A 72,089-nucleotide genomic window follows, 5' to 3' on the forward strand; every position below is an offset into this window, starting at 1 on the left:
TTACTCTATATTGTGATAATAACAAGGATGTGGAAATTCGAAGGAACCTCGGAGTCATCGTAGAGGCAAGCAATATGAAATGTAAATATCACTTGATTAGGAAGATTGTGCATCGCGGTGATGTGATAGTCACGAAGATCGCGTCAGAGCACAACGTTGCTGATCCGTTTACAAAGGCTCTCATGGCTAAAGTGTTCGAGGGTCATCTGGAGTCTGGGTCTATGGGACATGCGACATCTTGTCTAGGGCAAGTGAGAATGATACTGGGGTAATAGAGTATGCCCTAGTTTATTGTATATATATACTTGTATTTTCTTGTATTTTTCTTGTATTGTACATTAGTCTCCCGAAGCATTAGGACATGTGGGAGATTGTTGGGGTTGGTGTCCTAATTCTCCGGAGTCTCGTTGTTTGTAAACATTGTACACATTGTTACGAATAAAATAAGAGTTATTTTATTTTTCATTTACTTATATCCAATAAACAAAACTCCATGGTTATTGTATGTAAGCTTAAGCATGTATATGAGATATACAAAGTGGATAATGCCTTAAGTAATAACCTAAAAGATCTGTAGTATATAGATTAAGGGGGATATCTTATCCTGGTGACACTACGGATACGACCTGCTTTGTAGAGGTTAAGTATTGTTGAAGTACTACAGATGGTTGTTCCTGACCATTCAATGTGGAGACATTCGGTTGTCGTATACAGTGTTTGTCTCTCGATGGGTGTAGTTGTGTTGTTTTGATATAACAACATTAGTTATTATAGTGTATTGTATAAGATTCTGGCTACTACATGATAGTAGTGTATATCCATTCTTTGTATTTGTTAGGTGGCGCTACGCCTGACTATATTCTATTTGTACCTTTTTAACATTGCATTCATCTACACGTGATTTTTGACTCCCGACCATAGGTGATACTATTAATTTATAGTGCATTTATCTAAGTTGTTAATATTATATAATGAGAGAGATTTGTACGTTATTTCACTAGTTCTTCGATAGGTGCATGTATGCTCTCTAGTACTACTTGACCATAATATATAAGTCCGTGAGGGTGAGTCGGGTGGTCGCCAAGTGGATAATATTGGCCCATGTTTTTTGGTGCATATAATGCTTAAGGACCTTACCGCACTTTTTAGTATTTGTCTAATTTGTGAGAGTACGAGTGTGATTAGATCTTACGTTATGAGACAAGATGGATTCACTCCTTTACCTGAGGCTTCTGTGGATAAGTAGTTAGATTGTCCCTTATCAGGCCTGGATTCGTTTCTGTTACTCCTCAAATTGACAGTAATGTAAGTTGTATGGCTCTATAAATCTCAGTTCTTCGTTTTAGTCGTGGTAAGAGAAGAAGACTTGCAAGCAATTATTAGTGTATAATGTGAGCTATTATTATGGGTTATCGATCACTCTCAATAGAGAAGATCGAATGTAGAGTAACTAATTAAGAGGTGAAAGTTTATGATGATGAGTCACCTTTACGGTAGGCGTTTCTCATATCATGGAATCTTGCAGTTTAAAGTGATCGAAAAAGTTTCATGCACGTGCGGCTTCACGAGATTCTTAAGATTTGGATTGCCATAACTCTGTAGAGTAGATCATAGTCTTGGTTTGGGTTATCACACTGTTTGATTGTTTTGAGGGAATTAAGGTTAGTGGACCAACAAGATTGTATTTATAATCAGTGTTGCCCTAGGAGGAAAGTAGGTAAGCTAAATATGTCGAGAACCACTAAGAATCGTTGATCTATGTAGATCGTAGTTGGTTGTACCTTGATGAGTTTATGGAGGTTGTGCTGATTTTAAAGAGTTATAGTTTAGATTATTCACGTTAGCCCAATTGATAAGCTTTAAGCTAAGGTCACATAAGGTCCCCTTGGTAGCTCCAATGCGATTAAAGTGTTTGCACGAATACAGTTCTTGGGGTTGATTTGAAGTGTTAAAATTAACAGAGAAATTTGCTTAGACTATGACTTTAATCTGGTGTAGATGTATGAGATACATCTGAGTCGTGAGGGAGTAATGTAAATTATGCATTTATAACATTAAGATACCATAAATAAAAAAATGACCACTAAGTGGCTCTTGTATGTTATGATTAATAAACTTATTAATACCATATAGATTATTAAATTATGAATATATGGTAGTTGATATTATAGTTGTATTTTATAAATGTTTTGTCTTTATATTATTTGATAATTATCTTTTTTCATCTAATAACCAAGATTTAAGAAATGGAGGAGGATTATATGGTGGAATTTATTAGTGGTAAACCGTGAGATTAAGAAGGGAATAAATATTTTCCTAAATATTTAGTGTTACTCTAAGATTCGTGAATTTCTCATTAACAGGGCTTATTGGCTAATCAGTGGAATTAAATGTGTACCGATAATTTCCTTCTAGAGCAGGAATACATTTCATACAGAGAGATAAGATCGGGTGGACATTACCTATACGCGATAGTTCACTCAGCTGCATTGTAGGTAAGCGCCGATCGTGTTGGGGCAGTTGGTGTATACGATGGGTTGCCATCTTCTACATGATTGAGCACAAGCGTCTATACAGAATATAGGATCAGTAGCTATTTTATCTCCCAGGTACTCTGCATCATATAGCTCTCATAACAACGGAAATTCTGTGGTTGGGTACCTGCTTAAGTCTCTGGTTCCTCTTAACTAAGATACGATATACATGTAAGACCCACATATTCTCTCTGCGGTTTTCTCACACCGGAGAAATTTATCAACGGTACCATTGTGGCGGTGTTCCTCCCTCTCACTCGCTGTATGTTGTGAGTTTCAGGTTTCTGAAGGATCGTTCGTTGGGTTCGTGATCATTTGTGTTCATTGTGTTCGTTGCTGCCGTTTGTGTATACACCATTCGTTTGATTCGAGGTGTGAGTAATTGTGAGATTATACTTTACCTAACTCTGTGGACGGTTAAATTGTGGATGCAATGTGTTTGTTTTTTTAATAACAAAAACTAAAAACAATTACCAAATAGGTTTTCTATTTTTTATTTTTTAAAAACGAAAAACCAAAAACAGTTACCAAATAAGTATGATTTTGTTTTTAAAAAACTAAAAACCAAAAATATATTTTCAAAAATTGAAAATAAAATTGTTATAAAGCGGGGTGTTATGGGTTGTTTGATAACCAATAAGTTATTAGTTTTTGAATTTTAGTTTTTAGTTTTTAGTTTTTTAAAATGAATATGTTTGGTAAGTAATTGAGTTTTTTTGTTTTTAAAATTTTAAAAATATTTTAAAAATTGTCAAAGAAAATTGAAAAACAAAAAAGGTCATTTTTAAATCGGTTTTTTTGTTTCCGTAAAACACGCATATTTCCATTAGTACAGTGGTAGCATATGTGCTTTGAGGATCCGAGCAATGACAATATTTTGCTACTTTTATTTAATTTTACAATAATAGTTTCTATCTTTTTATATAAAAATAAATGGTAAAAATTATCGAAAATACTTTTTTGTTTTACGCGTCATTTTCGTATCAATTCTAATTTTTTTATTTTAACAAATATTTCTTAAAGTTTTTTAAAAACAATTTCAAAATTAAAAGTTAAAATGTTAGAAAATATGAATACATTAATTTTTTTTATTGTTATTTTAATTTAGAAACTATAAGTACTAGGCGTGTTCAAAAAACTCGACGACTCAAAAATCTGATCAAAGTTGGATTGGATTATTAACACTTCATGAGAGAGATGTTTTCTAAAAATGACTCAACATGAATGAAAATATATATTTTCCCTCAAATTATGTTAATAATTATAAATATTTTCTTGTATTTTGTCAATATGTTTATTTTTGTTATTTTTCATTTTATTTGTAATTAATCCATGCATTTAAAATGATCGAACTAATATATTAGTTAGCCCATATGGCATGACTTAGAATGCCTAGTGCCCATGATATAAATGTTAGGGTAATATGCTTGTTTTTAGTTGATGATATTTCGAATGTAAAATGTACTTAGAGAATATTAAGGTATCCTTAAAATGAAATAACTCATCTATTTAAGGTAACATATATTTCAAATTTGATGGGGTCAATGCACAATCTCAAGGAATCATCATCGTCACTCCATAGTATGAAGCAGAGATACTTTATGTGAGGTAAAAAATCCGTATCAAACACGTATTGGATACCAATACTTACAGATACGTATCTGACACGTGATTTGACGTGTCTATTTCTACGCGTATTTTTTTAAAGAAAAAAGACAACTCATATAATTTTTCTCAATCTAAAACTAGGCAGCTTATTTAAAAAACTCACTACTTGAGTTCAAAACTAAAAGAAAAAAAAAAATAACAGACCAAACCCTAAGACTAGAATCATCTAATTTCCATCTTCACATTTGAATCCCCACAAAATTGACCAAAATATAAACCATTTAAAATGTATTTTCAACGTATACTTCTCCCTCTAATCTTCTTCTTCTTTGTAATATGAATCACTTTTCTATTGCATTTTTATTAACTATTGTACTTCAAGATCTTAAATGTTGTTTTTTTTTTTTTTGTATTGTATTTCAGTGTTTGTATTCTATTTTGTGTTATTGTTATTAACTTGTATGCTAAATTTATCTATATCCTAGATTTTTTTTTAAGAAAAATAAAATGTATTTTCAACGTATCAGTATCCTCGTTTTTTAGAAGTATATATATTAAAAAAAATATATAAAAAATGACGCATCCTTAGACGTATCCATATCTTAGTTTTTTAGAAATTGACGAATCGTCGTATTCGATCGTATTCGTATCGTATAGTCGTATTTGTATCTATGCTTCATAATTCATAGTGATACACTAGGCTTGATATATCATTTGCCAAGTAAATCATTTAGCACAACTCATATATCTTTCAAGTTTCAATTAACTAATATGAATATCAAGATGTGTCAAATATGTTGTGCAACCTTTCCTTAGTAGTTTGCTGGTTTTCAGTGCATAAATAATACACATTGGCAGGATTTTTCCACCACACTTGAAACCAATCTCAATTTTTCACTAGGTCATTTAAATACAACCTCTTTTAATCGGTAGTTGATTGATACATGATGTATAGGATTAAATGTCACTTTTTAAATAGTAGGTATAATACAATTTTCACTAGGTCATTTAAATTTTTTTCTCCTTTGATTTTTTTTAGAAAAAATTGACTTTAATATTGAAAAGTTTAATTAAATGTTAAATTTCTCACTCAATGTGAACAAAAGATATATTTAAAATGATTAATTTATATCATTTATTAAATATTACAAATAACATATTCTAATTTCAATTTAATACATATGTTGTATTTAAAAAAGCTATATATATAAACTTACAGTCATATTTAGTATAAATCACTTGTGAGTTTATATATTAAAAAACTCTCACAGTGAGTTAATTTTATAGTTTTTTTTTAGTAAGTTGAGTTTTATAATTTTAATGGATGAATTTTTATAATATATATATATAAGGTGGGTGAAGAATGTAATTTACTTCTTGCCAGTGGACATAAAATTCTCCCTACTTCTAATGAGAGCTCTTCGTTCTGTTTAGGGCAGTCCTCATGGGGTCTTTGGCCCAATTGGTTAAAAACATCTCTATCTCAACTCCTATTTTGGCAACTAGCTCAACAACTCTTCTTCTATAATAAAATCAGTTCGTATTATTTAATAATATTCTTTTATAGTAATTTACACATATAGAAATATTCTGAATATAACAAGTGTCAAATCAAGTCTGGACATGCAATTCGACAACTACTCCATTCGTAAGTGTCCTAATTTCATGCTTTTGGGAAAATCAAGCCTCGAGATAAATTTCCATACTCTCAATCAAGAAGAAAAACTTTTAGCACTTCAAGAGAGAAAGTTCCTCTAAAGTCAATGTTTTTAGTCACTTCGTGAGATATAGTTGTAAGTTATTCTCCTTGAAAGAGGTTGATCAATATCCTTAGAGAGTGTAAAGCTTGTCACAAGATTTGAATACATTAATTTCCAAATTTTGTTACTATCTTGCATTTTGTTGTGTTGTTATATTTCATTCTTCAATGTAGCTTAAATTTATATTCGTAATTATGAGTTTAATTCTACGAGACGTTCTGTTTGGTTGATACTCTAAAAGGATGAATATGCTTAAGATTTATCTTATAAACTTAAATCCTAATACAAAGTAGTGATTTAATACATCCATATTCCAAAAGCTCCTGAACATACCATGTCTCCACAAAGTATCCGGAGAGCTTCAAAGAATCAAACTATGGGTGGGTGCGGTTTAAATTTTAAATTTTCTTGACATTAGGAAGATGCTTGGGATGCGTGGGAGAGGTCATCAACAGCCAATGCCAGTGGTTCAGATACTAAATTGATTCAAGCTGCTATCGAGATTCTACTGGGATTTGATTTGGCTTCATAAAATTGATTCTATAGGGGAGTGATTGGACCTCACACTCAACTTAGCCTAGGTGGGCTATAAAATAATGTAATGATTATTTTAACCCTTGTTTTTTAAAAAATCTTGATATACTCGCAATATATCTATTATATATCCATCAAATCACATGTTCCATAGAGATATTGGAAGGCAACATCTTTTTTCTCCAAATTTTGCTATATAACTTTAACATATTTTTTTGGAATAATATTTTTTACAGTTCAACAAAATCACGGATATTGTGTTGATATATTATGAATATTTTTGTCAATATAGTAGAAATATCATAGATATCTCGTCTATTTTTGTCGTCTAATTATCTCTATGTATAGCTTTATTTTTTTTATTTTTTTTCCAATATCAAGCTTGTCCAATTGTTATATTTTCCTATTTCTAAATTTTTTCAATTTTCAATCCAAATTTTTCATTTTCAAAGAAATTGAATTTGGAAAAACCACAAAAAAATTTCAACCATGGTCATAAAGTTGATGGACTAGAAATTAGTCCATTCATTAGAGAATCTCAATTCATGCATGTCGCACAAGACTCCGACCGTGGTCAAAGAGTCGGTGGACCAGAAATTGGAGCACTTGGAAAATCTTTCATTTGTTGAAGATCTACCTATGATGATGCTCAAATCAATGTTGATTCAATTCTTTCAAATATGAAGGAGATGAGTTTGGACCGTTCAATATGGACATGGCCAATATATGTCTATAAAATAGTAATAATGATTGAATTCATAGTAACTATAGTCATTCAAGTGATTATGGTTCCTGTGGATATAATGATGTGTTTAATACATGAATCTATAGATGGGAACCACAACTTTCCCATAAAAGATATAAAGACTCAAACTTAGAGCCTCTATGTTATTTACATTCTTTAGACCGATCCAAGGTATCCTTCTTTTGGCAACATTTAGGTTGACGTTGAAACTCATTGATGATATACTTTCAAAATGTTAGAAAATTTTTAACATACAATGACTTGGGAGCAATATTGTCATATCAAATCAATTACACTAAATGTTGGATTGGTAACTCTTAGATCATCTTTTATTATTGAACCTTATATGTGACCTTTATTCTGCATGAATAGACTTTTGTTAATGAAATATTTGGTTCATAATAATTTTTCGGTCTTAATTATTATCTATTATTTCATTATTTCATTACCTACCATATATGTGATATTCGTGGTTTTTCTTAGCAGATTCGTGGTTTTTATGAATTTCTGTGATATATCTGTAAATTTGACTCATCAATATTTGCCCCAATAATATTTTAGTCTTTGGTTTTCAATAACTCCACCACCCACGACAAAATACAATGAGTCTGACAGTCAATTCTAGCAAAAACCACATTTAATGTTAGATTTCGGCAACAACCACTTCCGATGACCAATGCCGACGGTCACCTACACGACCAACTTTGGTGGCCAACTCGACAATCACTTTGGCATCCAACTCCAATGAAGATCACCTAACTCCCTATTTTGGCACTAGCTCCGACAACTCTCTTCAACGGCCAATTCCGATGATCATCTTCCACAACCAATTCATATTATTTAATAATATTCTTTTATAGTAATTTGACAATAATAAAAACACGTTGAATATAGCATGCATTTTGATAACTACACCCATTCCCTCAAGCCTAGATAAGTGTCCTAATTCATGCTTATGGAGAAATCAAGCCTTGAGATCAATTTCCGACAAAAAAAAACAAAAAACAAAAAACAAAAAACAAAAAAACAAAAAAAAAAACAACTTTTAGCCCTTCACAAATGAAAGATCCTCTAAAATCAATGCTTTTAGGTCGGATAGAATTGTAAATTATTCTTCTAGATAAACGTTCATCTACATCCTTCGAGAGTGTAGAAACTATCACAAGGTTTGAATACATTGATTTCCAAATTTTGTTATCATATTTCATTTTGTTTTGTTGTTATATTTCACTATACATTCTTTATGTACATATGGATTCATCTTCAATGTAGTTTATATTTATACTCGTAATTATAAGCTAAATTTTCCAAAAAGTTCGGTTTGGTGGATACCCTAAATGGATGAGTAGAGTATGCTTGACAAATTTGTGTTTGCATTGTCCTCCACATCATTTATGTTATTTCCTTTGTCGAGTTTAGGATTTATCTTATTAATTTAAACCAATCTCTTGAGTTAAATATACTAGTCTTAATGTTAACAAAATTATCACAAAATTCACACTGAGAATATGGGACTAAGAACTTAAACAAATATGTAACAACACTTTGACACTTAAAACGTGAAATATAACATTTTTTTTTTTTTTTTTTTTTTTTGCCATTCAAACCCTTATTTTCAAATGGTTTTCAGATCACTTAAATCAAGAGTTGGAAAGTTATGAAATCAAAAGCATCGATAGATGGGAGTTTAAGTCGGACCAACACAAATTTCTCTTTCTAGACAAACACATACATACAAAACAAGCAATTGGAGTGTGGTTTCAGCTAAAGTTCAAACCGAACCAGCTCCAAGTATTCAAAACCTAACATCCAAAAACCTTAGAATAAGTAGCAAAAGCAATGAACTTAAATCCTAGTATAAAGTAGTGATTTAACACATCCATATTCCAAAAGCTCCTGAACATACCATGTCTCCATAGAAGGGCTGTTGTTTAGCCAGCAGTTCAAGATTTCATTTGACCTTTCAATATCACGATCACAAATGCCTCCCTCTCTCACCCTCAACTCCCTCAATTTCTCAAACATGAAGCCTTCATCTTTAGTTGAAGAAGGAATGATAACAAACTTCGAAAGCTCCTGAAACAAAAAAGTTATAAATTAAACAACAATTTATACAGATATACAACGCTACCAAACAACATATATTTGAATATGTACCTCCACAGCAAGAGAATTAATCACTATTGAATTTGCCTTTCCAAGTAGATTAAACACACTTGTTAGATTTTCCACAACTTCTTTCTTCACCTCATCACCATCAAAAATTGATATTTCATAATCGAGATCAAACTCAACTTTTTGTAAAGAGAGAAAATCATCAGTAAAGCTCAAATACGGTACAACATTATCTAGTTTCACAAATGTCAGATTGGGAGTACACAAAAAGATCTCGGAGCCGAATCTATATTCACGACAAGACAGAGTTCCCAATTCCAAGTATTCAAGTTTTGGGGCACAGATGTCCAGATATTCAAAACAAGAACCTCGGAGAATCAAACGTTCGAGAAGTGGGTAATCGGGTAACATTCCTTCTTCAAGTTCTTCAAAATAAGAATGTGGATAAAAGTTTTTAATCTCGAGAGACCTCAAGAATTCAAAACCATGAGGAACCCATATGCCTTCGAAATACCCTGAGAGCTTTAGGGAACGACATGTCGTAAAATGGCCAAATCTCCGCCATGGATGGAGAAATCTTCGACATTGTTCAATGCTGCGAAGTAAAACAAGAGTTTGAAAAGTATTTGGTCTTCCTTCTCGAATCTTCGTGTATCCCAGAATTCTTCGGAGTTGGAACGACAACCAAAGGGCTCGGTGGCGAAAAACAGAGTTATTTTGTTGACCTTAGAGAGTGGAGTTAGATGAATACGGCGATAGGATAAAACCCGTTTAATGAAACGGCGGAAGCATCTTTCCCTTCGATGATTCGAATGAGGGCATGAGAAGGAGGGAAAGTCGAAGAGTAAAGTTGGGATTGAAGTCCAAAGATTTGTCCATCTTTTTGATAATAATAAAGTAGTTTTGATGAGTATATGAGTATCCATTGAGGAAAGAATGTGATGGAGAATGTCATCTGGTAAGAGGCTAATCCTGTCTTCTTCCATCTCCCTTCTATTTCTTGGCTCACAGTTTGGTGATTTGGAGTTATGGAAGAGACGTCGTATTGAAGGCTTGTGTGGGTGGTCGGTGAGTGCGGTTTAATCTTCCTAGTCATAATGAGATGGAGTTTTAGGGTTACTAATTAACGTCATGTTTACATTCTTTTAATAGAAAATATGTAATTTGTTGTGAAATTATTTTAAATGATAAAATTATTAAAAATATTGTTAAATATAGCAAAAGAAAATCTTTTTTAATGTACCAAGGAACTTTTACTAATTTGTTATATTTTTTTAATAAATGACTTGTAATATATAAAAATCAAATGACCAACTTATAAGAAATTGTTTTAAATGACAAAATTGGTCAGATGAAGAATAAAACAAACTAAGCTAGATGGAGATTCTCCACCCCTCCATGAGTAACTCTACTCCAACCAAGGAGGCTCCCTTAGCTTTGTCAACTGCTCTCTACAATAGAAGGGTAAGGAGAGCAAGGAGGATGAAGGGGGAAGATGTGGCGACAAAGAACCAAGTGGCATGAAGAGGTAGAGAAGAAGACCAAAGTGCGCTTGTAATTGTTATCTTTTATTGTTATTATTATTATTATTATTATTATTATTATTGGTAGCTAGGTGATCGCAAGAGCTAGTCGCTAGAGGTAATCGTCTGAGTGAAGGTGGTCCTGATGGAGTGGAGTCATTATAAACAGTTGATGAAGGGAAAGTTGTTTTATTAACCATTGTGAAACAGAGGGTTAAAATAACCCATATCTCCGTTTTCTTACTACTTACTTTAAACATTGGATGGGCTATTATAACCACCTCAATCCATTCCAAGTTAGAGCTTCAAATACTCCATAAATAAAACTTTCGATTTCATCATGTGACTCTAAACTCAAACAAAAGTAGTAAATTTTATCATCGGTTAGATTTTGTACCAACTAATTTTAGTTGAAGACAGCGTAGAAATCTTAATAAACTCATCAATATTTTCACCAAATTAAAGTTGTGCACATAGAAATTTTGGCAAATACACAAATTAACTATTAAATAATTTCAACAATATTCACATTTTTTTTTTAAAAAAAGAACTCAATTGTCATTTTTCTCTAAAAATTTATCAATTTCCTGTCGTGCATAAATTTTGAAATTATTTAGAAAAAAAACCCTATCACATTCTACTTTAAAATAAAACTATGCACATGTCCTTATTAGATTAAAAAATGTTTAGTAATTCTTTAATATTTTAATCAACATTCTCTAGTAATGACTAGTGCGATGGCAAACCCAATAAATAATGCAATCATCTTATATGTCTTATTTAAAACACATGTTTACATAGTTTGATTTCCTTCGGTTTGCTTAGACAATTATAGTTCCAATTCTATAAACAAACATTCAGTACCACACACAACGGTTTCAGCCCTAAAACATTGACGAGACTCATGATATTACTTTGAAATTAAAGATATAATTTAACAACCTTATATCAATTTGAGTACATTTTTATGTTTTGAAGTTTAGAGATCAAAATAAAATAATCGTGAAAACTAAATATGATGGTTTTAAGTAGGGGTGGAAACGGTTCGGTTCGATTTGATTTGGTGGTCAAAGCGAATTGAATTGAATTGAACCGAACCGAACCGGTTTATTGGTTCAAATCGAATCACATATATGCGGTATTCAAATTCGGTTTTGGCATTTTAAAATATCCATGTTATATTATTTTTTAATTAAAAAATGGTTCGATTCGGTTCGGTTCTAAATCAATTTTGTTCTTTAAATTAAAAATGATTCGGTTTTACTTTTTCTTTAAATATATATATTAGTTAAAAATGGTTCGGTTCGGTTTCAAATTTGGTTTTGACACTTTTAAAAAATCTGTTATATTTTTTTAATTAAAAACGGTTCGGTTCGGTTTGGTTTTAAATTCGGTTTTGTTCTTTAAATTAAAAGCGGTTTGGTTTTACTCTTTTTTTAAATATATAAATAAATATATATATATATTAGTTAAAAACGGTTTGGTTTCAAATTCGGTTTTCGTAAGTGGAATTGAACTGAACCCAATTAATTCGGTTTAAAATTTTTTTCAAACGAACTGCATTTTTTGATTTTATTGAATTTTCGATTCGATTCGATTAGATTAGATTTTAGAAATTTTTGCAGTTTGAATGACCACCCTAGTTTTATGGTAGACGTGGAACTAAAAATGTTGACTGAAGAATAAAACTTGGGGGCCCATGTGAAACCAATTACATAACGTATAAGAATATGGTGCACATATTCACATTGCCATTCCTCTCATTACTGGCTCTCCTTTTTCATTGACCCATTTGTTATCCATTTCATGTGGCCAATGGAAAATCCTCCATTTTCTCTCTCTAAATCCCTCTCTCTCTCTCCTCCCCTGCTTCTTCTCTCACCATCACTCTCCCTCTCCATTTCTCTTCTACTTCCTCCTTCCAATGGCCGTCAATTCCACTAATCTCACTTCCCATTTTGCCCCCACATTCCGCCGGACCCACCCCATCTCTGCACCATGCACCGCCGCCCTGCCCCTTCTGAAACCCGCCATTCACCGCTCCCTTTTCGCTTCTCCTCCGCCCGCTTCCCGCAAAATCTCCTGCAAAGCCTCCGAGATCTCGGTGGCCGAGGAATCCTCCGCGTCTGGTAACTGGGTGCCGGTGGTTCCGTTGTCGGCGCTGCCCAGAGGGGAGCGGCGCGTGATTATTCAGGGCGGTGAAACTATTTTGCTTCTTTGGTATAAGGATAAGATTTTTGCTATTGAGAATCGGTCCCCTGCTGAAGGTGCTTACACTGAAGGTCTCCTCAATGCCAAGCTCACTAAGGTTAATTTCATTTCCTCTGATTTCTGCTTTTCTTGTGACTGTCAACAAAAACTGTAGAATTTTCTGATTTCAACGAAGAGCTCCTTATTTGAAATCTGTGTTTTGTCTAGACTTGGATATGTTAGTTGCACGCACTTGAATCATTGATTATTGTTTTGCTACTACATATTTTCCTGATCTAGAGAAAGATTATGTTCGTTATTGGCATTAAGCTACTATTTCAATGCCCCTTCTAAGTTACTAAGTCTCAAAAAGCCATTACTGCTTTAGTCGAGTTTTGGACAATAGATCCCTCCCTTTACTTTACAATGATTCGATACTGTTCATTGGTCAAGCCCGATTTCATCTAAAACCCTCATATAATACATAACATATAGTGTGGATCAAGCTTGATTTCACCTAGTAGACCTCCTACAGTAGAGATGTGATCCTTATTTATGTACCATAGATCATATCCTATTTTTTAAAATATTGATAATATTCTCAACTTGTAAATCTTATCATTTATTGATTTGTAAATATTTATTGTTTTCATTCTCAATAAGTATTTTCACTTCTCAAAATATTGTATATTATACAGAAATCAATTTGGTACATGTCCATGAAATGTAGTTAATATACTACATCTTTCATTATAAGTATTCGAACCAACTTATGTGTATCTGTCACATGCTTATGACATCCCTTTCTATGGCTTGCAACAATGGTTTTCGAGTATTTTAAGTCAGCAAACGATACACTGTACGACTGGAAGTGTGTAGTTTACTCATTCAAATTGACTGTTAAGACTCCAATGTTCTGAATGTTCATCACCATTCAGTTTTTCAAACAGTAATGAGGTCTAATGTATTCTTGCAATTTAGAACACTTCATTGAATGATCATACTCTTTCCCTACTCAGGATGGCTGTATTGTCTGTCCAACGACAGATAGCACATTTGACCTCCAAACTGGAGACATCAAGGAATGGTATCCAAAGAACCCAGTCCTCAGAGTCCTCACACCAGCCTTAAGGAAGCTTTTCATATACCCTGTTAAAACTGATGAAGACAACATCTATATCAACATGAGAGGAAATGTAATATCAGATTCATCTGCTGAGATTGTCTTCAGTGGGAAAGCTCAACCTGGTGTAACTGCAACTGATGTCAATGTGGACGAGGTAACTAGAGAATGTTGGACCCTGAGACAAATCAAATCTGTTTTCTCTCTCTCTCTCTTTTTCTTTCCCATAGTTCTCTTCAGTTCTTGAACTTCTGCCTTGTGTTATGTTCAAGGTGAAAATGGTGGTTGATGAAGATCTTGAAGGGTTTGGCTTCACCGGAAAGAATGAAGTGATAAATGGAAAGGCAGCAGTGATTGGCTTCTTGTTGTTGTTGGATTTTGAGCTCCTAACTGGTAAGGGTCTTCTCAAGGGAACTGGTTTCTTGGACTTCATTTATTCTGTTTCAGATGCTTTCAAATAGATGTAAGTTCAATTCTTTTCTGGTTGGGAAATATCATATCTGTTCTTGTATACTATACACATACACAGCAAGAAATTAGATGGCTGTTGTTGAAGCAAAACAAATGTTCCATTCTTTTATTGAAGTTTACAGATGAACTCAAAAACGTACTGTTTATTAAACTCATAATCAGATCAAATCGAAAGAACAAAACATTCATATACAAGATTTTATAAGAAAATCAGTAGTAACCACTTATGATTCTCTATGCTAGAAAGGTTTTCATTCCAGCTTCTGGGCCTGTAGGCTGCTTTGTGGCGAATTAGCAGGAAGAAGCAGTCTTCTAGGCGACGCTCCCTCCAAAAGCGGCCTCCCACTCGCATTGCCTTCATATACAGGCATTCCCGTCCCGACAAGGGACGTCCTCCTTGAACCGTTAGCCGAAAGCAGCAACCTGAATGTCCAGTTCAGGACATTTGGTGCAAACATCCTATATAGCAGGAAGACGTCATACCAGCTTGGATACTTCACGTATATATTTCCCCGACATGCCCCTGACACGATCAACTTTGCAAACTCCTCAATTGGGCCTCCAGCTACATGCACCTGAAATGCAAAATGAACCATTTATCCATTATTTGAAGATTGGCCAAACTAAAGAGCTAATTCGTTCACCTCTCTTTCTTCCTTCCGTTGCATTTCTGCACCATCTTCTACCATGAACTTGCCTCTGGTCATTTCACTTCCAATCCAACCATGTGTAGCAATTGTTATCCCAACATCATCTTTCACTTCAAACCTCAATGTCTCATAGAAGTTCACCAGTGCTGCTTTTGCAGCCTATTATAATCGAAATCAAGACAGTTTGTTCTTAACATCAAATGACCATGAATCGAAAAATCTAATAGAGACTAATTTATCTGAAAATGGATATGTTCTGTTTGCTAGTTGCTAGAGAGATCATTTATAGTGAAGAATTGTAAACTCACAGAGTACAGACTCATTCGTGGCAGAGGCAACCAGGTCTCGACCGATGCGTTAACAACGACTCGACCGTTGCTTTGTCGTAGGTATGGAAGAGCCACCAGAGTTGGATACACATTTCCCCAAAAGTTTATATCCTGCATTACGAGATAGTATTAGCCAAATACTAATTAGAAGGCTTGGCAAAGGTTTTAGGAGCATCTCATCATCTTCACTCTCGAGTCTCGACTTTCATTATGGGGTCGTAGTATCATACCATCAAATGGGGAAATATCGATGTATCGGTAACTTCCTCAAAGTAGAATGTATGTCCCAAACTTGCAGTATTTACTAGATGATCCACTGCACAAGAACAAGGGATATAAATAATAATAATAATAAATTTGTTATGTACTTAAGTTTAGTTTGGACGAGTCTTGGAGATTGAATACAAACCTCGTCCAAAGATATGAACAGTTTCAGAAACAAATCTTCGACAATCATCTTCTTTAACAACATCAGCAGCCATAATCAAAACTCGTTTAGCTCCCATGAACCTAGCATTCTCACTTATCATTCGTAGTCTGGTCTCTCTCCTTGCCACCAGCATCAGATTCGCCTTCCTTTTTGCATACTCATAAGCTATTTGCTGCACTTTCACATTCCATTTAACATCATAAACATCAGGATGCATTCATTCTTCTTAACAAAATAGTCAAAATTTTGAATCTATCTCTCCCTCAACTGTTCAACCAAGTCCTCAAGAGTTCTTTTTTATGCGTATCACCCTATAATTGACTTGGATTTACAAAAAATCGATACCTTAAAAAAATTGAAGTTAAAATTTTAGTCAATGAGGTATTTTCATAGATTTAATCCCTGAACTTTGATAGCCTAGTTTCTACCTTGAAGAATATGAGTATGATTCAATGAAATTTCTTTTACAATTGATCAAGAATTAAACTTATTTGAAACGAAAATCGAAACTTAATTTTAAATAGGGAATATAAGTAACACAGGGACTAAATTACCCACTAAATTTCAGGACTAAAAGTTGTCATGAGAAATCAGGACCAAAACAATAGGATTTTAGAATAATAAAACAGATCTAGCAACCAAGAAATGCTGGAATAGCTCAGTTGGTTAGAGCGTGTGGCTGTTAACCACAAGGTCGGAGGTTCAAGCCCTCCTTCTAGCGAATTTAATTTTTTTTTTTTCGTTCGAATATCAAATTCGTCTCAAACTTCTAATGGACGACCGAAATAAAAAGAAATGGAAAAAGGGTATATAGGAAAAGAACAGAATGAAAGAATGAATTAAGAAAAACCTCTCCAATGCCAGAGGAAGCTCCAGTGATAATGACGACTTTATCTTCCATATTTTCAGTATTGAAGGAATTGTAAATCCATTCACAGGCACTGATGAAGGACAATGCCGGCCAGGAGAAAGCCAGCATCACCAGACTCGCCGGTGGCACCACCACATTCAAAAACGAGTTTATCAACTCCATCCTTTTCTTTACAATTCCAGTTCCAATTCCAATTCCAGTTCCGTAAACAGAACTAATTTGGAAGAAACAGTGAAGTGAAGTGTGCGTCAAAGATCAAAATGGCTATCTGTTGAGTGCCGGGATTCAATAACAGGTGGTGATATGCATGAGAGAGGTGGGGGACACGTGGAGTGACTACCACAATTGCCAATGCAAACAATCACCCATTTCTAATTTTGTTGCTTTTTCCTTTTTCTTTCTGGGAGTTTTATCTGAAAGGATTGTAAACAAACACATCTGTTTGGGTTTGGGGGTTTACTCTATGGTTTATGCTTTTTCTTCTTCGAAATCCGCACCATGTCTCATTTTTTTTAGAACATTTAATTTTATTGCTTTAAAACAATTATTTTTTTAAAAAATATTATTATTTTAACAAAAATAGGTTTGGTTGAAAGTACTGGTAAAAACAGATTTTAAAATTGTGTACCCGGTACATAATTACCCCTTAATCGTGTACCTAGTACACGACTTCCTTCAGAGTCCATGAAGTGAAAGTGACCTGGTGCATAGACTGTCCATATGGATAGTCGTTGACCATATAATTATGGATGGAGTCCACAATTACCTAAGTCGTGTATGGTCCCAATAAATCCCACGACCCCTCCCCGCTTCCTCCATCCGAAACTTTTCATCTTCCTTCCACACTCACAGTCGTGCCGCCGCTTTCTCTGCCTCCTCTCTCCCCCCTCCTCCGTCTCCGATCTTCTTGTTGCTACCATCCTACTCCGCTATCGTGAGTCGATCTACCACCTGCCTTAGGTAAAAGTTTTATTTATTTATTTATTTCCAAGTTTGTACATTTGGGCTACCCTTTTGTTCCAATATATGAAATTTCTTCCTTAGATCTACTATTTTGTTTTCATTTTGGCTGATTTAAGTGTATGTTTTATAAATTTTCATTTGGGTTGATTTATAGATCTTTTTATTTTTATTTTTTATGTAATGGAATTTTATTTTTGTGTAATGTAACTTTTAATTTTTGGGCCATTGATGACTTTGCTTAATGGAATGATGACTTTGTTTAATGGAGTTTTATTTTTATGTAATGGAACTTTGTGTAATGGAACTTTATTTGTTATGTAATGTAATCTAAACTTTGTAGGTAATGAAGCCCGATCCTTCTAATTCTATGCAACTATATTAACAAAATACCCATTGTTCACAATCGATATGAGATAGTTCTTCTACCGTGGTTTTGGGTTGTTGAAAAAGGGAGGCATCTGCACAACATACTATCCCATTTGATCCACGGATTGCTCCTTACGTTGGACATGTTGGTTTTCTTGGGGGTTGCACAAATTGGATTTATCCAACTTAATTGACACCTCATTACTGCTTTAGTAGAGTGTTGGAGACCAGAAACCCATACATTTCACCTACCTTGTGGGGAATGTACAATTACGTTGCAGGATGTTGCTATTCAGTTTGGGTTACGAGTGGACGGAGAACTTTTGACAGGTTCATTATAATATAATTGGAAAACTATTTGTGACGAGCTATTGGGTAGTCTACCAGATGATCTGAAAGGCTCAAAATTGAGTATCCCGTGGTTAACGTCCCAATTTTCAGAATTGCCTCCAGATGCCGACAACATTAGCATACATAGGTATGCATGAGCATACATTATGCAGCTTGTTGGAGGAATTTTTGTTCGTTGACAAGTTGTACACTCTAGTACATCTTATGTTTCTCCCTCTACTATCCGATTCCGAGCATGCTGGTAGTACTCGTGGGGTGGTGCCTGTCTTGCATGACTTTATAGACAATTAGGCTACTATGCACAAGCATTGGAAATATCGAGGCCACTGATACTACTACAAGTATGGACTTATGATAGATTTAAAATTATAGCATCACAAGTTAAATTAAAAGCCCCAGGTCGTCGTCCACTAAATGGTAGGTAAAATTCATTTTTATATTTTTATTTCATTATCATTTTAGGTAAGAATATAATTTAATTGTATTATATATATAGATATAATTTTAGATGAAATAGTGTATTAACTGCCTCTAAATAGTCGGCAAATATGTTGCTAGTGAAGAAACTCTATGGGGAAAGAACCTTGAGCGGAAACGGATCGACCAAATTCAATTTTTTCATTGAATATAAATTTCACAGTAAACATGAAACATGATATGCATTTAATTATAAATTACAGCATGCTAAAGAAATGGTTTCAGAAACCTCACCTTTGAAGACCTTTCTTCACGAATTCCCTCGAACAATTCACGAACTCCTTGAAGACTTTCTTCAAGAATAACCTCGAACAAGAACAAACACTACCACAAATGTTTCCTCGTTATTCTCAGGGTGAGAACCTAGGAGTGGTGGGCTCTGGCTATTTTGGATTTGAGGGAAAACTTAACATTGAGGAGGAAGGATTGAAAATGTTCTCAAAACTATAAAAAAAAAAAAAAAAAACACACACACACACACACACACATCTCTTCTGTTGTTTTCCCACTTTCTCATTAGATCAACAAAACTTCGCCAAGAAGAAGAAGAAATCTTTTCTTTTCTACTTGCCAAAAATAACTACCTACCACTTACGTGGGTGGAGAAGAAAGAAGGGGAAGAGAGTTGTAACTCCTTCCCTTGTTATTAAATAATAATAATACAAATACAAATATAAATATGATAGCTAACTTATCATATATATATATATATTAAATTATATGTTATTTCAAAAACTATAGTTTTAATATTGTATCACATACAATAAAGTTATAGTTTCTTCTCTCTTTTATATGACATTTAATATAAATCACATTTATATTAAATTTAACAACTATGAATCACATTCATAGAAACTATATTTGAATCTCATTCAAATATTTATTTTCTCTCATTAAGCTATAATGTATCAAATACATTATGACAATTATATCACATATAATTGAAACAACTTAATTATATCATATATAATTAAATCCCTCTATTAATTTGAACAATTCAAATTAATTCAAAAACTGACTCTCAAATCCTATTGAGCTACCAAGGGACTTAATGGACCTGTAGCTTGAAGCTCCAACGGTACATGAATAATTAATTAAACTCTTTAATTAAATTATCGCCATCCGTTAACTGTCGGGCACTCTACTAAAGACCGACAGTTGCACTCTTCACACTACAGATATATTTCTATATCCAACAACAGTACGATGACCCTCCACAAATTGCTCGTATGTACAACTAGGCCAAATTACCATTTTGCCCTTGTAGTTACATCTAGTCCTTAAGTACCACTGATTCCTCTAATGTACAATATATCATAGTCCAACTATGACCAAACCCCTCTCGAGCCAGGAGAGGGTGTGGCGCCACATTGTTCAAGACCTGAAATCAGCCCTTAAGGGAGCAATTTATCTACTTACCCCTACCTCGGGGAAGGAGTGAATTTCATCTTGTGTAACTGTGTTTCCAACTCCCCAATCAGACGAATCCTCAAAATGATAGGCTTGTTGAGTCGACAATCTGACAACTCTCACCCATACAAATTAAAGGACCGCCCTCATAGGAAGGAGTTCACAACTCACTCAGGATTCAAGTCATGTTACCTATGACCATCTTGGTGAAATGTAAGTCTTTATTATGAATGGCGTTATATAATGAGAACTAAACATTTTGTGGTCTGGTCTTATACAAACTCCTTTGTATAGAATATCCCCACTCGCATGTCTATTTATGAATGATCAGGATCAGATCATTTGTAGCACTTTACAACAATTGTAACACCTACAAAGCGGGTCATACTCGTAGTGTCACCAAGATAAGGTATTCAGCCTTATCCATCTACTACAGACCATTAGGTTATCAATTAAACATGATCCACCCATATGTCTCTATGTACATGTTTAAGTTACAAAGATAACCTTGGATGTTAGTTTATTGGTTTATGGTTAATGAAACTAAAATATCATATATTTTATAGAAAATGAATAAAATATCATATATTTTATTAAATACATAATGAGTTTGTTCAACAATGTTTACAAACTATAGGACCCTATGAGATTTAGAGCATCAACCCCAACTACCTTAGGATTTGACACTAACACATGTGTCGTTTTTTCCAAAATTCTGAAATATATAAACATCTTTTACTTGTCATAAATAGCTTTTATGACCTATCCACATCTCATATGGAGTTTCACAAACACTTTTAAAGGAATGTTGTTCAAAAGAGTATATAATAGTCTGTATCCCCAAAATAATTTAGGCAATTAAGCAAAACTCATCATACAACCAAACCATGTCTAACAGGGTTCTGCTTTTCTTCCTGATTCATCGTTCTGCCAAGGCACTAGGTGTAGAGAGTTATCATTGGATTTCATATTCTATCAAATAGTCCTGGAAATCTCCGATTTTCTGTACTCTCCACTCGATCTAATCGAAGTATCTTAATTGTGTTACCTAACAAAGTGTTTTCAACTTATGATCTAGGTATATATAATTGTACTTTGAATAATCATCAATAAAACCGATGAAATATTCATAACTTCCTCGTGCCTTGGCATTCATCGTGTTAGGGTTGATGTCCTAAACTCTCGTAGGGTCTTGTAGTTTGTAAACACCTGTATGGAAAAATGCTTGTGATGTAGTAATATGAGATATTTTCTTCACTACCCTCTATGAAATATGAGATATTTTATTTGCATTAACCACAAACCAATAAACTAAGATCTCTGGTTGTCGTTGTAATTTAAGCATGTATGTGGAGACATACAAGTGGATCATGTCTTAAGTGGTAACCTAAATGGTCTGTAGTATATGGATAAAGGAGGGAAACCTTATCCTAGTGACACTACAGATACGACCCGCTTTGTAGATGTTACAAGTATTGTAAAGTGCTATAGATGGTCTGATCCTGATTATTCATGTGGAGACATGCGAGCGAGCGTGTTATATACAGAGGAGTCTGTATAAGACCGAACCACGAAGTATTTAGTCTCGTTATATAATGCCATTCATGACAAAGACTTTCATTTCACTAGGATGACCATAGGTAACATGACCTTAATCCTGAGTGAGTTGGGAACTCCTGCTTATGAGGGCGGTCCTTTGATTTGAATGGGTGCGAGTGGCGAGATTGTTGACTCAAACCTATCACTTTGGGGATTCGTCTGATTGAGGAGCTGGGAACAAAGCTACACAAGATGGAATTCACTCATTCTCCGAAGCAGGAGTAAGTAGATAGATTGCTCCCTTAAGGGCTGATTCTGAGGCTTGAATGATGTGGCGCTAGACACTTTCTCATGGCCCGAGAGATGTTCACTCATAGTAGGACTATGATGTATTGTTCATTAGAGGAATCAGTGGTACTTAAGGAGTTAGATGTAACTACAGGGGCAAAATGGTAAATTGGCTCAGCTGTACTTACGAGCGATCTGTGAAGGGTTATCGTACTGTTGACTGGTTATATTCGATGAACACGAAAATATATCTATAGTGAGAAGAGTGCAACTGTCGGTCTTTAGTGGAGTGCTCGTCAGTTAACGGATGGTGGATCTCATGATTAAAGAGTTTAGTCAACTATTCCCTATCGTTGGAGCTTCAAGCTATAGGTTCATAAGGTCCCCTTTGTAGCTCAATGGATTCAAGTTGAAAATCATATTTTGGGTTAGTTTGAAGTGTTCAAATTAACAAGAGGGAGTTTGATTATATATGATATGATTAAACTGGTTCAATTATATGTGATATAATTGATATGATGTATGAGATACATTAATTGGAGGAATTGATATAAATATGATTTATATTAAAGAAAGAAGAAAGGAACTATGGTTTAAATGTTACATATGATGTGATATTAAAACTATAGGTTATAAATATAATATGATAATTTAGTTATTATATTTATTTATAATTAAAACAATTATATGATAATTGTGGGTAGTTTCTCCTTTAATCGTGCGTGAAAGTGAGAGGTTATGTTTAGTTTTCATAACTAAAGGATAAAATGAAAATTGTTTTCATTATGTCAAATAAAATGAAAAATGTTTTCATTATGTCAAGATCGCTTCATTAGTGCATTACTAATCATTTCGCTGACGAGAGACTACACGATAGCCTTCTAAGCAACAGCCTAAACGATCATGTAAGCGCCTTTATCTAAACAATCGTATAAAGTGATTTACTAAACGATCGTGTCCTAAGCGAGATTCTCTAAAGGATCAAGTGTGTTTTTTTAAACGATCGTGTACCTAGCGAGATTTACTAAACGATCAAGCACACAAAGTTTATGCGATAGACAGTTCTTTCTCTTGCTTGCTTGATCGTATAGTTCGATCGTTGTTTGCCTCCATCCCTCTACCAAATCCAACAGAGCCCACACCTCCTGGATTCTCACTCCAAAAATACCAAGGTTGTCGAGTGGTGGTGTCTAAGAGGTTGCTTGTTCATGGAGAAGATTGTTCGTGATCTAAGCGATAGCGAGAGATTGGGTAGGCGCTCTAAGTGACCGCAAGAGGTTATTGTTCCAGTCTTCACGAGAGCGAGAGATCAATAAAAGAAGAGTTCTTCAAAGGTGTGTCTCTCGTTCCTTTTTGTATTTATTATGAAAGCATGCTATAATTTGTTAGAAGATGCGTAACTGTTTTGTATGTTTGTGAATGCCTTTAATTTTGTCACAATGGATTTGGATTGATCGTGATTTCGCTCATGGGTTCTCTTTGATAAGAGTTCCTTCACATCAGACCATAAAGGTTTGAATGTGTGAGCTCTAAGGGTTTCTTGGCTATTAAGACTTTTTTCTTATAAAAAAATCTTTTGGTCATCTTATCTCCAAGATAAGATACACATAGTGTTAAAATGTTTTCTTCTAACTTATTTAGATGACCACTTTTAACCTTTTTCTTAATTCCATTAAGACTTATGTGACCAAATTTAATTTCTAAAGATAAGTACTTGAAAAAACCTTTGCCTTATGTTTTTCAACCGTTTAAATATCTAAATATTTGAAATGGCCTTCGCCTTGGTTGGTTTTAACATAGAAACTGGTTTATAGTAGAACAAATAAAAATATTTCTTTTGCTAATGAACATTTCATTTATGACAAAAGGACACTTTTATACAATTTTTTGTTTACAAAAGATAGATATAAAAATTTTTCACTACATTAACAAGAAGTACATTATCTAATATAATAGATCTATCTTTTGAAATCAACTTCAGGAGCTCCCACTGATTTTTCTGAGATAGACTCCCTGGTTCACAACCTTGAGTGTTATCTCTTCTTCTTTAAGCAATTTTCAGAAACTGATTTCCTTGTTTTGTTTTTTCTGCTCAAATATTCACAAGGCATTTTGGGCAGTTTCTCTTCCAATGCCCATTTTCACTATAGTAGAAACATTTTCCTTTATAAGCAACTTTAGCTTTGCCTTTGCAGCCACTAGAAGCCTTCTTTTCCCTCTTACTCTTTTTCATCTGAACACTTTTGTTCTTGGAAGAAGAAGTAGAGTCCGACTTTATCTTAGAGGACGATCTTTTTTTATCAGTATTGGCAACATTTACCTCTGCTTTCTGTCCCTTAGTTCTCAAAATGGACTGAAAAGCTTGAAGCTCGTTGAGAAGAGTAATCAAGTTATATTATATTTTGTTCATCAATGCGTTAGTGCGGAACTGGAAAAAGTTCTTTGGAAGAGACTCTAGAATAAAACTAACTTGACTTTTCTCATCTATGAAAACTCTGTTTACTTCTGCCATATTGAAATGGACCATCACGTCCAGGACATGTTCTCTAACAGAGGCCCCTTCTTTCATATGGCAATTGTAAACGTACTTGATAGCATCATGTCTCAGGAAGAAGAATGGTTGTCCAAATATCCCCCGTAGAGATTTCATAATCTCTTTAGTGGTATGCATGCTATCATGTTTCTTCCCCAAAACATCATACATGTTGGCAAGAATACAGGCTCGGGTTTTTTTATTCGCCTTTGTCCACCTATCATATGCTTCCCAAATCGTTCGATTCATGTTTGAGCTAGGAATTGGAGGACGTTCCTCAGTTAAAACAAACCTCAGATCATCTATCAGTATTGTATTCAGATTCGATTTTCATGTAGCATAATTGTCCCCAGTAAGTTTATCAGAAGCCAACAACTGTATTAATGAATTAATCATTTTGAAAGTATAAACAAATTCTATTAGTGAATTGATTTTAAACCCAATCATATTTTAGCAAAGTAATAATGTACTCAAATTTCATTATTTTATTTGCAGCGATACTATAGTGAGTTAGAATAAGTGCTACTAAGAGGAGGTCAAATACTCCTTCACTAAAGCAAGACATTCTTGACTAAGTACTATCTCTAGAATAACTCTTATTCCTATAGTCATTTAGTTACCGTTTTCGGTCAGAACTGACTAACAGTTAGTAATTTTGTAACTGTAACCCTCCATTTTTCAGACTTTAGAGGTTGGCCCCAACGATGCTACCGAATTGGAAAGTCAAGGTTGGAATCAATCTAAGAATTCCTATCCATTCCTGGAGTTTGAGTTGTTCCGAATCCTATGTTACAACCCTCCGAGGGGATAGTTGTTGTAAAATGACTAGTGTAGATCGCATAAAGTCGACAAGCAGGTACAACATAGGAATCTCATGGTCCAAACAAATGGAAGAGATCGTAGGACATGTTGACACATATCCTTCACCCACTTACTATGAACTACTTCCCCTATTCACCTTGCTATTAACTGATAACGGGCATAAATGCACGTTATTACAACACAAAAATATAAAATAATGTGAGAATACGACGATAAAAACATGTAAAATCGTGTCCAAAAGCATTAAGTTGAGAATATTGCGATTGCATGCACCCATCGCATTAAAGCAGCTAAATTTTCTTATTTTGTGTAGGAAAATGCGTTGGTGCAAAGAAAATTGCAGTCCAAGGAATTCGGCGCCCAAGCACATTAGAAGATTGCGATCGCAAAGCTATGCAATCGTATATGTCTGCAAAAATCTGCTCAAGAAGGTGGCCGTATAAAGACAGCGCATCAAAATGAAAGCTTAATAAATCATGATGGGAAAGAAAGCTGATGACGGTCAAATCCAAATTTAGTTAACAAGCCGTTAACGACACACTGTAGCAAGTACATTCAACTTTTCAGTGACCATTAATCAGCGCATCAGACAAAGATTTAATGACTTCCCATCATTGCAATCATTTAAGAGAAAAGCTCTTCACTCTGAAGCTCTATAAATACCGAAGGCCACCTTCGTTAAGGGAGTTCAGAATTTTTGGAGTTCCCGTTCGCCATATACATAGACGATAGATCATAAATAGCCGTAGTCAGTAATTCTTATACTTAGAAGGCGGAGGCGAGTGAAGAGAGAAGACATTGAAGGATCATTCCTGGTTAGCTCGAGAGACCGTTGGGAAGCGTTGCAAATGGAGAGAGGGTTGACTCTTGCGAAAGAAAGAACATTCTTTTGGGCAGAGTAGAGTGAAACACAGTGTAAAAGCTTCGGGAAGTAAGACATTGCTATCGTGCTTCTTATCCCTATCTTCCATTGTTGTTTTGTATTCTAACTTATCTATAAAAGGGAATTTACATCTCTACATCTGTTCATTCTCTTCACATTGCGCATGAGTAACTAAATTTTTGAATGGGTTGAGAAGCATTTAGCTAGCATGACCTAAGATCTTCATTTTATGCGATCATCTTGTCTTATGTATGCGTCCATCACCCTTTAGAATACTTGACAGAGTAGTCTAAAGAAAGAACCTAGACTTGAGAGAGTTAGATTAGAATCTAGGCTTGAGAGAGTCAGATTAGAAATGCATAAGTAAGAGATAGAGACTTAGAAATAAGTTCTGTTTTCTATCATGCATCACATGCACCCTAGAAATAGGATATGATAGTATGCGGTCGCCTTGTGTATGTGTGTATCATTCATCATTGCATAGACAAGAATGGAGGCTTAAACAAAAGTCCTATAGACATTATCGTATACATCGCATGCGTCTTAGGAATAGGAACTATGGAATTTGCATTGAGAGATGACATGCGATTGTATGTGTGTAGCATGATCGCATAACTTGAACGCAATCTTAGGAAGTGTTAGCTAAAACCATTCTCAACCCGTTCTCCGCATACTCATTGTAACTTTCACTGTCATTAACTCTTTACTCAATTCCGCTCATAGGATTTATACTCTAAACAAACATACCAACTTATTGTTTTTTTCACCATAAAGATATCAAAACTTACCATCGCATATTGTCTTAGTAGTCCCTGTGTTCGACCCTGGACTTACCAGGCAACCTAGTTGGATTTATACTTAGATTTTACTAGGAAAACTTGCATGATCGCAATATACACCATTATTTCATCACATTCACAATGCATCATTAACCCATGCAAATACTTTTTGAATGGAGTAGTCAAGGTATAATCGATACGAAGTCGAGCATGGATCTCACGGTGTGAACTCTTAGGGACGTGAGAGCTAAAAATAACATATGTCTAGGTTATTAATCTCCCACTGAAGTGTTCTATTTGTTTTAGATAAATATTTTACTCAGGTTTTCTGGCTAATTAAAACAACCTAAGTCTAGGTGATTATCCAAGTATAATGCTTATATTTGGATTTAACCTACAATGTCTAGGTGATAAGCCAGTTTTAAAACCTTACATCGCTCACGTATTCTTATAAAATTGAGTGAAAAACGTTCAATTATTGGGTCATAATTGAAGGATCTCATATCTAAGAGTTCCATGAGCGCGTTCGAATCGCTCCGATCTCACCGTGACCGAAATACACATTATACATTCAACATACAATTATGCAAACAAACACTTAATTAATGGCATGCTATGAACAAAAAAATAATAAGGGAAATATTGCCATACCAGTTGAAGACGTTCTTCAAACTTTAGCATTCCAAGTAGCGGAACCCTCCAAGCGATCTACCAACGCCCAACAACAGCATCAACAAAAACAACACGAACAACCGCATGAACATGAACGCCGCGGAAACAACACCACCACTAAAGAGCCCCGGGTATTCTCAGAGTGAAAACCCAAAGGGTGGTCTTTGGTGAATTTGGTAGACGAAGGAGGAAACACGAATCGTGTAGGCGATAAGCAAGTGGGAGGGAAAAAGACGCTAACGCATAGTAGACTGCTTATCGTTTAGGAGAAGCTACACGATCGTGTAGGATTTACTGAACGATCGTTTAGGAAAAGGTATACGATCGTTTAGCAAAAACGGCACACTATACGATCGTTTAGAGAAGCTATGCGATCGTGTAAGCGACAGTGTGCGATCGTGTAGGCGCGAGGTAGACGATCGTTTAGGCGGAGAGGGCTATCATATAGGCTTTCGAAAAAAACTTAAGCAATCGTTTTGCTTTCTACCAACGCATGCTCGATTTTTCTCTCTTCGGGCAATCAATTGAACGATTCAAAAATGAAAACTTTTTTCCATTTTAATTCATCGGTTATAATAACCGACTCGTTCCCACTAACCCACGTCCGAACGTGAAAATTGGCTTAATTATCATATAATTAACAACCTAATTAATTAATAAATATAATCATATTATATTTTTACCCTATAGTTTGATATCACATATCTACTATAGTATTTTCTCCTCTACTTAATATAAATCATATTTATATTTAATTTCCTCCAAAATAATGTATCTCATACATTTAGCCAATTATATCATATATAATTAACCAGTCCAATTATAGCATATATAATCAAACTTCCTCTTGTCAATTAGAACATTTCAAATTAACCCAAATACTGGTTCTCGACTTTATCCAAGCTACCCAGGGGACCTAATGGACCTGTGGCTCAAAGCTCCAACGGTCCGTGAATAGCTGACTAAACTCTTTAGCCACGAGATTCACCATCCGTTAACTATCAGACATTCCACTAAAGACCAACAACTGAACTCTTCTTACCATAGATATATTTTTGTGTCCATCGGATATAACCAATCATGAGTACGATGACCTTTCACTGATGCTCGTAAGTACAACTGGGCCAAATTACCGTTTTACTCCTATAGTTACATCTCATTCCTTAAGTACCACTGATTCCTTTAATGAACAATACAACATAGTCTAATTATGTGTGAACACCTCTCGAGCCAAGAGGAGGTGTATGGCACTACATCATTCAAACCTTGGAATCAACCCTTAAGGGAGCTATCTATCTACTTACTCCTGCCTCGGGGAAAGAGTGAATTCCATCTTGTGTAGTTGAGTTCCAGCTCCCAAATCAGAAAAATCCCCAAAATGGTAGGTTGGCAGGAGTTCCCAACTCACTTAGGATTGAGGTCATGTTACCTATGGTCATCCTAGTGAAGTGAAGTCTCTGTCATGAACGGTGTTATATAACGAGATGTTAACACTTCGTGGTTAGGTTTTATACAAACTCTTTGTATAGGACGCCCCCGCTCGCATGTCCCCAACACGAATGATCAAGATCAGACCATCTATGACAAGTCACAACACTTGTGACCATTTCACAAAGCAGGTTGCATCCGTAGCATTACCAGGATAAGGTTTCCCTCCTATATCCATATACTACAGACCATTTTGGTTATCACTCAAGACATGATCGACTTGTATGTCCCCATATATATGCTTGAGTCACATACAGATAACCAGGGATTTTATGTTTATTGGTTTGTGGTAAAGCAAATAAAACAAGTAACTGAGCAAAAATAATAAATGTGAAGTAAATATCATATATTAACAACACAAGCGTTCGTACAAACTGTTTACAAACTACAGAACACGAGAATTTAGGGCATCAACCCCAACAATAATCCCTAGGTAGGAGGTGTTTCGTAAACCATCAACTTAAGTACCTCCAACCTTAGACAGGATTATATATCAACTGAGTTTGTAATCTCAATTTTACACGATAGCCATCTATTTTAACTATTAAAACAAGTTGTTATTTGTTAACCTACGTGAACCTGCAACTTATCTTTGTCATAGATTTTAAATGTCTAATCCAATTTTATAACAATTTGTAAAACTATAGACATGTTTTTCATCCACAACATACATCAAACATTTTAGGATTTAATATAACACTTTATATTAAACACTTAATGTTGGGTTCTATGTCCTAAAACTCGCAGTTTGTAATGTTAAACATATTCTATTATCAATAAAGATATTATTGACGTTTATTCAATAAAATTATTATTGAATATATGAATTGCACTTATAAAGATGAAATCCAATAAACTAAAAATTCATGGCTATTGTTTGAATACATGAACTTTATGTGGAGACATAAGAGTGGATCAAGTTTAGTGTTGCCTTCATTTGAAGACACTTGTCCCACTAAATCCCCCTTTGAGTTAGTGGATTTTTTAGTGTCAAATTCTCATCAAACTCAAAATTGTATGTTTTGCATGCAATGGTCTTTAAAAGGGAGTGTTTAGTGATTTTTAAGGACTCTTGGCCATAGTGGCATTCGATGAGATTACGTGATAATCTCATAACATTTTTTTCTCAAAGTTTTAGCTTTTTTCCTCTCCAAATTAGTCACTCACCGGATTCCATCATCCCATTCTAAGGTCGGAGAATAGTTGGGAAGACTCTCGTGGTTGTCTGTGAACCGTTCATGAGGAGGGAGCTAATTTGGAGAAGATTCAAAGTCTAAAAGATTGTATTCTTCCCGCCCCCTGCCCCCCCCCCCCCCATATTTGTTTGAATTGCATTGTTATCTTTGTAATTAACTCTGGCAGAGCCGAAAGCCTACATCGTTAATAAGTCTCGATTCTGGTCAAAAGAAAATTTATAACATCATTGAACTAATCCTATTACTACTAAAATACAACAATGGTAAGTGCGAGGTCGAACCATAGAGAAACAAAGAATTAATTTCTTTTTGTGTTAGATTTGACTGCGGGAAAAACAGTAAAAATAAGGTTTTGGTTTCGATTTAGAAAGATGCAAGAAAAGTAAATTGCAAGGGATATATGGAATAGTAAAGGACTTGTTTAGTTCTCAGACCAAGTGCTCATTCGTTGTAAAATAAGTAATCGTTCTATGCCAAATAACTAATATTCGAATTATACATGCATAGCTTCTTAATTTGGCAAGAACTAATCAATCTCTACAAAGGCCGAAAATCAATTAATCCAACCAAATTGAGCATCCTAATCCATAGTTGAGGTTGGGAAGACCGTGCCCTAACTAGCCTACATGCTCCTAGATGCAATTGATCCTTAGCGGCCATAAAGAACTAGAATAAAAATCAAGGATTCAACTATGTTGATCAAGTGTCAGAAAAGCCATGTTCAAATAATAAAAGTATTTCTTTAATTCTAGATTAAATGTAGGATGCAAAGATTCAAGGTTAGCCTATACACCTAAGCATGCTCTCTAATCTGTGCTACAGGGGTAAATTGAAAGCATGGACGATTACAATGATACATGCGAGCCTAAACTTAACTAGCAAAGACATGCAATCGTGATAGGTCGTCAATCCAACACACAAAAGCAAGTCTAACTCATGCGAAATTAAAGAAAAACACAATTCTTAATTGAAGTAAAAAATTGAACATATAACTCATTAAATTACAAAGAACTCTTAGTCCAGGAACTAATCGAAAATTACCTCATTGATTCATAGATAAAGCACTGGGATACAATCTGATACAAAACCATAATTCGGAAAAATAAATCTAACCTATGATACTGAATACATAGAGGAAAAAGAAGAAATCAAGGCTTCTCCCCAGCCTCCATGAAGAGTTTGGCGTTTTAGGGCCTTTTTCTATACAATTCAGCACATTTTTGACTAGCAAAACGAGACATTTATAGAAAAATTCAGGGCAGCGTTGCAACGCTATGGTCGAGCATTGCAACGTTCACTCGCGCGTGCGCTCCTCCTCCATCCATCAAATGTCGTTGCGTCGCAATGATCTAAAGGAGCGTTGCAACATGTGCAGTGATGAATTGATGTTCTCTAAATAAGCATATATGGATATGGACAATGATGAATGTGAATCATACAAGCTCATGTTGCCATAAACTTGTTGACTTGGAAAGATGGAGATGGAGTACGGATGTTGTGTCATGCTTATTTACACTTTATGCGATACTACTTCTAGATGTATGCATTATTGAAATGCTTGTAGATGCGTTGTCACAAGTTTCCTTGCGCTGAAACCAAGTATAATTCCAACGCAAGTTTCTCAGAGTAATCCGAGGTCGAACACAGGGATTGTTGTCATTAATGTGTTACATTTGTGATATATGCGACCGGTTTTTACAATTAATAAATATTGTGTGTTTGTACAACAAGGTAAATTGTGGTAAAGTAAAATTGTACAGATAAACTAAAGTTGCGTTAATAAAATAAATTGCAATGAAAATAAACCTAAGCTGACATGATGCAAGATACAAGATACATGATATACATGATGTTGAGTTCAAGACTGACTGTGAAGTTTATACAAAGGATCATGGTATGCGATGGAAAGTCTTTATGGATGAATCAGAAAGGGGAAAGAATAATTAGTACAAACATCGCAAGTTTGTTAATTGCGTTAAAGATATAACTAAGGTTCCACTTTCCCTTGGCGTAAACCTCTCGGTGATCGGCCGCGTTCCCATATCTCTATGGTGAAACAGGGATGAACGTAATGAACGCAAGGTTGCTTCCATCTCTGGAAGTACTTCTTACTTTAGTTAACGCATTCTTCCAACTCTCTCTCGATAGGCGGAATGGCATCTTTACTTCTGCTCTCACAGGTGAAGATGCCGTCTAGTATGCTTTAGCTAAACATAATTATTTTCTTAACCCAATTAATTTACTTGCTTATTCTTGCTAATTACCAAGAGATTAAGAAAACGTCATGGAGAAAGTGAATTACGGATGAACGGAAATAGACAGAAAGATGGAGATGAAAATGATCATAACAATTAATACTGAGATTAAGCGTTTGATCCATGGTGCGAATGATAGACTAAGAAGATGAATACAACTGATGATGAAGAGATAGAAACAAATACAGAAGAGTGTCAACGTCTTGACATAGATCGGACGGTGGATTTGCTTACCGGCGTGTGGAATGGATGAACAGAAGAGCTTCCCTCTCAGGCTTGCTCGTCTGGTAAAAGTGACCTTCGTACAGAGCTTCAACGGTGGGGATCGGAAGGATTCTTGCTCGGAGACTCACCTCTCAGCATTGTCTCTTAATTCTTCCCGGATCTACTCTGATTAACGCTTAACCAATCTCTCTCTCAGATCAGTATATACACTTTTCCCTGTATTTAAGCATATTTTTTCAGTGGAATGGTCGAAGCTATTTATAGGCTCAGCTTTGACTCTTTGTATTGTGGTCCCCACTTTATTGTTAAGGAAGTTCCTGAAATGGTGGAGTGAATATTTCTTATGTTACGCAATCAATCCCGTCAGAAATGCACAATGGTCAGCTGTACATGCGTCAGAACCCTCCGCAATTGCGTTGCTCTTTACATCTTCGATCATTTGCCCACATGCAGTGTTGTTTTTTTATTACCGCATGTGGTTGAGATTGCGTTAATTGCTTAGCTCTTGATCGATTTTCGTATGCGCCGTCATTGCATTGATCGTCTGTTCATTTCTGAATGATTGGCGCAATGTGACATAGATGCGTTGTTCAGTTTATCTTCAGCCATGAACGCATGCAGTGACTTGATTTTCTGCAAAACAGACTTGAAATATTCCTTTTTATCATCGCAATGATGTCAGTGGGTGTATTGACGACAATTTATAATTCTTGCATTTCTTAGCTAATTTCTATAGAATTGACGCAACTTTCCTTTCCTTTGACCGCAATATCTAAATAAAACCGTATAAATAACTTGTATTTCTACAAGTTATCACAACGCTACGCTACTGTCTTACAATGTTGGGCTTGAGCATTGCGCGATATTGTGATGCTGATGCTGGGGGTATTTCGGTCATTTCACATCCTTTGAAGCTTGGATACTTCAATTCTACTCCAAATCGCTTCAAATTGGCCCCTATCAACTTCAAATGCCTGATTCTACCTATTGGTTGCTTATTACCTACAAAATAGAGAAATAAACATATAAATCCATTAACAAGTTCGAATTAAGCCTAGGAATAATATCTCTTTTTGAGAGCTATCATTAACCTACTTAGAGTACTTTAGATCTGTTTTTCTTCCATTGCGCATGTGTTCATTCCATCATTCAAACCCTAAACATGCATACTATATATTATAAGTCTTTATAACATATTTTCAATGCATGCAACATGCTTCTTATGGTGGGATTTTAAATCTACATGGCATACTATATGCACATACAAGATTTATTTAATTATAACATACATTCATACTGCATAAATAATTAAATACACACTGATATGGACCAGTTTTCGCATTTTAAACAAACAAACAGCCTAAATTATTACAAATATAACCAAAACTTGCTCCAAATAGCTTCTGGACTGCTCGAATCGACTCGAACCGAACCCGAACTGCCCAAATCGGACCTCCAAGGCTTGAAAACAGGTTCAACCGGCCTAAAATGGGTGGAACCAGACCTCCCAGTCCTGAATCGGTTGAACCAGTTCATTTGAATCATCGAAGGGGTCACACACGCATCTTTTGGGCTGGGATGAGCAACGTTGCAACGCTTCATCCTAGCGTTGGAATGCTCCGTGGGCAGCGTTGGCAGAAGCTTCACTCCCAGTTTTCTGCTGTTGACATTCTTTTCTTCTTTCTTCAATTACAACCTAATTGCAACTCTAATGACTCCAACAAATTTACAGACCCTTAAACACACATTAAAGCCCATCAACCAAGAGCCAATGACAACAATTAACACTTAATTAAAGAAAAAATAAATGTCAAAATTGAAAATATCTATATCAGTCTACCATTTTCATACTACTTATGCAAAACACCCACCAAGCTAGATTTTACACGAATTGAGTGCTTAAATCTGCTCTGATACCAATTGATGGAGTTAGCATGCAGCCAACAGAAGAAAATCAAGATCATTAGGCACTGTAATTCATCAATTTTAGCAAATTAGTAAGCATGTTCATATCAGAAAAAGAGGGTTTCATAAAAAACTCATGTTTGAAGACTTAGAACTTCAAATCCAGCTTCAATCTCCTCAGCAACAAGGTGTAGACCACCAATAGATCTTTCCTATGGTTTTTCTCTTAAGTTGAAGAGCTTCAACTAAAATCTTAGCTAAATTAATCTTTTGCATGGCCTCAATTCTCAATATTAAAGCTTGAATTTTTTATCAACACCTCATGCAATCAAATTGCATCTCAAATAGACATCTCCCACTTGAATTTTGAGTGGGATTTTGGTGGAAAAAAAACTTGAAAGTGGGATAAACCCACTTCATAGAATATTTGAATTTAAAATTCAATTAATTTTGAAACTCATTTTCAAAATTAAATTAAATTTTTTGATTTTTCAAAAATCAATTCTAGTTAAAAATGATTTAAAATCAATTACTTGAATTTTCATTAAAATTCAATTTTCATCTAATTTTTTAAAATTTAAATTAAAACAAAACTTGATTTTCTAAATTTTAATTTTCACAACATTCAAATTTGCAATTCTAAATTTAATTGATTTAATTAATTAAATAACTTAATTAATTAAAATAATTTAATATCCAATATTAAATTAAAAAAAGACCAATTCCACAACCATGAATCTCTATTCATGTAGTTAATATTTAAGTCATATTTAAATATTATCCGATTCTCCAATCTCGTTTAATTCTAATGGACCTATAGATCATGGGCTCCAACGATTCGAGATTAATTGGCTAAACTCTTTAAACCAAATTATTCAACATTGCTAACTATCGAGTCACTCCACTAAAGCCTAATAGTTGCACTTCCCTCACTGTAGATATAACTGTGTCCACACGATATAACCATAATTAGTAAGTTAACCCTTCACAGGTTGTTTGTAATAATGTTTGGGCTAATAGTTGTTTTACCCTCGAGATTACATCTTATTCCTTAAATCCCACTGATCCTCTGATGAACAATTGGTTTGAGATCCAATCATCAAATCGAATTCTTCTCTGGCCAATGAGAGCGTGAGGCCCCTAGTTCAAGACCCAAAGTCAACACTTGGAACAACCTCTTTATTATCCCTAAAAGTGGGTAGGAGTGAATTCCATCTTGCACCCTAAGTCCTCAGCTAACTACCCGATCTTACCCCAATGTTGTTGAGCCAACCCTCACCCGTGTAAATCTAAGGATAATCCCGAATAAACAGGAATTCATAGTTAGCTCCGGATTAATATCAAGTTACCTAGGTCATCGCATTAAAATAGTCAATCTTAAACAGTAAACAACATCATAAAGTAAGAGTGACTAATTTCTTTGTCCGATCTTATACAAACTCTTTGCTTAGACGCCCCCACTCGTATGTTTCTACATGAACGAATTAGGATCACTTCGTTTATAGCACTTTACAACAATTGTAACATCACAAAGTGGACAGTATCTAATAGTGTCCCCAAAATAAGGTACTCAGCCTTATCCGTATATTATAGACCATTTTGGCTATCTACTCGAACTTGATTTACACTTATGTCTCCACATAAAGTTCAAGTAATCATGTAATAGCCATGGATTTTAGTTTATTGGATTTATTATTTCTAAAATGAAATGAGCAATTAATACATTTAATAAAATTTTTATTGAATTAAACTTCAATAACACATATATTGATTAACAAAATAAGTTTATTGTTTATAAATTATGAGTTTTAGAATATAAAACCCAACACAAGTGACGATGCATGCAAAATATCATGTCCCCATATAGATGTAGGAAGCTTAGCTCTCATAAGTAATGGTCTATCAATTAACTGCAAATGTTTATGAATGATTTTGTTAAACCATTTTGTGTATGAACATGAGCTATATAAAGTTCAACAATTACCTCAATTAACATACAATAATTATCAAAAGCTTCGGATATAAATTCACCAGCATTATCAAGATAAATGGTCTTAATTGTATAATCAGGAAATTGTGCTCTGAACTTAATTATTTGAGCAAGTAATCTTGCATTTTGATAATAAGTATACATGTGACCATCTGCTGAATGCGTCTACTACTTTTATCATAAAATATCTAAATGGTCCACTTTGTACGTTAATAGGTCCACATATATCACCATGAATTCATTCTAAAAATGTAGGTGATTCAGTCCCCAATTTGACTGGTGATGGTCTAATGATTAATTTGACTTGAGAGCAAGCATCACATGATAATTCATTAGATTGAAGAATCTTCTAGCTCTTCAATGGATGTTCATTTGAATTCTCAATAATTCTTCTCATCATTATAGACCTTGGATAACCTAATCTATCATGCCAAATTATAGATATCTAGATTCATGAACTTTAAGTTTATTGTTGCATATGTTTCAATTACTCGTATATGAGTATAATATAATCCAAAAGATAAAGTAGGTAACTCTTCCAGTATACGTTTTTCATATGAGAGAGTAGCTATGATATAAAGATACTCCATTATTCTTTCTATCGGTCTTAATATGATAACCATTGCAATGTATATCTTTAAAACTAAGTAGAATTCTCTTTAGTTGACTAGAGAACAATGCATTGCCAATTGTAAATTTTGTTCCTCTAGGCAAAATAATATTTTCTTTTCCAAATCCTTCAATTAGGTTTACAGAACCTATAGTTTGATATCACATATCTACTATAGTAATTTCTCCTCCACTTGATATAAATCATATTTATATGTAATTTCCTCCAAAAATAATGTATCTTATACATTTAGCCAATTATATCATATATAATTAACCAATCCAATTATATCATATATAATCGATCTCCCTCTTGTCAATTTGAACATTTCAAACTGACCCAAACACTGATTCTCGACTTTATCCAAGCTACCTAGGGGCTGTCTCTTATACACATCTAGATGTGTATAAGAGACAGATTTCAAACTGACCCAAACACTGATTCTCGACTTTATCCAAGCTACCTAGGGGACCTTATGGACTTGTGGCTCAAAGCTCCAACGGTACGTGAATAGCTGATTAAACTCTTTAGCCACGAGATCCACCATCCATTAACGATCAGGCATTCTATTAAAGACCAACAGTTGAACTCCTCTTACCACAGATATAACCAATCATGAGTACGATGACCCTTCACAGATGCTCGTAAGTACAGCTGAGCCAATTTACCGTTTGCCCCTGTAGTTACATCTCACTCCTTAAGTACCACTGATTTCTCTAATGAACAATGCAACATAATCCAACTATGTGTGAACACCTCTCGGGCCAAGAGAAGGTGTATGGCACCATATCGTTCAAGCCCTGGAATCAGCCCTTAAGGGAGCTATCTATCTATTTGCTCCTGCTTTAGGAAAGGAGTGAATTCCATCTTGTATAGTTGAGTTCCTGATAACTGGTAGAAATACAAGTTATTAAAGTTCAAATTATTAAAACAATAGGAGAAAGCGATGGTGAATAGAAAATATTACGATTGAATGCACCAAACTAAAAGAAAAATCGTGATCGCTCACTCTCATCACATAAAAGCAGTTAAACTTGCAGGAACAAGGCAATAACACGTTTTGAGTTGGCGATCCAAGGGTACTTCAAAGATGATCGTGTGATGACCTTACATAAAGGCGGTGGCCTAATGTAATAAAACATGATGGGACGTAAAGCCGATAACGATCAAATTAAAAATTTAGTTGACGGCCGTTGAAGACCATACCATTGCAAATCCATTGAACTTCCAGTGACTATCAGATGGTGCAATAGAGTATGCAAATTCATGCTGCCTATCACGCAATCATTTGTGAGAAGAACTGTTTTGTCTGGAAGTCTATAAATACCCAATACTACCAAACCAAGAGGACGACTAAGCGAAGGGAGGGGAATTCTTGAGAAGAAATTAATGCTCGAAGAGGTCGAGAGACTGTAAAAAACAGCACGAAGGAGAGATTCCAAACCCTTGCGAGAGCAAGAGCTTACAATTTGGGAAAGAACTGAAGCGATAAGAGTAGTGTAAACGTCAGAGGAAGCAAGACATTGCTTACATGGCTTGATAATTACACCATTTATTGTTTTTTACTTAAACAATTTATTTGCAAGAATGGAAACTTCATTTCAATTTATGTTTAGTCTCTTCACACCATACATGAGTAGATAAATTTGTGCATGGGTTGAGAAGTACTTAGCTAGCATGATTTAAGCTATGCACTTTATGTGATCATCTTGTCTTATGTATGCTTCATTCATCATTTGGAGTACTTGAGAGAGTAGTCTAAAGACAGAATCGGCTTGAGAGAGTCAGATTAAATCGCATAAGCAAGAGTAGAGACTTAGAAATAAGTTCTATCTGCTGAATTCCATACACATCACATGCATCCAAGACATAGGAAATGTGTCATTATGCATTGAGAAATGTAGTGCTTTATATTTGTGTATAGCATGATCGCATGACTTGTACAATATCTTAAGAAATACTAGCAAAACCTATTCTCAACCCCTTTATCGCATATTTGTTACAACACCACCCTTTCATCGCTGTGCATTTAATTCCATCGTGTTAGAAAATCAAAGTTAAATCATCATCTACTTCTTAATCACCATCGTAATAAGATCAGAGAGTCTGTCGCATATCTATTTATTAATCCTTTCGTTCGACCCTGGATTTACCAGGACCCTAAGAAGGCTTATACTTGGTCTTTATTAGGAAAACTTGCATGATCATCGCATCCACACATCCTTCCATCACGTGATAAATCAATGCATCCACACATCCTTTCATCACATGATAACTCAACGCATCAAGTTTTTGGCACCGTTGCCGGGGATTACGGTATAGATTGCGCTAACATCAAACCTCGTTGATCTTTGCAGCTTTCGACCTTTGGAATATTGCCATTCCTCCTATGAAGGAAGAAACAAGCATTGTATGAGCGAAAGAAATACTCCTGAGCTCATGTACGACCCAGAGATTGAAAGAACTTTTCATAAAAGGTAGAGAAACAGACGTAAACGGCAAGGAAGAGCTCGAAGAATGGCTGAACAACCTTAAGAATGAGTAGTGAATGAAAATAACATGATGACAAATCCCATTCTACTGACAAATGATCGCAATAGACCCATCCGGAACTATGCGTCACCAAATTTGTATGATTTCTCCCCAGAAATCATGAGACTAGCATTGGATGGATCAAGGTTCGAGATGAAATCAGTAATGTTACAAATGATACAAACAGCAGGATAGTTCGGAGGACAACGTGGTGGAGATCCGCACGCCCAACTACGAAGCTTCATTGAAATTTACAACACTTTTGTGTTCCTTAATATTTCCCCAGAAGAGGTTCGACTCACGTTATTTCCATTTTCACCATGTGATAAAGCGAGAAAATGGGCATACTATCTCGAACTAAGAGAGATAACGTCATGGGAACAAGTTGTGGAGAAATTTATAAAGAAGTATTTCCCTCCCACAGAAAATTCCAGGAGAAGGAACTTGATCACCAATTTTGAACAAGAAGAAGATGAATCGCTCAGTGACACATGGGCGAGATTCAAGAGACTAGTACGCGACTGCCCACACAATGGATTATCGGATTGCCTTCAAATGGAGATTTTCTATCATGGACTCAACTCTGCATCGCAAACAGCTGCCAATGCGGCAGCAGGAGGTCTTCTGGAAAACAAAATATGATGAAGTAAAGAATATTCTTGATCGCATCTTAAAAAACCATGAAGATTGGCAAGAAAGCGATCAAAGAACAAAGTCCAGAGAAGGTAATTCGAGTAATGGTGTCATCACATCATTACAAAATCAGATGAATGCAATGGTAAACTTGTTGCAAGGCATCACATTAAACAATTCAGAAGCTCGAAATGGGCAAGTCAATGCGATAGAGCAAACAAGCACCAACTGTGTCTTATGTGAAGAATCACATTCTTTTGAGGAATGCCCACGAAATCCTCAATCAATTTACTTTGTCAAAAACAATCCTTTTTCACACACTTACAACCCGGGGTGGTGAAATCACCCGAATTTTTCTTAGAAGAACAACCAACAGCAAGGCAGTCAGCTTGTGACTCAAAGAGAGAGACCGCCAATGTTTTTCCATAGATCTAATGGACAACAGTAAGTTAGCAGTTCTCAACCACCATCCTCATTACCTCTGCAAAACATGTTGAGGCAATACATCGAAAAGAATGAAACAGTCCTTCAAAACCAAGCTACATCCATCTGCAATTTAGAAATTCAAATGGGACAAATTGTGGGAGAGCTAAAGAACAGACCCCAAGAGATATTGCCTAGCCCAACCGAGCTTCTACGCAATCTAGGGAATGTCGGGAAAGAACATTACCAAGTAGTCACCCTAAGGAGTAGAAAGGCAGCGATAGAAGGCAAAAAGGAGCCTCGCAAGACTGAGTCAAAAGAGCAACCTGCGATTGAATCGAAAAAGTCTCTATCACAGACTAAATCAAATGAGTCCGAGACTAAGGAACCAGAAGATGCGACAACCTCTAAGCTCCAGACCAGGAAACATTCGAAGTGCAGTTACCTTCATTTCCTCAAAGACTAAAAAAGAAACATAACGATGAAGGCCAGTATCAGCGTGATGCGTTATTTTATGTGATGAAATAATGGAATGAATTATGGTGATGGGAATGCGTTGTGCAAAAAGTTTTTTCAACAGAATCCAAGTATAAACCCTACTGAGTTTCCTGGCAAGTCCAGGGTCGAACTCAGGGACTAAGAAAAACGGTATGCGGTGATAATTTTTAAGAAGACTTTACGGTAACCAATAAATCAAATAGATGTTTTGGGTTGTTGACTGTGGTATAAAATAAATGTATGCAGCAGAGTTACAAAAAGAGTTGATAATACGGAAGATGCGATGAATATGCAGGGGAACGGGTTGAGAAGGGTTCAGCTAATACTTTCTAGGATTGCGTTCATGTTATGCGATCATGCAACACACATAAATCATCTCTCAATGCAAATGCTATGGCTTCTAGTCTAGAACGCATGTGATATATGCGATAAGTCTATAGGACCTACACATAAGCCTCTATTCTTATTTATGCACTGACAAATGACACACACATAAATAAGGCGACTGCATAATATCATAACCTATCTCTAGGATGCATGCGATGCATGTTGGCAAACAGAGCTTATCTCTAAGTTCTTATCTATCGCTTATGCAGATCTAATCTTGCTCTCTCAATCTAGATTCTAACCTAGCTCTCTCAAGTCTTAGTTTCTTTCTTTAGACACTCTTTCGAGTAGCTCTAAAGGGATGTTGGGCGCAGCATAAAACAAGATAATCGCATGCAATGAAGATCCTAGATCATGTTAGCTTGGTTCTTCTCAACCCATTCGACAAATTTAGCTACTCATGTGTGCTTTTAAGAGAGTGAACAAATGTAGATAAGCAAGTTCTATTTTATAGATATAGAGGGAAATACAAAATAACAATGCAAAATGAGAATAAAGAGCCCGGTAGCAATCTCTTGCTTCCCAAGGCTTTTACACTGTTCTTCTCTACTCGTTCAAAAGATAGTCTCGCTCTCGCGAGAGTCAGCCCTCTCTCTGCTTTTCCACGCCTCTGGGTTCTCTCTCGAGCTGACCAGCATGACCTTTCGACGTCTCTTCCTCTTTCTTGCTCCGCCTTCTAAGTGAAAAGGAAAACTATGAACAAGGCTATTCTATCTAAGGGAAAATTATCTAACTATCCGAACTTGGACGAACAGACGAACCCCTTCTCTAAAGGTTTCCTTTGGTATTTATAGAGCTTCGGGGTGAAAGGCGTCTTCTCTCTTATGATTGCACTGATGGGATGGCATTAATTTTCTATCTGATGCGTCGAATATTTGTCACTATAAAGTTGAGTGTACTTGCTATAGTAGTTCGTTAGCATCTTGTCAACTTAATTCGGACTCGACCGTCATCAGCTTTCTGTCCCATCGTGATTTACATAAGAATACAACACTATAATTCCACCAAAGATGCGTGACCCAGGAAGTTTTAGAATACCTTATTCAATAGGAGGAATCTATATTGGTCAAGCATTATGCGATCTTGGGGCAAGCATAAACTTAATGCCCCTTTCAATTTTCAAAAGATTGAATGTGGGACAGCTAACACCTACAATGGTGGCTCTTCAACTCGTCAATAGATCCTTCGTGCACCCTAAAGGAAAATTAAAGGATGTCTTGGTAACAATAGACAAATTCATTGTACCTGCAGATTTCATTATCTTAGATTATGAGGTAGATAAAGATGTTCCAATCATATTGGGACGACCATTCTTGTTTACTAGTCGTGCTTAAATAGATGTGCACAAGGGAGAAATCACAATGAGCGTCAACGGAAAAAAGCTTAGGTTCAATATTATCAAGGCAATGAAGTTCCTAGATGAAGAAGGCTTATCAGATTCGATGATGAACAAACTTACGTTGAAAATTGGGAGTCCGAAGAAGAGAATGAAGAAAGAGAGGATGTGACAGCATCCATTGAGACTTGCCATGCAATAACAGAAATGTTGAAGAATGATGAAATGTTGAATTTAGATGAAGAAAGAAAGGCACAAAAGCCCTCCTTAGAGCAACCATCTACACGAGAACTAAAAACTCTACCAACCCACTTGAAGTGCATATTTCTCGGCCAGAATGGAACCTTACCAGTCATCATATCCTCTACGTTACCTGAAGAAAAAGAAATCGCGCTAATCAGTGTTTTTTTAAAAAAATATTAGAGCGATCAGATGGATGCTCACAGACATCAGGGTAATAGTTTGACGTATTGTATGCATCGAATCCGGCTTGAAGAAAATAAGAAGCACTCAATAGAACCTCAACGCAGGCTGAACCCTGCAATGAAAGAGGTTGTCAAAAAAGAAATCATCAAATGGTTAGATACTGGCATTATCTACCCTATCGCAGATAGCACGTAGGTCAATCCCGTGCAATGTGTTCCCAAAAAGGGTAGGATGACAGTGGTTCCTAACGAAAACAATGAATTGATCCCCATGAGGACTGTCACGGGTTGGCGGATTTATATGGACTACAGGAAACTCAACGTGGCGACAAAGAAAGATCATTTCCCCTGCCTTTCATTGATCAAATGCTCGACAGATTAACGAGGAATGACTATTTTTGCTTCTTTGATGGGTATGTAGGTCATAACCAAATTATGATCACACCAGAGGATCAAGAAAAGACCACGTTCACATGTCCATATGGAACATTCGCCTTTCGTCGCATGCCTTTTGGATTATGCAATGCACCCAGTACGTTTCAAAGGTGTATGATGTCGATCTTCTCCGAGTACCTTGAAGACTCGATTGAAATCTTTATGGATGATTTCTCAGTTTATGGACAAACATATGAAATTTGTCTGCAAAACCTGGAGAGAATACTAAAAAGATGTGAGGAAACTAATCTAGTGTTGAATTGGGAAAAGTGCCATTTTATGGTCAAGGAAGGAATTGTGCTAGGCACAAGGTTTCAAGAAATGGGTTAGAGGTGGACAAAACAAAGATTGAAGCTATAGAAAAACTTCCACCTCCAGCGAATGTGAAAGCTTTGAGGAGTCTCCTAGGACACACGAGATTTTACAGAAGGTTTATGAAGGACTTTTCCAAAATTGCCTGACCTTTGAATGCATTGTTGGAAGCTGATAGACCCTTTGATTTCGATTCACACTGACTCACTGCATTCAAAACACTAAAAGACGCTTTAACTACAACGCCAATTCTGATCGCACCTGATTAGGCGAAGCCATTCAAATTGATGTGGGACGCCAGCGGATATGCGATTAGGGCAGTCTTGGCACAAAAGGTAAAGACAATGTTACACCCCATCGTGTATGCTAGAAGAACGCTAAACTCCACGCAGGCGAATTACACCACCACCAAGAAGGAACTTTTAGCGATGATTTTTGCGATTGAAAAATTCATACCTTATTTGTTGGGGTCAAAAGTGATAGTCCACACGTACCACTCTGCGATAAGATAATTGATGACAAAAAAGGATGCAAAGCCTAGAATAATCCGATGGGTTCTCTTACTCCAAGAATTTGATATGGAAATAATCGACCGAAAGGGAACAGAGAACAAGGTCGTTGACCATTTATCGCGATTAGATAATCCAGAAGTGGATCGCATCCAATCAGTGGTGAATGCTTCATTTCTTGATGAGCAGTTGTTAAGATTGAAAAACTACCTCGGTATGCGAATATTGTCAACTTCTTGGTCTGCAAACAATTTCCTGAAAACTGCACATCCCATCAAAAGAAAAGGCTCATACATGAATGCAAATTTTACTACCGGGACGATCCAAATCTCTACAAAAGGGGACCAGACTATATTTTGAGACTCTGTGTTCCAGAAACTTCTTTCCATCACCTATTGTTTCAATGTCATGAAACACCCTATGGAGGACAAAGTTTTGCAATGTAGGTATTACTGGCCCACTCTGTTTAAAGATGCACGAGAATATTCCATGAAATGCGATAAGTGCCAACGCACTGGAAGCATTTCAAAAAAAATGTGATGCCAATGAACATCATTTTGGAGGTGGATCTATTCGACGTTTGGGGAATAGATTTCATGGGACCATTTTCATCGTCAAATGGTCATAAATACATTCTATTGGCTATCTGCTATGTTTCCAAATGGCTTGAAGTTGTTTCATGCATTGCAAATGATACTGTAATAGTCTCTAAGTTCTTACAGAAAAACATCTTTACTCGTTTTGGCACCCCACGTGCCATAATAAGTGACGAAGGGACCCACTTTGTGAATCGCATTGTTAGTAAACTGTTGATCAAATATAATGTCCACCATAAGATCGCGACCGCGTATCACCCTAAAAAAAACAGACAATCAAAGGTTTCTAACAGAGAAATAAAAACAATCTTAGAGAATGTGGTAAACCCATTGCGGAAGGATTGGGCCATGAAACTAGATGATGCCTTGTGGGCATATAAGACTGCTTATAAGACACCCATAGGCATGTCACCATATGCGTTGGTGTTTGGAAAGGCTTGTCATCTACCGTTGGAACTGGAATATAAGGCAATGTGAGCAGTTAAGAAACTTAACTTTGATCTTAAGGCTGCAGGAGAAGAGAGAAAACTTCAACTACTAGAGCTGGACAAGTGGAGATTACAAGCGTATGAAAATTCCAAAATTTACAAAGAATGCACCAAGCGATGACATGATAAGCGTATTTGCGAGAAAAACCTGAAGGCAGGTCAAAGGGTATTGTTGTTCAACTCTAGGCTGCGTCTCTTTCCTGGAAAATTGAAGTCCGTTGGTCTAGGCCTTTCATAATCAAGGAAGTATTCTCGCATGGAGTGGTAGAAGTGACCAACGAAGATGGGACCAATGCATTTAAAGTGAATGGGAAAAGAGTAAAGTTGTACCATGGAGGGGATTTCCAATGCGAGAAAACCTCCACTGACTTGGGTAAGCCAGAATAAAAAAGAAACACTCAGTCCTTGCGATGATAAGAGACATACATTCATCAAGGACGAAGTATATCCTTTTGTGTATCATTTTTGTTTTTCTTTCAAGAATCTATTTTACTTTCTGCATGATTACTCCTTTTTATGATTGTCAACTATTTTCTCCGTACTATCTTTCAAAAGCTCAATCGATCGCGTGTTTTAAGCCCATCACATCACTCCATCGCACTTGTTTATTGCGATCAAAATGATGCGAGCGAAAATTAAAATTGGGGGTTGTGTCCCTCCTTGCCTCATTTTATTTCAATTCTTATACTTCTCAGTTTCAATTTAATATTGTTGAATTCTACTATTGCATTCTCTCTCGTTTAGCTCATTCTGAATTTTTTATTGCTTTATTTGATCGCCGCATTCATCCTTTGCCCATTACGACTTCAATGATGAAATATATGCCTCTTTTTTTATCGCATGAACTAGCGCCAGATTAGTTTCAGGACATTCAATTCACAAAGCATTTCTAAAATTTAGTTGGTCTGTCAGCTTTACTTCAAAACTATTTTTACAAAATTTTCTGAGTCCATCGCATGAATTATTTCGTTTTCAGCAATGAGGACATTGCTGCGTTTTAAATTTGGGGTGGTGTTATTTTCAGCCTTGTTATTTTTAGCCTTGATAGAGTTTCATTTCAAAAAAGAAAAAAAAAGAAAAAAAATATAAGATAATAATAATAATATAACATTGAGGTCGGATCCTGCTCATAGTTGGATGTGCGCATGACACCCATGGGGGCAAGCCAAAACGAAGGTGGGAATCGTGATCAACGCAAAAGCTAAGTGATCGCAACTCTGCTGCCAAATAAAAAGATGGGCATGAGTTTGACTGAAAAGAGCGCCTCGCTCGTAGTTGGATGTCCGCATGACACCCATGGGGGCAAGCCAAAATGAAGGCTGGGCACTCGAATCAGTGCAAGATCATAAAATTAATATCTAAATCATGCGAAGGCCAAAACCACTTGAACACCCTGGTTTGATAAAATTTGAAATAAATCATACGATGTCCTGGGAAATGAGTAAAGGCTTTTTGAAGATCAAGCTCGTGGTCCCTAAAGGTTGGAAATATTTTAGGAAGAGATTAGGATAGAAATTAATAATGACAACGGTTCAGTGGTTTGAATAAGGCATCATGAGAAGCCTAGGCAGGGTAAAGGCGATTGAAATTTTAAGAAATCTTTAGTTTATGCTTGAGGGCAAGCATTGTTTTAAATTTGAGAGTGTGATAACTAGTAGAAATACAAGTTATTAAAGCTCAAATTATTAAAACAATGGGAGAAAGCGATGGTGAATAGGCAATATTACGATTGAATGCACCAAACTAAAAGAAAAATTGCGATCGCTAACTCTCATCGCATAAAAACAGTTAAACGGAGTTATCCTGTGCAGGAACAAGGCGATAGTGCGTTTTGAGTTGGTGATCCAAGGGTACTTCAAAGATGATCGTGTGATGACCTTACATAAAGGCGGTGGCCTAATGTAATAAAACGTGATGGGACGTAAATTCGATAATGGTCAAATCAAAAATTCAGTTGACGGTCGTTGAAGACCATACCGTTACAAATCCATTGAACTTTCGGTAACTATCAGATGGCGCAACAGGGTATGGAAATTAATGATGCCCATCCACGTAGTCATTTGTGAGAAGAACTGTTTTGTCTAGAAGTCTCTAAATTCCCAATGCTACCAAAACAGGAGGATGACTAAGCGAAGGGAAGGGAATTCTTGAGAAGAAATTAATTCTCGGAGAGGTCGAGAGACTACCGAAAACAATACGAAAACAATTCCTTTGTGATCATCATTTTGTGTGGTTCATTTGAAATTCGAATGATTAGAATGAGTACTATGAAAATAATAATTATTTCTTCCTTTGCCACGACCCCGACCTCGATCTCGACCACAACCACGACCTCGACCATAATTATTATTAAAATTTACAGCATTTACTTCAGGGAATGGTGTCATCCCGGTTGGTCGAGATTCATGATTTATCGTTAATAACTCGTTATTTTGTTTGGTCACGAGAAGACATGAAATTAGTTCAGAATATTGTTTAAAACCTTTCTCTCGATATTGTTGTTGCAGGAGCTTATTCGAGACATGAAATGTAGAAAATGTCTTCTCTAGTATATAATTAGTTAACTTTCTCTCAGTATATCAATAGTTTTGAGCTGATTTTAAATAATGTGAAGTTGTAATCACTTACTGATTTGAAATCTTATAGCTTAAGTGTATCCACTTATAACAAGCTTTAGGAAGAATACATATTTTTTTTATGATCATACCTTTGAAGGAACTCTAAATCTAGAGAACCAATAAGCGGAAGCAGATCGTTCCAAATCCCATTGTGAAAGAACAAAACATTTACAATCAAACAACAACAGTTATTCATCAAGGATAAATTACAAGCATGCTTCTTGTAAAAAACACAAAGGATTGAGTAAACATACCCTTGAAGAACTCTTTCTTCTCCTCTATTCTCGATCCAACACCAATGCGTCCAACAACACGAATGCAACGAGAAAATCAACAAACAGCAGGAACTGGTAGATCCTCAATCACAATCAAGCAACACTCGATCCTCGACCCTCAAACACGAAACTCGACACTACCATAAGGCTACCTTGGTATTCTCGGTGTGATTATCTAGGAGGGGTGGGCTCTGTTTGGATTTGGGAAGAGGGAAGGAGGAACTGGACGATCGAGTAAGTGGGAGGAGGAATAAGCCTATCATATAGACTTGAGTACTCAATCGTTTAGTAGCAAGTAACTATCATGGAGTAAAACTCATTTGATCGTTTACTCTCTCAACAAGCTATCGTATAACTTGCTTCTCTTTTTCCACATTGAATGTGTGTCTATTGAAAAATGAAGACAATTTTCACTTTTATCCATTCGGCTGCCATAAACTGAATAAAAACTTCCCATTAAGTTGGTTATTGGAGAAAAGGATAACTAATTATCTTATAATTAATTATTTATAAATAAATACAATAACTACTTTATCATATTATATTTATAACCTATAGTTTTAATATCACATCACATGCAACATATAAACCATAATTCTTTTCTCTAGCATTTAATATAAATAAAATTTATATTAGTTCCTCCAATCAAATAATAATGTATCAAATACATTAAATTAATTATATCATATATAATTTAATTAATTGAATTATATCATATATAACCAAATTCCCTCTTGTTAATTTGAACACTTCAAACTAACCCAAAAACTGATTCTCAATATGAATCCATTGAGCTACCAAGGGGCTTTATGGACCTGTAATTTGAAGCTCCAGCGGTACGTGAATAATTGACTAAACTCTTTAATCATGATATCCACTATCCATTAACTGCTAGGCATTCTACTAAAGACTCATAGCTGCACTCTTCGCACTACAGATATATTTTTGTGTCCATCGGATATAACTAATCAACAGTACGATGACCCTTCAAAAATCACTCGTAAATACAGCTGGGCCAATTTTTCGTTTTGCCCCTGTAGTTACATCCAACTCCTTGAGTACCACTGATTTCTCTAATGAACAATCCATCATAGTCCCACTATGACTAAAACCTTCTCGGGCCAAGAGAAGGTGTGGCATCACATTGTTCAAGCTCTGGAATGAGCCCTTAAGAGAGCAATTTATCTACTTATCCCTGCTTCGGGGAAGGAGTGAATCGTTTTGTGTAACTGAGTTCCAAACTCCCCAATCAGAAGAATCCTCAAAGTGTAGGTTTGAGTCGACAATCTAGCCACTCACACCCATGCAAATCAAAGGACCGCTCTCATAGGCAAGAGCTCCCAACTCACTCAGAAGTAAGGTCATGTTACCTATGGTCATCCTAGTGAAATGAAAGTCTCTGTCATGAACGGCGTTATATAACGAGACTAAACATTTCGTGGTCCAATCTTATACAAACTTCTTTGCATAGGATACCCTCATTCGCATATCTTCACATGAATGATCAGGATTAGATCATTTGTAGCACTTTACAACACTTGTAACATCTACAAAGTGGGTCGTATCCGTAGTGTTACCAGGATAAGGTTTCCCTCCTTTATCCATATACTACAGACCATTTAGGTTATCACTTAAAGCATGATCCACTTGTATGTCTCCACATACATGCTTAAGTTACAATGATAACCATAGATCTTAGTTTATTGGTTTGTAGTTAATGCAATTAAAATATCTAATATTTTATAGACTGGAGTGAATAAAAATATCTCATATTTTATATCACAAAACTGTTTGTTCATATATGTGTTTACAAGTTACGGAACCCTACGAGTTTTAGGGCATTATCCCCAACAATCTCCCACTTGTCCTAAAGCTAGTGGGGTGTACAAGATAATCACATTACAAGTACACAGAACAATAAACTAGGGAACTAAGGCCCAATACTACATCTCCCACTTGCCCTAGTCCAACCGCAGTCGGTTCAGTAGACCCATACTCTACAGGTGACCCTCAAACACTGTAACTGTGAGAGCCTTCGTAAACGGATCAACAATGTTGTGCTACGAAGCTATCTTCGTGACAATCATGTCCCCTCGATGCAATATCTCGGATGAGATGTTATTTCCGTTCTATATGCTTGTCGCGCTTATGACTTTGAGGTCACGGGAATTCGCCATAACACCACTATTATCATAATAAAGGGTGATGGGCCTAGACATGTCTGGAACAACTTCCAGATCAATCAGGAACTTCCTGAGCCAAACAGCCTGCTTAGCAGCTTCACAAGCCACTACATACTCGGCCTCCATGGTGGAGTTAGCGATGCATCCTTGTTAATTGTTCGCCACACTACAACTCTCCGTTAAGAGTGAACACTGATCCTAAAATGGATTTCCGAGAATCCTTATCAGTCTGAAAAATTAGAGTCTGTGTATCCTGTAAGGATCAAATCTTTACAACCATACACAAGCATGAAGTCCCTCGTTCTCTGAAGATATTTGAGGGTGTTCTTGACGGCTGTCAAGTGACCCTATCCTAGATTAGAATGATATCTACTGACTATCCCCACAACATAGCAGATTTCAGGCCTAGTACATAACATTGCATACATCAAACTGCCCACAGAAGATGCATAAGAGACCTGTCTCATTTCCTCAACCTCTTGAATAATCATTATTAAAAGTGATAAAATACTTGTAGCCTCTCCTGGCTCGCACATTCATCGAACCACAAAGGTCTGAATGCACTAACTTTAGAGGCTCTTCGGCCCTATAATCTTTTCCAGTAAAAGGTCTTTTAGTCATTTTGCCTTCAAGGCATGACTCGCACATAGGTAAAGAATTTTCTTCTAACTCGTTTAGAAGTTTATTCTTCACCTACCTCTCAATCTTATTGAGATTAATGTGCCCCAAACGAAGGTGCTAAAGTTTGGCATTTTCCTTAGAAGAAACTTTAAGTCTTTCGTTTTAAGTTACGGCAGTTTTAAACATCTATATGTTATGGAGGATATCTGTTGTTAACAGCCTTAGCACATACAAATTATTTTTCAGTTTAGGTGAACATATTTTCACACCATCTTTCATAATAAACACTTCATTAACCAAAAAGTTCAGGGTGTATTTACATTCAAGCAGAAATCAAGTTCCTCTTTAACTCAGGAATAATATAAACATCATTCAAAATGATAAATCTATTATGTAAAGTCAACTGGAGGCCTCCCACTGCCACAGTTGAGACGACGTGCCTGATGCCAACTCGCATCGTCATTTTACCAGCCTTATGCTGCCTCCAGAATCTAATCCCCTAAAATGAAGAAAAAACATGGTTAGTGGCCCCAGAGTCTATAATCTAGACAGAATCATCATTCTCCACTTAAGAAGTCTCCAAAACCAGTAAATCACATTTACCTTGTTTGGCCTTCTTCTTCTCCTTTAAATAACGTGGGTAGTTCCGCTTTCAGTGCCCGTCTTTGTTGCAGTGGAAATACTTTCCCTTGTCAACCAACACTGGTCATCTACCCCGTGAAGCGGCAGGTTGTGGGTTAGCAGGTGCCTTACCTTTCCCCTTACTACACTTCTTCTTCTTCCTCCACTTGCTGGTGTTGGAAGAAGAAGGTACAAACTTAGTTCCAGAGGTCGAACCTCGATGGAACTTCTTAGATGATGAAGCAACATTTGCTTCACCAACCTTCTTCTCCTTGCTTTTCAGCAAGGATTGGAATGTCTGCAACTCGTTCAAGAGAGTTTTATGGGTGTAATCAACCATATTTAGAATAGCGTTGTTTACAAAGTGTAGGAAACTTTCTGGTAACATCTCCAAAATTATGCTAACCTGAATGGCCTCATCGATGCGAGACCCGTTCATCTCCGCCACATTAAAGTCGACCATAATATTTAGAACATGTTCATGGTTAGAGGTTCCCTCCTTCGTTTTGGAGTTGAAAATGAACTTAAGAGTGTCATGCTTGAGTTATGTGGATGGTTGTCCGAACATTCCCCTCAAAGGCTTCATGATCTCACATGCAATGATCATGGGCTCATGTTTCTTGGCCAAAACGTTGTTCAGACTGGCCAAGATATACGCTCGGGCCTTCTCATTCATTCGTGTTCATCTCTCATACAACTTCTGAACATTTCGAGCAGCGTTTTGAGGTGGAATAGGAGGACACTCCTCCATAAGGACGAAGCGGAGGTCATCAATGATAAGTATAGTGTTTATCGTGTTTTTCCAACTCGCGTAGTTATCGCCGGTCAGTTTGTTGGCGACTAATAAAGCTAAAGTAGTGGTTGTCATTTTAAAAGTTGCTGAAAACAAGAACAAACTTAATGAGTCTACTTGGATTACCACTTTTAATACCAATTTTAGGTTTTAGCAAAATAGTTTTATTGTACCCTAAGTGATATCTATTTTGCAATGATGCCCCAGCGAGATAGGACAAAAGTCACTGATGGGGTGATCAAATGTCCCTTCACTAGGATGAGACATCTCAACCATTAGACAAAAACAACTCTTTATAACTGACTCTAATAGTTACCACTGTTCGGTCCAGAATTTGTTAACAACCTTAACAATTCCGCGTAAGTGTAGTCCCTCATTTTAGGCCTTAGAGTCTTGCCATAATGTACCCACCATATGGAAAAAGCATATTAGGACGAGAGACTAAAGCAACACTATCCTTTTCAGGAGATCAGATAAGGAGTTGTGCAAATACAACCATCTTTTGGGGGGATACTTCCAGGGTGCCTCGAGGTGATGCACGAAAACGTTATCCAACCTAATGAGAGAGATCGTGGTATATGTTTTCACACGTCCCGTTCCCACTTACTATGAACATTTTCTCCATTTACCTTGGTATTGACCTACCTAAACACCATCCTTTAGGGGGACATTCCCAGGGTGCCTCAAGGCCGAGGATAGATCTCACGGTGTAAACTTTTAAGGAGAAACGTGTAGAGGTTTACGTGAAGTATCAAATACCCCAAGTAACTCCTACTGAATGTTCTAGCTAGGGATTCATTAACTTAGTAAATCCAGGTACTGATTTTAACTAAGTGAGTGTTTAATTTGCTCAAAAAACGACTCTTGCTTTTAATAATTAAACAAGTTTGAGTCGGTCTCACTAAACACTTTAACAGACTATCATCAAATTTGCATGCATGCATCAAATCTATCTAATTCACCTTTCTAGGTAGGTTCCCAGGTAGGGGTGTTCCGTTTTTGTCAGCTTAAATACCCCAGCCTAGTTAGAACCCGCCTTAGACAAAACTGAAGGAACTCTTATTCAAGAGAACCATTGAGCATAAGCAAGATCGTTCCGATAACCCATTGTGAAATAATAAAGCATTTACGAACATACAACCACAGTTATGCATTATAAAGTAAATTACAATATGCTTTCAATTAAAACAAAGGAAATCGAGTGATATACCTTTGAAAAACTCTTATTCAAGTATTCCCTCGATCTACACCAGTCACGCGTCCCAGTAAACTCGATCACGAGTATAAACGCAACGAACAACCAGAGCAATTCATGAACTGTCAGATCCTCGAACTCAATCGAGTAAGACTCAATCCTCGTCCCTCGAACAACAACACTTGACACCACCACTCGGTTGCCTTGGTATTCTTGGTGTGAGAATCCATGAGGTGTGGACTCTGTGTGGATTTGGTAGAGAGAAGGAGGAAGTATATAATCGAGTTAAATGATTGAAGAAGTGGGAAAAAGGCTAAGTCTATCGTATAGATTGGGGACTCGATCATCTAGTAAACGAGAAGACATCGTATAGATTGGGGACTCGATCGTCTAGTAAACGAGAAGCTATCATATAGTAAACTTACTCATCATTCACTCTCTCAAAGGGCTATCGTATAGCTTTTTCTTTCACTCGATCCAATGTGTTTCGATTCCAAAATAACTGAAAACCTTTTTCACTTTTATCCATCAATTATCAAAACTGATAGTAACTTCCCACATGTGACGGTTAAAGGAGAGTAACCAACCAAACAATTATCTCATAATTGTTTTTATTATAAATAAATATAATAACTAATTTATCATATTATATTTATAACCTATAGTTTTAATATCACATCATATGTAATATATAAACCATAGTTCTTTTCTCCTTTATTTAATATAAATCATATTTATATCAATTCCTCCAATTAATGTATTTAATATATAAAATCAATTATATCATATACAATTAAAACTGATTCTCAACTTGAATCCATTGAGCTACCAAGGCGACCTTATGAACCTGTAGCTTGAAGCTCCAACGGTACGTGAATAATTGACTAAACTATTTAATCACAATATCCACCATTTGTTAACTGTCAGGCATTCTACTAAAGACCGACAGCTGCACTCTTCGCACTACAAATATATTCCTATGTCCATCAGATATAACTAATCAACAATACGATGACCCTTCAAAAAACACTCATAAGTAAAACTGAGCCAATTTACCGTTTTGCCCATATAGTTACATCTAACTCCTTAAGTACCACTGATTTCTCTAATGAACAATACATCATAGTCCTACTTAAAGGAAATCGGATCCCGAGATTTCCATGAGCAGTGGAAACAAGATTATTTCAAATCACAATTATAAATGAACAATATATTTACAATCGACTTCAAACAAGCGGTTATACAATTCATATAGAAATTACAGCATGAAACTACAAATGCACAAAGGGACTTTACGAACATTTGTAGATGCATCTCCACGCTCCATTGTGCATGAACGCTCGAACAACAGCAACCTCGAATGCTCGATCTACACGACCGCCACACAGCACGAACACTTCACGCTCATCCTCAACGATCGCCTTGGCCACGAACTCCTCAGCAACAGCATAAACGACCTCCAGAAAATGTCGATGGTATCGAGTTGAGTATGACACCACCAACAAGGCTACCTTGGTATTCTCGGTGTGAGAATCCAGAGGGTGGGCTCTGTTCGGACTTGGATTGAGGTAGACGAAGGAGGAAACACCGATCGTGTACACGACTGGGCAAGTGGGAGATGGCGAAGACCTATCATATAGGTCGATGCCCAATCATTTAGATAAAGCTAAGAGATCGTTTAGCAAAAGCTATATGATCATTTAGCTTATCGTTTAGCTAGGTCTGTCGTCTATAGACAGTACACGATCGTTTACTTTGGGCAAGTGATCGCTAGCAAAACTATGCGATCGTTTGGTAAATACTGTACGATCGTTTAGCTCGCCACTGCACGATCGTTTAGCTCGCCCAACCGTCATTTAGTAAATCTGTATTTACTTGACGAACTACCATGAGATTCTTTTGTGCGAGAGAGAAAACTCCAAAAAATTTTTACAAAAACTTTTCAACAATTTGTAAATCATACTAAAATTAGGAAAACCATTTTCCTTTTAAACTCACGATTACCATGAATCCAATAACCCCCACTCAATTAATTATTAAAGAAAAAGAATTAATTATCCAATAATTAATATTATTATAAATATAAATGATAACCAACTTATCATACTATATTTATAACCTATAGTTTTAATATTTCATCTCATGAAACATACAAACCATAGTTCTTTTTCTATTCCATGGTACTTAATGTAAATCTCATTTACATCAAATCCTCCACTAGATGTATCTCACACATCAAACCGATTATATCATATATAATCAAAATACCTCTTTTCAATTTGAACATTTCAAATCAACACCAAGAACTGATCCTCAACTGAATCCATTGAGCTACCAAGGGGACCTTATGGACCTGTAGCTCGAAGCTTCAACGGTACGTGAATAACTGACTAAACTCTTTAGTCACGAGATCCACCATCCATTAACTGCCAGGCACTCCACTAAAGATTGACAGCTGAACTCTCCATACCACAGTTATATTATGTGTCTTTCTTAACCAATCAGCAGTGCGACAACCCTTCACAGATCGCTCGTAAATACAGCCGGGCCAATAACCGTTATGCCTGTGTAGTTACATCTGTCTCCTTAAGTACCACTGATCTCTCTAATGAACATAAGTCATAGTCCTACTATGACTGAGTCTTCTTTACCAAAGAGAAGCTGTGGCCACTATGTTCAAGCCCCAGAATCTGCCCGTAAGGGAGCAATCTCTCTACTTATCTCTGCTTCAGGAAATGAGTCAATTCCATCTTGTGGATTGAGTTCCCATCTCCCAGATCAGACAAGTCCCCAAAAAGGTAGGCATTTTGAGTTGGCAATCTGGCCACTCTCACCCATACTAATCAAAGGACCGCCCTCAAAGGCAGGAGTTCCCAAAACACTCAGGATTGAGGTCGTGTCACCTATGGTCGTTTAGGTGAGATGCAAGTCTCTAGTATCAATGGCGTTATATACAGAGTTTAGTCATCTCGTGGTCTAGGTCTTATACAAACTCTTTGTATAGGATACCCCCGCTCGCACGTCTCCACATGAATGGTTAGGATCTACCATCTGTAGTAGTTTACAACATTTGCAAACGTCTATAAAGCTGGCCGTATCCGTAGTGTCACTAGGATCAGGCATCTCATCTTAATCCTTATACTACAGACCTATTTAGGTTATCACTTAAGGCATGATCCACTCGTATAGCACATATACATGCTTAAGTTCACATAAGATAACCAAGGAGCTTTGTTTATTGGATATGAGTAAATGCTAGAATTAAATAACACTTATTTTATTCATTAAACAATGTGTATCTTTACAAACCAACGAGACTCCAGGAGAATTAGGACACCAATCCCAACACTACTATGAGTGAACACTTCTTGGGCCATGAGAAGGTGTGGTACCACATTGTTCAAGCCCCACAATCAGCCCTTAAGGAAGCAATCTATCTACTTACCCATACTTTGGGGAAGAAGTGAATTCTGTCTTGTGTAGCTGAGTTCCCAGCTCCCCAATCAAACGAATCCGCAAAGTGGTAGGTTTGAGTCGGCGATCTGGTCACTCCTATTGAAATGAAAATCCACAAAGGACTACCCTCATAGGCAGGAGTTCCCAATTCACTCAGGATTAAGGTCATGTTCCTATGGTCATCCTAGTGAAATGAAAATCTCTGTCATGAACAGCGTTATATAATGAGACTAAACATTTCGTGGTTAGTCTTATACAAACTCCTTGTTATAGGATAGTCCGTTTGCATGTCTCCACATGAATGATCAGGATTAGACCATTTTAGTACTTTACAATACTTGTAACATCTACAAAACAAGTTGTATCCGTAATGTCACTTAAATAAGGTTTCCCTCCTTTCATCCATATACTACAGACCATTTAGGTTATCACTTAAGATATGATCCACTTGTATGTCTCCACATATATGCTTAAGTTACAACAATAACCAGGGATCTTAGTTTATTGGTTTATGGTTAATACAACAAAAATATCTCATATTTCATAGGCAATAGTGAAGACAATACTCATATTATTACATCACAAATGTTTGTTCATACACTTGTTTACAAACTACAAGACCCTTTGAGATTTAGGGCATCAACCCCAACAATCTCCCACTTGTCCTAAAGCTAGTGGGGTGTACAAGATAAATACAAGTACAAACACAATAAACTAGGGCACAAAGACCCAGTATAAAATCTCCCACTTGCTCTAGTCCAGCCACGGATGGTCCCGTAGACCCATGCTCTGTAGGTGACCCTAAAAAACTATAGTCGTGAGAGTCTTCGTAAATGGATTAGAAAACATTGTCCTCTGAAGCAATCTTCGTGACTATCATGGCCCCTCGATGCAAAATCTCGCAGATGAGATGGTATTTTTGCTCTGTATGCTTGTCGTGTTTGTGACTCCTAGGCTCCCCCTGAAAAATCGCCACAGCACCACTATTATCACAATAAAGGGTGATGGGCCTAGACATGTCTGGAACAACTTCCAGATCAGTCAGGAACTTCCTGAGCAAAACAGTCTCCTTAGCAGCTTCACAAGCCGCTACATACTCGACCTCCATAGTGGAGTCAGCGATGCACCCCTGCTTAGTGCTTTTCCATTCTATAGCCTCTCTGTTAAGAGTGAACACTGATGCTAAAGTAGATTTTCGAGAAACCTTATTAGTCTAAAATTCAGAGTTCGTGTATCCAGTAAGGATCAAATCCTTATATCCATGCACAAGCATGTAGCCCCCCACTTTTCGAAGATTCTTGAGGATGTTCTTGATGGCAGTCCAATAACCCTGTCCTGGATTAGACTGATATCTACTGACTATCCCCACAACGTAGTAGATGTCAGGTCTTGTACATAACATCGCATACATCAAACTACCAACGACAAATGCATATGGGACCCATCTCATCTCTTTGACCTCTTGAGGCATCTTAGGGCACATTTCCTTAGACAAAGTAACTCCATGCCTAAACGGTAGTAGGCTCTTTTTGAAGTTCTGCATCGAGTACTTGAGCAACATCTTATCATTGTACAAGTCCTTAAACAGTGCTAGCACTTTGTTCTTATGATCCCAAAAGATCTGTATACCAAGAACAAACTGAGCCTCTCCCAAATCTTTCATTTGAAATTGGGTCGCTAGCCAGTTCTTAACTGTAGTCAGTAGTCCTACATCATTCCCAATGAATAGGATATCGTCTACATACAACACTAGGAAAACTACTAAACTGTTGATCATTTTCTTGTAAACAGAAGACTCATCAACATTTTGGTCAAAGTCGTATAATTATATACCTGTTGAGTTTGTAACCCTAGTTTTACAAGTTTAACGACCTATTTTAACTATTACAACAAGTGGTTAACTTATGTGAGCATGCGACTGTTCTATGTTATGGATTTTAAATGTCTAACCCAATTTTATAATAATTTATAAAACTTTAGACATGATAAACATCCACAACATACATAAAGGCATTCAATATTTAATATAACCATTATATTAAATACAAAAAACCCTAACATGCATACTATATATTATAACAAATTATAACATACTTTCAATGCATGTTGCATGCTTCCTATGGTGGGATTTAAAATCTACATTGCATACTAGCTGCACATACAAGATTTATTTAATTATAACATACATCCAATACATAAATAATTAAACACGAACTGATATGGTTTTAGTTTTAGCAAAAACAAGCAAGTAAAAGCCTAATTATTACAAAACAACTTCTAAACTGCTTTTGGACCGCTCGAACTGCTCCAAGCCGAACCCAAGTAGCTTGAATCAGACCAGCCGTGTCTGAACCAGACCAACTAAAAACTATTTGAGGTTGAATCGAATAGGACCTTAAGAGAAACGGACCAACTATCTATCCGGTCTTGCCCCTGAAATGGGAGGTTATTAAGTTGGCGCTGTTGAGCCAACCCTCACCTATGGAAATCTAAGGATAATCCTGAATAAACAGAAATTCATACTTAGCTCAGGATTAAGGTTAAGTTACCTAGGTCTCTTTGAAATTGTAGTCTTAAACAGTAAACAACGTTATAAAGTAAGAGTGACTAATTTTGTGGTCCGATCTTGTACAAACCCTTTTGCACAAGGATACCCCCACTTCTCATGTCCCAATATGAACAAATTAGAACCACTTCATTTGTAGCACTTTACAACTCTTTGTAATAACTATAGAGCAGGCCGCATCCAATAGTGTTACCAGAATAAGGCACCCAACCTTATTCATATACTATAGATCATTTTGACTATTTACTCAAATCTGATCCACTTTTATGTCCCCACGTAAAGTTTAAGTACTCATGTAATATTCAAAGGACTTTTAGGTTTATTGGATTTCTAATAAGCAAAACATCTATTCAATAACAACTTATATTTTCAGAATAAGTTCTTTTGTTTACAAAACATGAGTTTTAGGACATAAAACCCAACAAACTCCCACTTGGACTAAAACTCCAGTGATAACTTATATATCCAATATATAAGACCGAGTTTCTTAGTTTTTTAGAGAAATACAATAAACTAGGGCATCCCATACCCATGGTTTGCCATTTGGTATCCCATACTCGATATTTCTCCTACTTGCCCTAGGTTATTAACTTGGTAATCCTAGTCTTACTAGGTGATTCTCAAACACTTTAGCCGAGATAATCATTGTAAACATGTCAGTGTACAGTAGGCTTTTAATTAAACTATATGGGATGGCATCTTATTCTCAATAATGGTTAGGAAGCACATTTTCCTCCCACTACATTGAGGTACTCTGAACTCTTTGAGTAAAACGCGTCTGACCTGTCTCAACAACTCTTGTTAACAGTCAGATCTAGAAATCTTTAAACTTACTATACTTTGATCTTAGCCATTTAAATATCTAAATATTTTCAAATAACTTTTAACAGTTTGATTCTTAACAGAAGTTGCTATGAGATAGAATAAACATAATTTTCTGAAAATGAACATTTCATTCACAACAAAAATATATACAATTTGTACTTTACAAGATACTGAGGGCAGTTTCTCGTCCAGTGCCCTTCTTCGTTGCAGTGGAAAAACTTCCCTTTATTTCCTTGCCTTTCTTTCCAGTAGGTTTCTTCTTCCCTTTCCCTTTGCCTTTCTTCACAAGAATACTCTTACTCTTCGAAGAGGAGGCAACATCAGGCTTGGAGGATATTCCTCTCTTTTCAGTAGTAGTAACGTTTACTTCTGATTCCAGACCCTTAGTTTTCAACATAGTCTGGTAAGCCTGTAGCTCATTCAGCAGAGTCGTCAAGCTGTATTCAATTTTATTCATCAATGCATTCGTACAGAATTGCAGAAAACTCTTCGAAAGAGATTCTAGAATAAAACCAACATGACTTCTCTCGTCCATAACAACACCGTTTACTTCTGCCACATTAAAGTGGGCCATCATGTCCAGGACATGTTCATGAACAGAGGTCCCCTCTTTTATGCGGTTTTTGTAAACATATTTTATGGCATCATGCCTTAGGGAGAAGGATGATTGTCGAAACATCCCTCGCAGAGATTCCATAATCTCTTTGACAGTACTCATTTCCTCATGTTTCTTCGTCAAAACATCAGATAAGCTGACAAGGATATAAGCACAGGCTTATCATTTGCCCTGACCCATCTGTCATATGCATCCTGAACAGTTCGGGTTGCATTAGAGCTAGGAATGGGAGAACAATCTTCTGTTAAGACAAATCGCAAATCGTCTATCACAAGTATCGTGTTCAAATTTGATTTCCAAGTCACATAATTATCCCCGATGAGTTTATCCGATGCCAACAATTGTATTATTGAACTCGTCATTCTGAAATTATAAACAAATTCTATAAGTGAATTGCTTTTAAATCCAATCAAGTTTTAGCAATTTTAATAATGTACCTAAGATTATTCTTTTGCAACGATACTACAGCAAGACATTCTTGACTAAATACTATCTCCAGAATAAATCATATTCTGATAGTCATTTAGGTACCGCTTTTGGTAAAAAATTATTAACACTTAATAATTTTGTAAGTGTAACCCTCTGTTTTCAGACGTTAGAAGATGACCCCAACTATGCTACCGAAGTGGAAAGTCAAGGTTGGGAATGGACCTGAGAAATCCTATCCATTTCTAGAGCTTGAGTTGTTCCGAATCCTATGTTACAACCCTCCGTGGGGATAGCCGTCGTTAAACGACCAACAAAGGGCTGCTTAAAGTTAACCAACAGGTGCAACATAGGAATCTCACAGTCCAAACTAACGGAAGAGACCGTAGGATATGTTGAAAAATTTCCTTCAACCACTTACTATGAACTACTTCCCCCGTTCACCTTGGTATTGACTCATACATCCATTTTCTGAATGGAGGTCACTTCTAGGGTGAAACGAAGTGTCATATGAATCTCACGGTTGAACTATGTGGACACGTGGCAGTTGAAATCGTATACTTGATTTTTATTCGAACAACTTCCCCTTATTCACCAAAACCTAAACTTAAGCTAAAAAACACTTTTCGAATGGAGGTCACTTCCAGGGTGACACGAAGTACCGCTTAAATCTAGATTGTGAACTCTTAGGGACGTAAGAGCTAAGAATAACATATCGTATATGTTATTAATCTCCCACTAAATTTTTCTAATAACTTTATCATATAGAAGTTATTGAACTACCACTTAAGTGTTCTATTTAAAAGGGTAAATTTATACTTAGGTTCTTTTTCGACTAATAAAACAACCCTAAGTCTATGTGGTTTATCCAAGTATAACACTTATAAATGGACTTAACCTAAGATGTCTAGGTGATAAACCTTTTTATTACCTCACCTCGCTCACGTATGCTCATAAAACCAGTTACCAACACTCAATAAATCGACCATAATCCCCAGGTAGAAGGTGTTCCATAGACCGTCAATTTAAATACCCCCAGGCTTCGACAGTATTATATACCGGTTGAGTTTGTAACCCTAGTTTTGCATGTTTACTGACCTATTTTAACTATTAAAATAAGTGGTTAACTTACGTGAGCATGCAACTATTCTTTATTATGGATTTTAAATGTATAACCCAATTTTATAACAACTTATAAAACTTTAGACATGATAAACATCCACAACATACATAAAAGCATTCAATATTTATTATAACCATTATATTAAATACAAGAAATCCTAACATGCATACTATATATTATAACAAAATATAACATACTTTCAATGTATGTTGCATGCTTCCTACGGTGGGATTTTAAATCTACATGACATACTATATGCACATATAAGATTTATTTAATTATAACATGCATCCAATGCATAAATAATTAAACACCGACTGATATGGTTTTAGTTTTGGCAAAAACAAGCAAGTTATTTATGTCACCTTATCTAGATATTGCGGCCAAAAGTTAGTAATTATGTGCCAATTGTATGAAAATTAACCTAGTATGACAATAATTATAAATGTTTTCAATTACACCCACTAATGCCAAAAAGATGGAGGACAAACCAAACTTTACTTTGTTTTGCAGGAGACCAAGTCATCGTTTGTGCTCAAGACGTATGAAAAACTAATCAACGCATCTCTGTCACATTGTGCCCATCGATCAACCATGAAGAGACGATTACCAAAGTAACGGTGCAATGCGACAGTCGGTCCAGAGTTATGCTTCGACCGCATGCGGTAATAAAAACAAACACCGCATGCAAACCCATGATCGAAAGATGCAGCTAAGCAATGCAAAGGCGGAGGATTGAGACACATGTACAACTATTCGTTGTGCAGATTTGACAGTCTGATTGCAAAACAGAAGGAATAATATCCCTCCATCTTCAGAATTTCCATAACAAAAGTGGGGACCACAAGGTTGGAGTCAAAGGATCTGCTCCTATAAATATCCCAGCAAATTCAGAGAAAATTATGCTATTTGATACTGGGCTAAGTGCTGTAAGATTTTAGAGAGAAAAAGGCTGAGTTGAGTGCTGAAAAGAAGAAATCTGAGAAGAGAAAGAGATAAGGCCGAGAGGTAAATCTCAGATCCGACCAGCTGTATACCCGATCGAAGCTTTGTACAGAAACCCCTGCTACCGGTGGAGCAAGCCTGAGAGAGAAGCTCTTCCTACCATTGAAACCATCCGATCCGGCAAGCAGATTTCCATCGAATCTGTGCCAAGACATTGGCACCAGATTGTATCTGTTCTATCTCTCTTTCACTATATTCCATATTTTCTTTATCTCTTCATTCACACACCATGTATCAAACACTTAGTAGAAATATTGAATGTTTCGATAGATTTCATTTACCATTCTCTGTTTATTTTTGTTCACCCATTAGTCACTTTCTCCTTGATGTTTTCTTAATTCCTTGATGAGCAATATAAATCACCAAGAACTTAATATGTATTAAAGTTATAAAATACGTTTAGCTAAAACATGCTAGATGGCATCTTCACCTGTGAGAGCAGAAGTGAAGATGTCATTCTGATCTATCGAGAGAAGGTCAGAAGAGTGCGTTAACTAAAGCGAGTAGTACTTTCAGACATGGAAGCAACCTTGCGTTCATTATGTTAAACTCTATTTCACCACAGACATGTGGGAAACGCGGCCGATCACTGAGAGGTGTACGCCAAGAGAAGAGCATAATAGTATTTATACCTTCAATTCAATTAAGAACTTGCGTTATTTGTACTACTTATCTTTCTCTTTCTAATCTGTTCACAAGACTTGTCGTCACATCCCATGTCTTTGCACAACCTTCACAACCAGCCTTAATCCTATTATCTTGCACATAAAGCCTGTATCTTGTAACATCTAGCTTATGTTTATCGCATTTTTATGTTTTATCGCATTTTTACCGCTTTCCTTTATTTTACTATAATTTACATACTGTACACACTTTTATCAAGAAATGAAAAACCCGGTCGCATATACCATGAACATACCGCAATAACCGGCACCACTTCCCCATGGTCGACCTCGGATTAGACCAAGAATCTTGCGGTGGAATTACACTTGGTTCCATTGTAAGGAAATTTGTTACAACGCAGGAAAACTTGAGCATCTCTAATTAACGCATAAATAGTAGTAGTATCGCATCATAATGAGCATTGAATGTCATATATACAAATCACGCGTTACAAAAACAAGCAAGCAAAAGCCTAATTATTACAAAACAACTTCGAAACTGCTTCTGGACCGCTCGAACCGCTCCATACCAAACCCAAATAGCTTGAACTAAACACGAATCGTCTGAACCGAACCAACCGAGTCTGAACCGGACCAGCTAAAAACCATTTGAGGCTGAACTGGACCGGACCTCAAGAGAACCGATCGAACTGACTACTCTCGCTCCATGCTCAATATCTTGCTAAGGCTCATCGTTTAGCAATGACGACCATCGTTATGCGTTTGCCTGATCATTTAGTGTTTGTGTGATTGTGTAGCAACTAATGCATAGCACTTGACCAAGCAACATGATCATGTAGTGTCTTCCTTCTATCGCATAGTGTCATCATCTAGTGTCAGACAATGCTACACGAATGCTTAGTGTCTAACACTATCGTGTAGCACCATCGTCTAACGCCAGACAAATACTAGACAATCACTTAGCGCCATAGTCTAGCGCCTCATCTTTATCATTTAATACGCATACAAAGGTAAGCGATCGTGTAGTACTATTGCATAGCTCTTCAACGCATTGCTTAGCTGCCGCATAAAGTTAAATGATTGTGTAGTTCTATCGCATAGCTCTTCAACGCATCGTTTAGCTCCTACGTGAAGCTACACGATCGTGTAGTACACAACACTTCAATGCTCAACGCCCGAAGCTACACGATCATCTAGCTTTTCTTCACATCGTCTAATGCCTGAAGCTTTATGATCGTCTAGCACTGAACCTTAACGACGATATGAACAGAGGTTGATAAACTAGAATCTACAACTCGATCTCTTCACTTGTTTCTTCAATTATAGCTTAATTTCAACTCTAATGACTCCAAATAAACTAAAGACTCTTGGGAACACATATAAGCTCATCAAACAAGAGCTAATTACAAATTTAATTGAGAAATTAAAGAGAAATTAAAATTCAAAACTCAGAAAACCATATTAGTGCAGCAGTTTCATATAACTCATATAAAACATCCACCACACCAAAATTAAACCAAATTGAATGCTTATATGATGCTCTGATACCACTTGTTGGATTGTATCATCACGCAGCGTAAGTGTCGAGGATCGATATGCACTCTAATTCATTAATTTTGGCAAAAACTAAAGCATGCTTACATAGAAATTAATGGGTTTCAAGTCATACCTTTGAAGAACTCTCGAAATCCAGCTACAAATTCCTCCAAATCTTATTGCAGACTACCACAAGATCTTCCCCACTATTCTCTTGGTGCTCTAGATTGAGTTGTGGGACTCAAAATAAGCTGGAATCAAGCAAACTTGGAGAGGTACTCACAGCAGCAACTCACTTGAAAAACTTCTTCTTCAACCCGAATTTTCAACAAAAAAAATTTGATTGCATTGCCTCAAATTCACTCCAATCTCTTCAATATATTGCAGACCATCATGTAATGAGAATGGTTGCATGAGATGCAACTCATGCTTAGAGTAATTGAAGCTAAAAATGGTGGGTTTAGTGTGAGCTACTTGAAGAAGATAATGGAAAAACTCAATTTTCCATCTTTTGTGTATTTTTCAATTTTCAAATCCAAATTTGATTTTAGAAAAACAATTTTGATTTCAAAAATCAAAATTATTAATTTTAGAAATTAATTTTCTAATAAAATTAATAAATAATTATTTAAACAATTTAAATAATACTAATTAATTTAATATCCAATATTAAAATAATTTTACAAATTTTCATCTTCATATATCTAAATCATATTTAAATATAAATTCTCCAACTTCATTTGATTCTAATTTGAACGTTTCAAATTAACTTATCACGCTACTCTAGAGCTAATCCATTTTCAAGCTAGTAGGGGGACCTCATGGACCTACAAATCATGGACTCCAATGATCCGAGATTAATCGGCTAAACTCATTATATCGAACTAACCCTCATTCGTTAACTAATGGGTCACTCCACTAAAGCCCATAGTTGAACTCCTCTCACTGTAGATATATTATGGCCACTCGATATAACCATGATTAGTAAGTTAACCATTCACAGATTGTTCATAATAACGGTTGGGTCGAATCTCTGTTTTACCCCCGAAATTATCTCTTGTTCCTTAAGACTCACTGATCCTTTGATGAACAACTGTTTTGTGATCTAATCAACAAATTGAGTCTCTCTCGGGCCAGTGAGAGGGCGGGGCCCCTTGTTCAAGACCCAGAATCAGCACTTAACGGAACAACCTTTCTACTATCCCTAACAGCGGGTAGGAGTGAATTCCATCTTGCACCCTATGTCCCCAGTTATCTATCCGGTCTTACCCCTGAAATGAGAGGTTATTGAGCTGGTGTTGTTGAGCCAACCCTCACCTATGAAAATCTAAGGATAATCCTGAATAAATAAGAGTTCATAGTTAGCTCAGGATTAAGGTCAAGTTACCTAGGTCATCGCTTTGAAATAGTCAGTCTTAAACAGTAAACAGCGCTACAAAGTAAGAGTGACTAATTTCGTGGTCCGATTTTGTACAAACCCCTTTGCACAAGTGTGATAATAAATGATTGTGAATGATTCAAGTTCTTGTCCCCGGCAACGGTGCCAAAAACTTGTTATATTAAATTTATATTTTTCTTTATCTAATGAGTTGCTTATGAATGAATATGAATATGATGATGCTCTATGCGCTCAAGTGCTTTGCGATAAAGATATTGTTGCGATACTACGGTCTATATGTATGCGTTGATGGTAATATGCTTCGTAGTATGTGATGATGTAGTGCGTGTCACAAGTTTTCTTACGCTGGAACCAAGTATAATTCCAATGCAAATTTCTCATAATGACTTAAGGTCGAACACGGGGATTGTTGTTGTTTAGATGCGATACTAATGTGGTAAATGCGACCGGTTTATCATAAATAATAAAGAATTTGGTTTGTGCAGAAATGTAAATTGCGTTGTAAATAAAATGCGATGATAAAATAAATGACTAAACTACTAATGTTACAGGGTAAGGACTGGCTGTGAAGTTGTACAAAAGAATCTAATAAATGCGGTGGCAAGTTTTGTGAATGAATCAGAAAGAGAATGAGTAGAGGGAAAGGACATCGCAAGTTCGTCAATCTCGTTAAGGACACAACTAAGGTTCCGCTTTCCCTTGGCTTACATTTTTCAGTGATCGGCCACGTTCCCATATGTCTATGGTGAAACAGAGATGAACGTAATGAACGCAAGGTTGTTTCCATCTCTGGAAATACTTTTCGCTTTAGTTAACGCATTCTTCCAACCTTCTCTCGATAGGCAGAATAACATCTTCACTTCTGCTCTCACAGGTGAAGATGTCGTCGAACATGCTTTAGCTAAAATTAGTCGATTACCTTAACAAGGATTAACTCACTTGCTTAATCCTTCCCTTTAACCTAGGGGATTAGTGACACATGATGGAGAAAATGGATGATAAGTGTACGGAAAAGAACAGAGAGATGATAATGAATACGATAATGATATTTAAATCTAAAGATCAGCGTTTGATACATGATTTGTGAATGAAAGATTAAAGAAAGATGAACACACTAGATGAATGAAAGAATAGAAAAAAATACGGAAAGAGTGTCAACGTCTTGACACAGATCTCGATAGGAGACGTTGTGTTTGCTGGCGTGTGGATGAGATGGAGTGGAAAGCTTCCCTCTCAGGCTTGCTTTCTCGGTAGAAGTGACCTCTTGCACAGAGCTTCAGATTCGGGAATGGGAAGAATTTCGTGCTCGGAGACTTACCTTTCAGCCTTGTCTCGTCGTTCTCCCGGATTTTCTCTGTAATTTCTCTTCAAACCAGCCTCCTTAACAATGAATTCAAGGAAGCTATTTATAGACCTTGACTCTCTGTGTTGGTGGTCCCATTGTGTAATTATGATAATTCCTACCATGGCATACTCCACAATCAATTTGTCAAAATCGTACAACAAAAAAGTTGTACACTTTTCAGAATGCTCTGCGAATGCGTTGCTCTTCACATCTTCGATCAATCGTCGTATGCGGTGTAGTTGTTTCGATCTCTTGTTGATCGTCGCATGCGGTGGAAATGCGTTGATCACTTGAATCCATGATTGATCGTCGCATGCGCTGCAATTGTGTTGATCTTTTTCATTCTTGATCAGTTGTCGCATGCTGTGTGGATGCTTTGTTCATTTTGTCCTTGAGCAATTAATGAATGCGATGACCTATTTCCTGCAAAACAAAGACTTTGACATTCCATTTCGCCATCACAATGTGGTTAATGGGTGTGTTTACAACACTTTACAATTTTCGTATTTCTAAGCCAGTTCTTATACTATCGACGCAACTTTTCCTTCTTTTTGCCTCATAATCTAAATAAAACAGCATAAATAACTTGTATTTCTACAAGTTATCAATAAGGACACCCCCACTCCTCATGTCCCAACATGAACGAATTAGGATCACTTCGTTTGTAGCACTTTATAACTCATTGTAACAACTACAAAACAGGCTGCATCCGATAGTGTTACCAGAATAAGGCACCCAACCTTATTCATATACTATAGATCATTTTGACTGTTTACTCGAACCTGATCCACTTTTATGTCTCCACATAAAGTTCAAGTACTCATGTAATAGTCAAGGGACTTTTAGGTTTATTGGATTTCTAATAAGCAAAACATCTGTTCAATAACAACTTATTGAATTTTCAAAATAAGTTCTTTTGCTTACAAACCACAAGTTTTAGGACATAAAACCCAACACTCTTGAGGTGGATTGGACCGATCAGATGAACTTCCATCAACAACTATTGCTGATGTAGCAGGCCCTTCAATAACTCATGTTGAAGTTTCAGTAGTTTCATTGGAAAGCTCACGCAACACGATTTTACTTTGTAGACTGTGCCTCCTTATATGATCCTTCTCAAGGAAGGTAGTGTTTGTCGATACAAACACCTTGTTTTACTTAGGATCATAAAAGTAACCCCCTCGTGTCCCTTTGGGGTAGCCTACAAATAGGCACAGCCTTGAACGTGGTTCCAGTTTCTTAGGATTAACCTCAAGCACATGTGTTAGGCAACCTCAGATGCGAAAGTGATGCAAAATAGCTTTACACCCATTCCAAAACTCCAAAAGTGTACTGGTAACACTCTTGGAGGGAACAAAGTTGAGGATATAAGCTGCAGTTTTTACTGCAAAACCCCAAAACGAGTCGGGTAAGGAATCCTAACTTATCATCGACCGAACTATGTCCAATAGGGTTCTGTTTCTCCTCTTCGATACACCATTCTGCTGAGGTGTACCAGGTGCTAAGAGTTGGAAAACGATTCCATGTTCTATCATATAGTTCTGGAACTCAAAATCCAAAAACTCTCCACCCCGATCTGATCGAAGTGTTTTAATCTGATTATCTAATGCATTTTCAACTTCAGCCTTGAACTCTTTGAACTTTTCAAAGGATTCTGACTTATGTTACATTAAATAAACATACTCATACCTCGAAAAATCATCAGTAAAAGTGATGAAATACTCGTAGCCTCCCCTGGCTTGCTCATTCATTGGACCACAAAGGTCTGAATGTACTAACTCTAGAGGCTCTTTGGCTCGATAACCTTTTCCAGTAAAAGGTCTTTTAGTCATCTTGCCTTCAAGGCATGACTTGCACACAGGTAAAGAACTTTCCTCTAACTCGCTTAGAAGTCCATTCTTTACCAACCTCTCAATCCTATTGAGATTGATGTGCCCTAATTAAAGGTGTCAAAGTTGGACATTTTCCTTAGAAGAAACCTTAAGTCGTTTATTTTGAGTTACGACAGTTTTAAATATCTTTATGTTATGGAGGGAATTTGTTGCTAACGGCCTTAGCAGATACAAATTTTTTTCCAGTTTAGCTGAACATATCTCAACACCATCTTTCAAAATAAACACTTTATTCACCAAAAAGTTGAGAGTATATTTACATTCAATCAAGCACTTTACACAAGTTAAGTTCCTCTTTAACTTGGGAACTACATATACATCATTCAAAATGATGAATCTATTCTGTAAAGTCAACTGGAGGCCTCTCCACTACCACAGCTAAGACGACGTGTCCGGTGCCTACTCGCATCTTCATCTCACTAGCCTCAAGCTACCGCTAGAATCTAATCCCCTGAAAAGAAGAACAAACATGATTAGTGGCCTCAGAGTCTATAATCCAGACAGAATCATCATTCTCTACTAAATAAGTTTCCAAAACCAATAAATCACATTTACCTTGTTTTTCCTTGGCCTTAGCCTTCTTCCTTTCCTTTAACCAGCGTGGACAGTTCCACTTCCAGTGCCCATCCTAGTTGCAATGGAAATATTTTCCTTTCTCAATTGGCGTTGGTCGCCTACCTCACTATGCGGCAGGTTGTGGGTTAGTCGGGGCATTCCCCTTCCCCTTACTACCCTTCTTTTTCTTCCACTTATTAGTGTTGG

At 36.3% G+C, this 72,089-nt stretch overlaps 2 protein-coding genes and 2 non-coding genes across 4 annotated transcripts; 2 read left to right on the forward strand and 2 right to left on the reverse strand.

Moving 5' to 3' along the window:
- The first annotated feature begins 12,611 nt into the window (after positions 1-12,611).
- On the forward strand, positions 12,612-14,738 carry LOC120080616. Its single transcript, XM_039035347.1, has 3 exons — positions 12,612-13,127; positions 14,029-14,289; positions 14,405-14,738. Exons 1-3 carry the CDS (start codon positions 12,744-12,746, stop codon positions 14,591-14,593), a joined length of 834 nt encoding a protein of 277 aa, XP_038891275.1. The 5' UTR covers positions 12,612-12,743; the 3' UTR covers positions 14,594-14,738.
- On the reverse strand, positions 14,683-17,282 carry LOC120080615 (11-beta-hydroxysteroid dehydrogenase B). Its single transcript, XM_039035346.1, has 6 exons — positions 16,863-17,282; positions 15,992-16,184; positions 15,813-15,898; positions 15,562-15,693; positions 15,248-15,412; positions 14,683-15,178 (listed from the first exon to the last, which is right to left on the reverse strand). The coding sequence occupies exons 1-6, from the start codon at positions 17,043-17,045 to the stop codon at positions 14,855-14,857; spliced, it is 1,083 nt and encodes a 360-aa protein (XP_038891274.1). The 5' UTR covers positions 17,046-17,282; the 3' UTR covers positions 14,683-14,854.
- Positions 16,660-16,733, forward strand: TRNAN-GUU. Its single transcript has one exon. It is a non-coding gene; the product is annotated as a tRNA-Asn (tRNA).
- A 23,317-nt stretch (positions 17,283-40,599) lies between the features above and the next one.
- LOC120080623 lies at positions 40,600-40,706 on the reverse strand. The gene has a single exon (XR_005482577.1). It is a non-coding gene; the product is annotated as a small nucleolar RNA R71 (small nucleolar RNA).
- Positions 40,707-72,089: the final 31,383 nt, after the last annotated feature.

The sequence above is a fragment of the Benincasa hispida genome, chromosome 6 (assembly GCF_009727055.1).
Source record: "Benincasa hispida cultivar B227 chromosome 6, ASM972705v1, whole genome shotgun sequence".
NCBI classification, from domain to species: Eukaryota; Viridiplantae; Streptophyta; class Magnoliopsida; order Cucurbitales; family Cucurbitaceae; genus Benincasa; species Benincasa hispida.

Coding starts and splice junctions, on each gene's coding strand:
- LOC120080616 (XM_039035347.1), top strand. CDS start 12,744: ATGGCCGTCAATTCCACTAATCTCACTTCCCATTTTGCCCCCACATTC. Junction 13,128..14,028: donor TCAATGCCAAGCTCACTAAG/GTTAATTTCATT, acceptor TTCCCTACTCAG/GATGGCTGTATTGTCTGTCC. Junction 14,290..14,404: donor CTGATGTCAATGTGGACGAG/GTAACTAGAGAA, acceptor GTTATGTTCAAG/GTGAAAATGGTGGTTGATGA.
- LOC120080615 (XM_039035346.1), bottom strand. CDS start 17,045: ATGGAGTTGATAAACTCGTTTTTGAATGTGGTGGTGCCACCGGCGAGT. Junction 16,185..16,862: donor CTTCCTCTGGCATTGGAGAG/GTTTTTCTTAAT, acceptor GTGAAAGTGCAG/CAAATAGCTTATGAGTATGC. Junction 15,694..15,812: donor CGATATTTCCCCATTTGATG/GTATGATACTAC, acceptor CTCGTAATGCAG/GATATAAACTTTTGGGGAAA.